Raw genomic sequence first — 68,555 nt, forward strand, 5'->3', positions numbered from 1 at the left:
CCAGGGCCCCTGGCTGGGGTCTGCAGCCCCGCACACCCGGAGGCTGACTCCCTGGGCACCCAGCAGCTGCCTCACACACGTAGCTTCCCTAGCGCTCTCCTCCCCAGCAGAGACGTGTGCAGCTGGTTGGGGCCTGCCCCTGCGTGCCTGGTTTCCCGCCAACAGCCCCAGCTCAGGGCAAGCAGCCCCTGAGCCAAGACCTGCAGGACGCGCAGAGCGCCCCCACCTGGAAGCCGAGTGAACAGCTGGCGGGGAGGCGAGCCTCCTCGAGGGAAGAAGAGGCAGCCCAGCCTCGTTTGGCTCAAGCCCTACTTGGCTGGAGGCGAGTGAGCCTCCAGGACGGCAGAGCTCCTGCTCTGCTCAGAGGCCCGATCTGGCAGAGTTGCTGGCGCGAGGCTGCTCTGCCCTGGGCGAGCTTTGCCCAGACTTGCCTCGCTGCTAGGCTTCCTGCCCAGGAAGGAGCAGGCTGCGCGAGGCTGGGAGACGCCACTGGCGCCTTCCTGGCCTCAGCTCCGCTCCTGCCTTGCCTTTGCACCTAGGCCCCAGGCGTCCTTGGGGAGGGCTTAGGGGCCGGTGGCTTGCACACTGCCAAGGGCTCCAGCAGGAAGAGCTCTGTGCGAGGGAAGGGAAGGGCTAGTGCAGGGCTCCTCCAGCGGTTGCTTGGCCGCCCAGACTCAGAGCCGCAGGGAGTGCACCAGGCTCCCAGGGCCCCTGGCTGGGGTCTGCAGCCCCGCACACCCAGAGGCTGACTCCCTGGGCGCCCAGCAGCTGCCTCACACACGTAGCTTCCCTAGCGCTCTCCTCCCCAGCAGAGACGTGTGCAGCTGGTTGGGGCATGCCCCTGCGTGCCTGGGCTCCCGCGCACAGCCCCAGCTCAGGGCAAGCAGCCCCTGAGCCAAGACCTGCAGGAGGCGCAAAGCGCCCCCAGATGGAAGCCGAGTGAACAGCTGGCGGGGAGGCGAGCCTCCTCGAGGGAAGAAGAGGCAGTCCAGCCTCGTTTGGCTCAAGCCCTACTTAGCTGGAGCCGAGTGCGCCTCCAGGACGGCAGAGCTCCTGCTCTGCTCAGAGGCCCGATCTGGCAGAGTTGCTGGCGCGAGGCTGATCTGCTCTAGGCGAGCCTTGCCCAGACTTGCCTCACTGCTAGGCTTCCTTCCCAGGAAGGAGCAGGCTGCGCGCGGCTGGGAGACGCCACTGGCGCCTTCCTGGCCTCAGCACTGCTCCTGACTTGCCTTTGCACCTAGGCCCCAGGCGTCCTTGGGGAGGGCTTAGGGGCCGGTGGCTTGCACACTGCCAAGGGCTCCAGCAGAAAGAGCTCTGTGTAAGCGAAGGAAAGGTCTAGTGCAGGGCTCCTCCAGCGGTTGCTTGGCCGCCCAGACTCAACGCTGCACGGAGTGCACCAGGCTCCCAGGGTCCCTGGCTGGGGTCTGCAGCCCTGCACACCCGGAGGCTGACTCCCTGGGCGCCCAGCAGCTGCCTCACACACGTAGCTTCCCTAGCGCTCTCCTCCCCAGCAGAGACGTGTGCAGCTGGTTGGGGCCTGCCCGTGGGTGCCTGGGCTCCCGCCCACAGCCCCAGCTCAGGGCAAGCAGCCCCTGAGCCAAGACCTGCAGGAGGCGCAGAGCGCCCCCACCTGGAAGCCGAGTGAACAGCTGGCGGGGAGGCGAGCCTCCTCGAGGGAAGAAGAGGCAGCCCAGACTAGTTTGGCTCAAGCCCTACTTAGCTGGAGCCGAGTGCGCCTCCAGGACGGCAGAGCTCCTGCTCTGCTCAGAGGCCCGATCTGGCAGAGTTGCTGGCGCGAGGCTGCTCTGCCCTAGGCGAGCCTTGCCCAGACTTGCCTAACTGCTAGGCTTCCTTCCCAGGAAGGAGCAGGCTGCGCGCGGCTGGGAGACGCCACTGGAGCCTTCCTGGCCTCAGCTCCGCTCCTGCCTTGCCTTTGCACCTAGGCCCCAGGCGTCCTTGGGGAGGGCTTAGGGGCCGGTGGCTTGCACACTGCCAAGGGCTCCAGCAGGAAGAGCTCTGTGTGAGCGAAGGAATGGGCTAGTGCAGGGCTCCTCCATCGGTTGCTTGGCCGCCCAGACTCAACGCTGCACGGAGTGCACCAGGCTCCCAGGGTCCCTGGCTGGGGTCTGCAGCCTCGCACACCCGGAGGCTGACTCCCTGGGCGCCCAGCAGCTGCCTCACACACGTAGCTTCCCTAGCGCTCTCCTCCCCAGCAGAGACGTGTGCAGCTGGTAGGGGCCTGCCCCTGCGTGCCTGGGCTCCCGCCCACAGCCCTAGCTCAGGGCAAGCAGCCCCTGAGCCAAGACCTGCAGGAGGCGCAGAGCACCCCCACCTGGAAGCCGAGTGAACAGCTGGCGGGGAGGCGAGCCTGCTCGAGGGAAGAAGAGGCAGCCCAGCCTCGTTTGGCTCAAGCCTTACTTGGCTGGAGGCGAGTGAGCCTCCAGGACGGCAGAGCTCCTGCTCTGCTCAGAGGCCCGATCAGGCAGAGTTGCTGGCGCGAGGCTGCTCTGCCCTGGGCGAGCCTTGCCCAGACTTGCCTCGCTGCTAGGCTTCCTGCCCAGGAAGGAGCAGGCTGCGCGAGGCTGGGAGACGCCACTCTCGCCTTCCTGGCCTCAGCTCCGCTCCTGCCTTGCCTTTGCACCTAGGCCCCAGGCGTCCTTGGGGAGGGCTTAGGGGCCGGTGGCTTGCACACTGCCAAGGGCTCCAGCAGGAAGAGCTCTGTGCGAGGGAAGGGAAGGGCTAGTGCAGGGCTCCTCCAGCGGTTGCTTGGCCGCCCAGACTCAGCGCCGCACGGAGTGCACCAGGCTCCCAGGGGCCCTGGCTGGGGTCTGCAGCCCTGCACACCCGGAGGCTGACTCCCTGGGCGCCCAGCAGCTGCCTCACACACGTAGCCTCCCTAGCGCTCTCCTCCCCAGCAGAGACGTGTGCAGCTGGTTGGGGCCTGCCCCTGCGTGCCTGGGCTCCCGCCCACAGCCCCAGGTCAGGGCAAGCAGCCCCTGAGCCAAAACTTGCAGGAGGCGCCGAGTGCCCCCACCTGGAAGCCGAGTGAACAGCTGGCGGGGAGGCGAGCCTGCTCGAGGGAAGAAGAGGCAGCCCAGCCTCGTTTGGCTCAAGCCTTACTTGGCTGGAGGCGAGTGAGCCTCCAGGACGGCAGAGCTCCAGCTCTGCTCAGAGGCCCGATCAGGCAGAGTTGTTAGCGCGAGGCTGCTCTGCCCTGGCGAGCCTTGCCAGACTTGCCTCGCTGCTAGGCTTCCTGCCCAGGAATGAGCAGGCTGTGCGAGGCTGGGAGACGCCACTGGCGCCTTCCTGACCTCAGCTCCGCTCCTGCCTTGCCTTTGCACCTAGGCCCCAGGCGTCCTTGGGGAGGGCTTAGGGGCCGGTGGCTTGCACACTGCCAAGGACTCCAGCAGGAAGAGCTCTGTGTGAGCGAAGGAATGGGCTAGTGCAGGGCTCCTCCATCGGTTGCTTGGCCGCCCAGACTCAACGCTGCACGGAGTGCACCAGGCTCCCAGGGTCCCTGGCTGGGGTCTGCAGCCTCGCACACCCGGAGGCTGACTCCCTGGGCGCCCAGCAGCTGCCTCACACACGTAGCTTCCCTAGCGCTCTCCTCCCCAGCAGAGACGTGTGCAGCTGGTAGGGGCCTGCCCCTGCGTGCCTGGGCTCCCGCCCACAGCCCTAGCTCAGGGCAAGCAGCCCCTGAGCCAAGACCTGCAGGAGGCGCAGAGCACCCCCACCTGGAAGCCGAGTGATCAGCTGGCGGGGAGGCAAGCCTGCTCGAGGGAAGAAGAGGCAGCCCAGCCTCGTTTGGCTCAAGCCTTACTTGGCTGGAGGCGAGTGAGCCTCCAGGACGGCAGAGCTCCTGCTCTGCTCAGAGGACCGATCAGGCAGAGTTGCTGGCGCGAGGCTTCTCTGCCCTGGGCGAGCCTTGCCCAGACTTGCCTCGCTGCTAGGCTTCCTGCCCAGGAAGGAGCCGGCTGCGCGAGGCTGGGAGACGCCACTGGCGCCTTCCTGGCCTCAGCTCCGCTCCTGCCTTGCCTTTGCACCTAGGCCCCAGGCGTCCTTGGGGAGGGCTTAGGGGCCGGTGGCTTGCACACTGCCAAGGGCTCCAGCAGGAAGAGCTCTGTGCGAGGGAAGGGAAGGGCTAGTGCAGGGCTCCTCCAGCGGTTGCTTGGCCGCCCAGACTCAGCGCCGCACGGAGTGCACCAGGCTCCCAGGGCCCCTGGCTGGGGTCTGCAGCCCTGCACACCCGGAGGCTGACTCCCTGGGCGCCCAGCAGCTGCCTCACACACGTAGCCTCCCTAGCGCTCTCCTCCCCAGCAGAGACGTGTGCAGCTGGTTGGGGCCTTCCCCTGCGTGCCTGGGCTCCCGCCCACAGCCCCAGGTCAGGGCAAGCAGCCCCTGAGCCAAAACTTGCAGGAGGCGCCGAGTGCCCCCACCTGGAAGCCGAGTGAACAGCTGGCGGGGAGGCGAGCCTGCTCGAGGGAAGAAGAGGCAGCCCAGCCTCGTTTGGCTCAAGCCTTACTTGGCTGGAGGCGAGTGAGCCTCCAGGACGGCAGAGCTCAAGCTCTGCTCAGAGGCCCGATCAGGCAGAGTTGTTGGCGCGAGGCTGCTCTGCCCTGGGCGAGCCTTGCCAGAGTTGCCTCGCTGCTAGGCTTCCTGCCCAGGAATGAGCAGGCTGAGCGAGGCTGGGAGACGCCACTGGCGCCTTCCTGACCTCAGCTCCGCTCCTGCCTTACCTTTTCACCTAGGCCCCAGGCCTCCTTGGGGAGGGCTTAGGGGCCGGTGGCTTGCACACTGCCAAGGGCTCCAGCAGAAAGAGCTCTGTGTAAGCGAAGGAAAGGGCTAGGGCAGGGCTCCTCCATCGGTTGCTTGGCCGCCCAGACTCAACGCTGCACGGAGTGCACCAGGCTCCCAGGGTCCCTGGCTGGGGTCTGCAGCCCTGCACACCCAGAGGCTAACTCCCTGGGCGCCCAGCAGCTGCCTCACACACGTAGCTTCCCTAGCGCTCTCCTCCCCAGCAGAGACGTGTGCAGCTGGTTGGGGCCTGCCCCTGCGTGCCTGGGCTCCCGCCCACAGCCCCAGCTCAGGGCAAGCAGCCCCTGAGCCAAGACCTGCAGGAGGCGCAGAGCGCCCCCACCTGGAAGCCGAGTGAACAGCTGGCGGGGAAGCTAGCCTCCTCGAGGGAAGAAGAGGCAGCCCAGCCTCGTTTGGCTCAAGCCCTACTTGCCTGGAGCCGAGTGCGCCTCCAGGACGGCAGAGCTCCTGCTCTGCTCAGAGGCCCGATCTGGCAGAGTTGCTGGCGCGAGGCTACTCTGCCCTAGGCGAGCCTTGCCCAGACTTGCCTCACTGCTAGGCTTCCTTCCCAGGAAGGAGCAGGCTGCACGCTGCTAGGAGACGCCACTGGCGCCTTCCTGATCACAGCTCCGCTCCTTCCTTGCCTTTGCACCTAGGCCCCAGGCGACCTTGTGGAGGGCTTAGGGGCCGGTGGCTTGCACACTGCCAAGGGCTCCAGCAGGAAGAGCTCTGTGTGAGCGAAGGAAAGGGCTAGTGCAGGGCTCCTCCAGCGGTTGCTTGGCACCCAGACTCAACGCTGCACGGAGTGCACCAGGCTCCCCGGGTCCCTGGCTGGGGTCTGCAGCCCCGCACACCCGGAGGCTGACTCCCTGGGCGCCCAGCAGCTGCCTCACACACGTAGCTTCCCTAGCACGCTCCTCCCCAACAGAGACGTGTGCAGCTGGTTGGGGCCTGCCCCTGCGTGCCTGGGCTCCCGCCCACAGTCCCAGCTCAGGGCAACCAGCCCCTGAGCCAAGAACTGCAGGAGGCGCAGAGCGCCCCCACCTGGAAGCCGAGTGAACAGCTGGCGGGGAGGCGAGCCTGCTCGAGGGAAGAAGAGGCAGCCCAGCCTCGTTTGGCTCAAGCTCTACTTGGCTGGAGCCGAGTGAGCCTCCAGGATGGCAGAGCTCCAGCCCTGCTCAGAGGCCCGATCTGGCAGAGTTGCTTGAGCGAGGCTGCTCTTCCCTGAGCGAGCTTTGTCCAGACTTGCCTCGCTGCTAGGCTTCCTTCCCAGGAAGGAGCAGGCTGCACGCTGCTGGGAGACGCCACTGGCGCCTTCCTGGCCTCAGCTCCGCTCCTGCCTTGCCTTTGCACCTAGGCCCCAGGCGTCCTTGGGGAAGGCTTAGGGGCCGGTGGCTAGCACACTGCCAAGGGCTCCAGCAGGAAGAGCTCTGTGCGAGGGAAGGGAAGGGCTAGTGCAGGGCTCCTCCAGCGGTTGCTTGGCCGCCCAGACTCAGCGCCGAACGGAGTGCACCAGCCTCCCAGGGCCCGTGGCTCTTCTCTGCAGCCCCGCACACCTGGAGGCTGACTCCCTGCGCGCCCAGCAGCTGCCTCACACACGTAGCTTCCCTAGCGCTCTCCTCCCCAGCAGAGACGTGTGCAGCTGGTTGGGGCCTGCCCCTGCGTGCCTGGGCTCCCGCCCACAGCCCCACCTCAGCGCAAGCAGCCCCTGATCCAAGACCTGCAGGAAGCGCAGAGCGCCCCCACCTGGAAGCCGAGTGAACAGCTGGCGGGGAGGCGAGCCTCCTCGAGGGAAGAAGAGGCAGCCCAGCCTAGTTCGGCTCAAGCCCTACTTGGCTGGAGCCGAGTGAGCCTCCAGGACGGCAGAGCTCCAGCTCTGCTCAGAGGCCCGATCTGGCAGAGTTGCTGGCGCGAGGCTGCTCTGCCCTGGGCGAGCCTTGCCCAGACTTGCCTCGCTGCTAGGCTTCCTGCCAAGAAGGAGCAGGCTGCGCGAGGCTGGGAGACGCCACTGGCGCCTTCCTGGCCTCAGCTCCGCTCCTGCCTTGCCTTTGCACCTAGGCCCCAGGCGTCCTTGGGGAGGGCTTAGGGGCCGGTGGCTTGCACACTGCCAAGGTCTCCAGCAGGAAGAGCTCTGTGCAAGGGAAGGGAAGGGCTAGTGCAGGGCTCCTCCAGCGGTTGCTTGGCTGCCCAGACTCAGCGCTGCACGGAGTGCACCAAGCTCCCAGGGCCCCTGGCTGGGGTCTGCAGCCTCGCACACCCGGAGGCTGACTCCCTGGGCGCCCAGCAGCTGCCTCACACACGTAGCTTTCCTATCGCTCTCCTCTCCAGCAGAGACATCTGCAGGTGGTTGGGGCCTGATCCTAGCTGTCTGGGTTCTTGCCCACACCTCCAACTCAGGGGAGGCAGCCCCTGAGGCAGGACCTGCTGGAGGAGCCCAACGCTCCTGCCATCGGCGAGTGCACAGCCAGCAGGGAAGCGAGCCCCCTCGGGGGAAGAAGAGGCAGCCCAGCCCCGTCAAGCTGAAAGCCCTGCTTGCCCATGCCAAGTGCGCCTCCAGTACAGCAGAGCTCTAGCTCTGCTCAGAGGCCCGATCTGACAGAGTTACTGGCACGATGCTTCTCTGCCAAGGGCCAGACTTGTCCAGTCTTTCCTTGCTTTCAGGCTCCCTCCCCAGGAAGGAGCAGGCTGCGAGAGGCTGGGAGAAGCCACTGGCGCCTTCCTGGGCTCCGCTCCGCTCCTTCCTTGCCTTTGAACCTAGCCCCCAGGGGTCCTTGGGGAGTGTTTAGCGGCTGGTGGATGGCACACTGCCAAGGGCTCCAGCACTGAGAGCTCTGTCAGACGGAAGGGAAGGGCACCTGCAGAGGTCCTCCAGCGGTTGCTTGGCCGCCCAAACTCAGCGCCGCACAGAGAGCACCAGGCTCCCAGGGACCCTGGCTGGGGTCTGCAGCCCCGCACACCCGGAGACTGACTCCGTGGGCGCCAAGCAAGTGCATGACAGACGTAGGTTCCCTAGCACTCTCCTCCCCAGCACAGACATGTGCCGGTTGTTGGGGCCTGATCCTGCGTGTCTGGGTTCCCGCCCACAGCCCCAACTCAGGGAAGCAGCCCCTGAGGCAAGACCTGCTGGAGAAGCCCTCCGCCCACACCTATTTGGCTACTGCCCAGCCAACAGAGAAGCGAGCCTCCTCGGGGGAAGAGGAAGCAGCCCTGCCCCGTCAAGCTGAAAGCCGTGCTTGCCCGAGCCAAGCGAGCCTCCAGTAAGGCAGATCTCTAGCTCTGCTCATAGGCCCCATATGGCAGAGTTCCTGGCGCGAGGCTGCACTGTCGTGGGCTAGGCTTCCCCAGACTTTCGTTCATTTTAGACTCCCTCCCCAGGAAGGAGCAGGCTGCCCGAGGCTGGGAGATGCCACTGGCGCCTTCCTGGTGTCAGCTCCGCTCCTGCCTTGCCTTTGCACCTAGGCACCAGGCTTCCTAGGGCAGGGCTTAGGGGCTGGTGTGTTGCGCACTGCCAAGGGCGCCGGCAGTGAGAGCTCTGTCAGAGGGAAGGGAAGGGCACCTTCATGGCTCCTCCAGTGGTTGCATGGCCGCCCAGACGCAGCGCCGCACGGAGAGCACCTGGCGCCCAGGGCCCCTGGCTGGGGTCTGCAGACCCGCACACACGGAGGCTGGTTCCTTTGGCGCCAAGCAAGTGCATGACAGACATAGGTTCCCTAGCACTATCCTCCCCAGCACAGACATGCACAGGTGGTTGCGGCCTGAACCTGCGTGTCTGGGTTCCCGCACACAGCCCCAACTCAGGGAAGCCACCGCCGAGGCAAGACCTGCTGGAGGAGCCCTGCTCCCCCGTCTGATTGGCGAGTGCACAGCCAGCAGGGAAGCGAGCCCCCACGGGGGAAGAGGAGGCAGCCCAGCCTCGTCAAGTGGAAAGCCCTGCTTGCCCGGAGCCTAGTGAGCCGCCAGTAAGGCAGAGCTCTAGCTCTGCTCAGAGGCCCGATCTGGCAGAGTTCCTGTCGCGAGGCTGCTCTGCCATGGGCGAGCCTTGCCCAGACTTGCCTTGATTTTAGACTCCCTCCCCAGGAAGGAGCAGGCTGCGCGTGGCTGGGAGATGCCAATGGAGCCTTCCTGGCCTCAGCTCTGCTCCTGCCTTGCCTTTGCACCTAGGCCCCAGGCGTCCTAGGGCAGGGCTTAGGGGCTGGTGGGTTGCACACTGCCAAGGGGGCCGGCAGTAAGAGCTCTGTCAGAGGGAAGGGAAGGGCACCTGCATGGCTCCTCCAGCGGTTGCTTGGCCGCGCAGACTCTACACCGCACGGAGAGCACCAGGCTCCCAGGGCCATGGCTGGGTTCTGCAGCCCCGAAAACAAGGAAGCTGACTCCCTGGGCGCCCAGCAAGTGCATGACAGACGTAGGTTCCCTAGCACTCTCCTCCCCAGGAGAGACATGTGCCGGTGGTTGGGGCCTGATCCTGCGTGTCTGGGTACCCGCCCACAGCCCCAACTCAGTGGAAACAGCTCCTGAGGCAAGACCTGCTGGAGGAGCCCTGTGCCCCCGCCTGATCGGCGAGTGCACAGCCAGCAGGGAAGTGAGGCTCCTCGGGGGAAGACGAGGCAGCACAGCCCCCTCAAGCTGAAAGCCCTGCTTGCCCGGAGCTAAGTGAGCCTCCAGTACAGCACAGCTATAGCACTTCTCAGAAGCCCGATCTGGCAGAGTTACTGGCGCGAGGCTTCTCTGCCATGGGCGAGCCTTGCCCAGACTTACCTTGCTTTTACACTCCCTCCCCAGGAAGGGGCAGGATGCGTGCTCGAGGCTGGGAGAAGCCCCTGGCGCCTTCCTGGGCTCAGCTCAGCTCCTCCCTTGCCTTTGAACCTAGCCCCCAGGGGTCCTTGGGGAGTGCTTAGGGACTGGTGGATTGCACACTGCCAAGGGCTCCAGCAGTGAGAGCTCTGTCCGACGGAAGGGAAGGGCGGGTGCAGGGCTCCTCCAGCGGTTGCTTGGCCGCGCAGACTAAGCGCCACACGTAGAGCACCAGGCTCCCAGGGCCCCTGGCTTGAGTCTGCAGCCCTGCACACCCGGAGGCTGACTCCGTGGACGCCCAGCAAGTCCATGACAGACGTAGGTTCCCTAGCACTCTCCTCCCCAGCAGAGACATGTGCCGGTGGTTCGGGCCTGATCCTGCGTGTCTGGGTACCCGCCCACAGCCCCAACTCAGTGGAAATAGCTCCTGAGGCAAGACCTGCTGGAGGAGACCTGTGCCCCCACCTGATCGGGGAGTGCACAGCCAGCAGGGAAGTGAGGCTCCTCGGGGGAAGACGAGGCAGCACAGCCCCGTCAAGCTGAAAGCCCTGCTTGCCCGGAGCTAAGTGAGCCTCCAGTACAGCAGAGCTCTAGCTCTTCTCAGAAGCCCGATCTGGCAGAGTTCCTGTCGGAGGCTGCTCTGCCATGGGCGAGCCTTGCCCAGACTTGCCTTGCTTTTAGGCACCCTCCCCAGGAAGGAGCAGGCTGCGCGAGGTTGGGAGATGCCACTGGCGCCTTCCTGGCCTCCGCTCTGCTCCTGCCTTGCCTTTGCACCTAGGCCCCAGGCGTCCGAGAGCTGGGCTTAGGGGCTTGTGGGTTGCACAATGCCAAGGGCGCCGGCAGTGAGAGCTCTGTCAGAGGGAAGGGAAGGGCACCTGCAGGGCTCCTCCAGCGGTTCCTTGGCCGCCAAGACTCAGCGCCTCACGAAGAGCACCAGGCTCCCAGGGCCCCTGGCTGGGGTCTGCAGCCCCGCACAACTGGAGGCTGACTCCGTGGGTGCCCAGCAAGTGCATCACAGACGAAGGTTCCCTAGCACTCTCCTCCCCAGCACAGACATGTGCCGGTGGTTGGGGCCTGATCCTGCCTGTCTCGGTTGCCGCCCACAGACCCAACTCAGGGAAGAAGCCCCTGAGGCAAAACCTGCTGGAGGAGCCCTGCGCCCCCGCCTGATCGGCGAGTGCACAGCCAGCAGGGAAGCGAGCCTCCTCTCGGGAAGAGGAGGCAGCCCAGCGCCGTCAAGCTGAAAGACCTGCTTGCCCAGGCCAAGTGCGCCTCCAGTACAGCAGAGCTCTAGCTCTGCTCAGAGGCCCGATCTGGCAGAGTTACTGGCGCGAGGCTTCTCTGCCAAGGGCCAGCCTTGTCCAGACTTTCCTTGCTTTCAGGCTCCCTCCCCAGGAAGGAGCAGGCTGCGCGAGGCTGGGAGAAGCCACTGGCGCCTTCCTGGGCTCAGCTCCGCTCCTCCCGTGCCTTTGAACCTAGGCCCCAGGAGTCCTTGTGGAGTGCTTAGGGGCTGGTGCATTGCCCACTGCCAGGGGCTCCAGCAGTGAGAGCTCTGTCAGACGGAAGGGAAGGGCGGGTGCAGGGCTCCTCCAGCGGTTGCTTGGCGCCAAGACTCAGCGCCTCACGAAGAGCACCAGGCTCCCAGGGCCATGGCTGGGTTCTGCAGCCCCGAAAACCCGGAAGCTGACTCCGTGGGCGCCCAGCAAGTGCATGACAGACGTAGGTTCCCTAGCACTCTCCTCCCCAGGAGAGACATGTGCCGGTGGTTGGGGCCTGATCCTGCGTGTCTGGGTACCCGCCCACAGCCCCAACTCAGTGGAAACAGCTCCTGAGGCAAGACCTGCTGGAGGAGCCCTGTGCCCCCGCCTGATCGGCGAGTGCACAGCCAGCAGGGAAGTGAGGCTCCTCGGGGGAAGACGAGGCAGCACAGCCCCCTCAAGCTGAAAGCCCTGCTTGCCCGGAGCTAAGTGAGCCTCCAGTACAGCACAGCTATAGCACTTCTCAGAAGTCCGATCTGGCAGAGTTACTGGCGCGAGGCTTCTCTGCCATGGGAGAGCCTTGCCCAGACTTACCTTGCTTTTACACTCCCTCCCCAGGAAGGGGCAGGATGCGTGCTCGAGGCTGGGAGAAGCCACTGGCGCCTTCCTCTGCTCAGCTCCGCTCCTCCCTTGCCTTTGAACCTAGCCCCCAGGGGTCCTTGGGGAGTGCTTAGGGACTGGTGGATTGCACACTGCCAAGGGCTCCAGCAGTGAGAGCTCTGTCCGACGGAAGGGAAGGGCGGGTGCAGGGCTCCTCCAGCGGTTGCTTGGCCGCGCAGACTAAGCGCCACACGTAGAGCACCAGGCTCCCAGGGCCCCTGGCTTGAGTCTGCAGCCCTGCACACCCGGAGGCTGACTCCGTGGACGCCCAGCAAGTCCATGACAGACGTAGGTTCCCTAGCACTCTCCTCCCCAGCAGAGACATGTGCCGGTGGTTCGGGCCTGATCCTGCGTGTCTGGGTACCCGCCCACAGCCCCAACTCAGTGGAAATAGCTCCTGAGGCAAGACCTGCTGGAGGAGACCTGTGCCCCCACCTGATCGGGGAGTGCACAGCCAGCAGGGAAGTGAGGCTCCTCGGGGGAAGACGAGGCAGCACAGCCCCGTCAAGCTGAAAGCCCTGCAGCCCAGGCCAAGTGCCCCTCCAGTACTGCAGATCTCTAGCTCTGCTCAGAAGCCCGATCTGGCAGAGTTCCTAGCGCGAGGCTGCTCTGGTTAGGGCGATCGTTGCCCAGACTTTCCTTGCTTTTAGGCTCCCTCCCCAGGAAGGACAGGGTGCGCAAGGCTGGGAGACGCCACTGGCGCCTTCCTGGCCTCAGCTCCGCTCCTGCCTTGCCTTTGCACCTAGGCCCCAGGCGTCCTTGGGGAGGGCTTAGGGGCTGGTGGGTTGCACACTTCCAAGGGCTCCAGCAGTGAGAGCTCTGTCAGACGGAAGGGAAGGGCGGCTGCAGGGCTCCTCCAGCGGTTGCTTGGCCGCCCAGACTCAGGGCCACACGGAGAGCCCCAGGCTCCCAGGGCCCCTGGCTGGGGTCTGCAGCCCCGCACACCTGGAGGCTGACTCCGTGGGCGCCCAGCAAGTGCATGACAGACGTAGGTTCCCTAGCACTCTCCTCCCCAGCACAGACATGTGCTGGTGTTTGGGGCCTGATCCTGCGTGTCTGGGTTCCCGCCCACAGCCCCAACTCAGGGAAGCAGCCCCTGAGGCAAGACCTGCTGGAGGAGCCCTGCGCCCCCGCCTGATTGGCGAATGCACAGCCAGCAGGGAAGGGAGCCTCCTCGGGGGAAGAGAAGGCAGCCCAGCCCCGTCAAGCTGAAAGCCCTGCTTGCCCGAGCCAAGTGTGCCTCCAGTACAGCAGAGCTCGAGCTCTGCTCAGAGGCCCGATCTGGCAGAGTTGCTGGCGCGAGGCTGCTCTGCCGTGGGCGAACCTTGCCCAGACTTGCCTTGCTTTTACGCTCCCTCCTCAGGAAGGAGCAGGCTGCGCGAGGCTGGTAGACACCACAGGCGCCTTCCCGGCCTCAGCTCCGCTCCTGCCTTGCCTTTGCACCTAGGCCCCCGGCGTCCTTGGGGAAGGCTTAGGGGCCTGTGGCTTGCACACTGCCAAGGACTCCAGCAGGGAGAGCTCTGCTAGAGCGAAGGGTAGGGCAAGTGCAGGGCTCCTCCAGTGGTTGCTTGGCCGACCAGACTCAGCGCCTCACAGAGTGCACTAGGCTCCCAGGGCCCCTGGCTGGGGTCTGCAGCCCTGCACACCTGGAGGCTGACTCCCTGGGCGCCCAGCAGCTGCCTCACACACGTAGCTTCCCTAGCGGTCTCCTCCCCAGTAGAGAGGTGTGCAGCAGGTTGTGGCCTGCCCCTGCGTGCCTGGGCTCCCGCCCACAGCCCCAGCTCAGGGCAAGCATCCCCTGAGCCAAGACCAGCCGGAGGCGCAGAGCTCCCAGCGTTGAAACCGAGTGATCAGCATGAGGGAGGCGAGCCTCCTCGAGGGAAGTAGAGGCAGCCCAGCCGAGTGCGGCTCAAGCCCTGCTTGGCTGGATCCGAGCGCGCCTCCAGTATGGCAGAGCTCCAGCTCTGCTCAGAGGCCTCATGTGGCAGAGTTGCTGGCGCGAGGCTGCTCTACCCTGGGCGAGCCTTGCCCAGACTTGCCTCACTGCTAGGCTTCCTGCCCAGGAAGGAGCAGGCTGCGTGAGCCTGGGAGACGCCACTGGCGCCTTCCTGACCTCAGCTCCGCATCTGCCTTGCCTTTGAACCTAGACCCCAGGCGTCCGTGGGTAGTGCTTAGGGGCCGGTGGCTTGCATACTGCCAAGGGCTCAGGCAGGGAGAGCTCTGTGAGAGGGAAGGGAAGGGCAAGTGCAGGGCTCCTTCAGCGGTTGCTTGGTCGCCCAGACTCAGCGCCGCACGAAGAACCGCACCTCCCAGGGCCACTGGCTGGGGTCTCCAGCCTGGCATACCTGGAGGCTGACTCCGTGGGTGCCCATCAGCTGCCTCTCACACGTCGTTCCCTTGCGGTCTCCTCTCCAGCAGAGACGTGTGCAGGTGGTTGGGTCCTGCACCTGTGTGTCTGGGCTCCCGCCCACAGCCCCAGCTCAGGGGAAGCAGCCCCTGATCCTAGACCAGAATGAGGGGCAGGGAGCCGGCGCCTGGAAGCCGAGTGAACAGCATGCGGGAATCGAGCTTCCTAGGGGGAAGACGAAGCAGCCCAGCCGCCTTAGGCTGCAAGCCCTTCTTCGGTGGAGTCGAGTGCGCCTCCAGGATGGCAGAGCTCCAGCTCTGCTCAGAGGCCCGATCTGGCAGAGTTCCTGGCGCGAGGCTACTCTGCCCTGGGCGAACCCTGCCCAGACTTGCCTCTCTGCTAGGCTTCCTACCCAGGAAGGAGCAGCCTTTGCGAAGTTGGGTGACGCTACTGGCGCCTTCCTGGCCTCAGCTCCACTCCTGCATTGCCTTTGCACCTAGGCCCCAGGCGTCCTTTGGGAGGCCTTAGGGGCCGGTGGGTTCCACACTGCCAAGGGCTCCCATAGTGAGAGGTCTGTTCAAGGGAAGGGATGGGTATATTTGGAGTACAATCCTGTATCAGATGTGAGGCCCACACCTTCACCCTGAATGCTCACTCTGAACCCTCACCCCGAAACCTTACCCTCACCCACACCCTCACCCTGAACCCTCACCCTCACCCTCTCCCTGAACCCTCACCCTCACCCTCTCCCTGAACCCTCACCCTCACCCTCTCCCTGAATCCTCACCCTCATCCTGAATCCTAACCCTCACCCTGAACCCTCACCCTTAATCCTTACCCTCACCCTCATCCTGAACCCTCACACCTCACCCCTCACCCTAACAAGTTTGGAGGGCTGTTCCACGAACTCTAACCTTTACCCTACCCTAACCCGACCCCCATCCACATCCTAACCCTAACCCACATCGTAGTCACGCCCTCAGCCCTATACTTACCCTTGAAGTACCTACCCGCATCTTCTTCATTTTTGACACTTCCCATGCATAACAAAAGACGAGGTTGTAAGGTTTCAAACATGGATCCAAGACCCATTATCCACATAAAAGGGATATAAATACTATTTAAATCTCTTGCATCACCAAAATACCTCTCCACCACTTATCCAGTCGCCATTGATGGATCACATCTATCTCATACATTTTATAACTTAGCAATCAAATACGCACCAGGACTCTGGGTAATTATAGAGACAAGATTTATTTATACCATAAATATTTCAACAAATTCCACTTTCTACGATGAGTTCAATCTTCACAAAAGTAGGATGAACAGCACCTGTTTCCACTAGGATCCATAGAGCGTGAAAATCTTAATGATGACCACCAGAAAGGTCAGCACGGTTGATATCACAGATTTTTCAGTGTTCCAATACAAGTTCTACCCAAATCCATAAAGAAAGACATACGCATAGGAAACTACAAATTGAAAGCAAGTCTATTGAGATAAATATTGGACATCAATTGTATGAATCTTTAAGGCATAACTGCAGACATTCTTCAGACATTCTTCAAATTCATAGAATGACAACAAAGTATGGCTACGTACAATCCATTCGGTTTTATGAACCACTCATGAATAACCTCACAAGCCATTTGAAACCAGATGACAATTTCAAATAGCTTTGATCTACAAACAAGGCTGTAAGACAGAAAGTTAAAATCGAAATACATGAAGTAAATCCTCAATAGATATGAAAACATCCCATGGTAGTGAAGTCAATTAGCATTAGTTATTAGGGCTTTCATGCACAGACTCATCTCTGATCGATGTGATCCCAATTCATATTTGGCAAAAAATACGAAAGCTGATCTTAACAGTCATATTATTTTTCTTTGTACCCCTAAAAAGAAAAATGAACATGAAAAACTAAATTAAGCTTGGAGGCTCACATTTCCCAATCGGTATACAAAGCAACAGCATGTCAAACTTTCTAATTCACATATGCATTTAAATGAAATTGGATGAAATACCCCTAAATAAACACATACTTCTATGCCCAATGTTTCACAAGGCAGAAAACGCTCAATGAATGAAACTGAGAGGGTAACAGCCAGGAAGGCCAGGGGTCTCCAAAGGGAGGAAATGGGGTGCAAGTGTCAGACAGTTGTTATCTGTCACTTCCGAGGCAGGAGGAAACAAGCTGTTATCTTTTTTCCCCTTCTTGATACAAATTTAAACAGAGATTTTCTCTTACAATTCTGTGTTGCTATAATGACACCTGGTTCCGCCTGAACTTCACTTTTCTCATACTTTGAGCTGACCAAGGCATTTTTCTCATGGAAAGGTTTGCCTTAAGCTATGTGAATGTACTATGTATTTACCCTAGACTCTATCTTCAAGTAGGTTCTGCCTAAAGGCTCAGAACTGACTTGACAAACCAATATGCTTTACTCATACATGGCTCTCCTGATCTATGTGAATGAAGCTATCCATTTGCTCATATCAATCGTTTTATGGCCCAGGATGACTCACCTGGTGCCACGGTCATCTCCATATATCTTGTGGGTGAGGGGTCTGCTGCCATTCCTTTCTCTAATGAGTAGACTGCTAGTAGCTAGATAACATCCAGCCAAAGATGAGTAGGGGGGCACTCTTTCTGCCCCCTTCTGATGTCTATGTCAGAAGCTTTCTCTCTTTTATACTTTAATAAAATGTTGGGACACAAAAGCTCTGACTGATCAAGCCTCATCACTGGCCCCGGGTTGAATTCTTCCTCTAAGGAGCCCAAGAATTCAAGCATCTTTCATGGTTAGACAACAACCTTTCCAAACAATGGTCTTTTCAAAAAAAAAATGATGATAAGTGATGAGTATGCATATGTCTACGAATGAAATGGGACCTATATGTCAAACCACATAAAAATATATCTTCCCTCAACATACATATAACACAACCAGGCCTTCACATGCATCGATTCTCCAACTATCAAGTCATACAAATATGGATGTAAAATATCACAATACATTCCAAAGTTTAAAAGTGATGGATATTGACTTTCGCCCGCTGGTGCTTCTTTTTATGTCATCTCCATTATATTAGCTATGACAACGAATCATGTGCTGTGCGAAGTCACTTACATTGTGTCCAACTCCTTGGGATCATATGGACTAGGCCCCACCAGGCTCCTCTCTCCATGAGATTCTCTAGGCAAAGATACTGGAGGGGGTTGCCATGCTCTCCCTCAGGAGATCTTCCTGCCCCAGGGATGGAATCCATACCTCCCATGTCTCCTGCATGGGTATGTTCTGCATGTTCTTTACCACTAGAACCACCTGGGAAGCCCCAAGACACATGAACATCAGTGGATTTGGGGATCCACGGGGCATATACAGAACCATTCCTCCAACAAAACTGAAGAATGACTTTAAAATCTCAAACAAAACATGAGTATATGTGTTCACAAACTTCATGGAGCAAGGGTTTCTTCGATCTGAAAACTGGCATCGATGAAGGACTGTGTGAAGAATACTTCAAAGTCTATTTGGCAAACACAGCCTACGTTGGCTATATTTAGTCCTCAGTTGAATGGAATGTCATGAGTACTGGTCATTTCAAATAAGTAGCCTATGACGCTGTTTACACTTATTGGGACGCGTGGTATACCACATTCACACATTTCAGTAGCATTGGTGCAAAAACGATACATTTCTCAGGGGAAGCTTCTACATGGACTCCTGGGATCAGAGCTCTAACTCATACACACATACTTTTCCTTTTAAAATGATCCTGCATGATAAGCAAACAAAACACTGGATGAACACCTAGACGGTGAGCTCTGTACTAAATGATTTTAAAGCCAGTAGATGGAATGAGCTGATGAGGAAGACTACAAACGAGTCATCTTCTTCAACTTGGTCAAACTGCTCATAGTCATACAAGTGAATGAAAAGTTGAGCCTGTTGTCATTAAATCTGTTTAAAAGAAATAGAATAATAAAACAAATTAGTAAATCTTATTTTCTTAATAAACATTGTATTATTTCTGCACAGCTTTGTTACTGGCATGAATAGAATATCTACAATAATAACTTGTCACAGTGAAATGGATTCACATTCGATATCGATTCACATCTATAATTGATGCCATAGCTGTTTGATACTATTGCTTGAATGAATGCAACTTATGTGACTTCACAAACTACAAACACGACTAACATAATAGGTATTAAAAAACCTTGAGTGACATGAGCGTGAAGACTTAGTAGAGTTGCTCTCAAGAATAATGATACTATTATTCGCTCTAGCCATAGTACTGGAATCTGTACATTAACACCCCTGCAAAACAAAAGGAAAGGATAGAATAATAATAAAGGAACTTCATAACTATATTCCTACTGTAAACATTCAACACTATGTTTTCTTTTAAACTGACTTTCATATTTGGTCTACTGTAACCTCTTCTGTGTTCATTTTATGCTAAACTTATTGCTAACAGTAAAATTACCATACGAGCTCTAATTAATTTTTTTTTTTACTTGCAAAGCTACTGATAGAACCAAAGGCCAATATCTACATCAAACAGGAGAAACGGAATGGAAACTGTAAACAATTTTATGGAAGAACATTTCCGTGCTCCTATTCAGTCAAATGGGCATTCAAAAGGATGTGATTTTTCTGAAAGTTTATTTCAGAAACTTGGAATTGGATGACTGCAAACAATAAAACTAACAATATATTGATACATAATATTAATAATATACAGTGGGTCATTCTTTTTTTATTCTGCCACAGCTAACAGACAGAAAGTCAGTTGTCATAACTACTACTAACATAAGACCCTCACCGATAAGTGAAGATATATAGGAAAATCCATAATAGCTCTAAAAACCATCAAAGATAAAATGGTAATTAAAAAATACACTGACAGTTTAGCTGGTATAAGAAACAGGATGATTATGAAAGCAAAGCCAACAATCATGGATAGGCCATGGAAGCCCGTGGCTGTCACCAGTGTTGACTTATATCCTTCATCTGAGGTTGTTAAAAGCGCTTGGTAAAATCCAGAGGTTTGCAGCAGTGGTAACCTCCTGAACAGACTGAAATAAAAAGGGTTTCCAGAATATCCTGATGATTTCCATCTACTAGGCTGTGATGAGCTCAAGCAATGCATACTCCAGAGGACAGAAGACAGACAGGTTGGGAACACGTCTACTGCACTTACGGAGAAAGGGAATGTTGCTGCTCAGCCTAGTACAAGTGTAGAAGCAACACCTTGGTGATTCGACCTTTAAAGACTCGATACATATGAGAACGACTGGTATGAATAAACCTTCAGAAGTGCTTTCTCAGACCTCCTCCCATCATAAGCACAAGCATAATGAAAACGCTGAGTTTTCATGGTCTCACCCAAAATAAGACTCACTTATGGCTTTGCTTTGAGAATAGTTGAACTACTCATTGTTCAAGAGAAATGATCCTTTCTTCTCTGAAGATTTGTGAATCATTCACAGGGTGTGGTGAATAAACTACTTAAGGGTCTAATACATAAAAATGCAATAGGCTAAGCACAGAGATGTTTTTCTCCCTTTCTCAAAGGATGGAACATTTTGTATTTGCACTGATTTTATGTCTTGACTTCATGTACAATTATATACTGATTTTTTTAGTTGACATACAATAGGACTAAAAATATTGATATAATACTGATAACTCATGTTGGTATGTGTGGTTGTCACATAGGATTCACAGGAGATTTAAATTCACAGTTGTCAACGTAAAGGATGAATGCTATTTAGCTTCTTCGTGAATCTAGACCACGAATGAAGAGTTTTCCTCAACATATTTCACTGAGAGAAATACAAGGATGATAGGCATAATACTATGCTTCGACTCATGGATATCTAAGCATTGCTCACAATACAGATCTGATTTTCAACATCAGGGTTCTTTCAGTGTCCTTGAACAGCATTTGTTTTTCTGTATACAGAAGAAAAAACTCATGAGTATCAAACTGGTTCACATAAAACATGTGTATGAATTGTTATCTTCCTGAACCAGGGATCAAACCCACATCACTTCCCCCTCCTGCACTGGTAGGCAGATTTTTTATTTATCAACTGTGCCACCTAGGAATCGACATACATTTCAAGGACCACTGCCATCAGCTTCTACTGTTCATGACCAAAGTAGGAGAAACAACATTGGAAGAAGTACTCATAAGGGTACTCATAGGAAGTACTCATAAGTCAAGGAACTGTTATACTGGGTACTCTCGTTGTTACTGGGACAAGTCAGTTCCTCCGATGATGATGGGTATAACTGAAAAATTATTACAAATGCATGGGCTGCGATGTCTACGTGATAAATGTGTTCCTCTTATACTATTGCTTCAGGGATGCCTACTTCAGCATGAAGGAATGCACTTCAAGGGATGCCCGCTATTCCAGCTCAAGCAACAGATAGTGAAGTGCAGATCATTGTCCTTTGTTGAAAATAATCAGCACTTTGTCAACATAGGGAACATGCCAGAGGGACCCTTGGGATGGAACTCTAAAAACAGGTTGGGCCCTCTTTTTGCCAAGCCCTGCGATAAAATACAAATCAGAAAAAGAAAAATAGCATCGGTTTTGTCAGGACTTCCTCATCTTTTCTTTCTCGGTAGCAGGAAGCAGACATTGAGGCCAGAGGACTGCAGGATTTCATTGTGAACTAACGTTGGGTGGGGTGGAAGCTCATCACTCTAGTAAGAATGTGGTTCAATAAAATGGAATTTCATTCACTTCATGGACATAGAGTTCTATAATCCTTCATTAAGGAATTCAATAAGCTATATTTCCTTACACCTTCACAATCTCTTGGTTTACGAGAACATCAATTGCTAGTCCAGCACTTATACAATGAGTGTTACAGGTAGTATGAATGTATAAATGATGATGAGCAATGACAGGAAGTTTATTTAATCTCTGTTTGAATTCTTGATTTTTTATATAATTTTTTATAATATCCTTACAGATGTGAATATTTTACTGACATGTATAAATACACGTTGAGTAGTGCTATGATAACTCATAGTGTTGGCACAATAAATATCATGGTTACTATGTGCTTTTCATATATTCCTTTTGAGATTCTCTTCCATTATACATTATCATAAGATATTTAATAGTTTCCTAACCTGTACAGTAGGTCCTTGTGGCTTCTTTTATATATAGTAATGTACTTGTTAATAATTCAAACAAAAACTGGTACACAAATACTCATAGTGACATTCACAATAGCTCAAAGGTAGAACTCATTCAAGTGTCCGTTGGTGGGAGACTGAATATGCAACACAAGGTATATTCAGAAGCTTGAACGGTATTCCACCATACGAAAAAGTACATTAAATGGTGCTGCCACTCTGCAAGACATTACAGAAATGACTCCAAAACAAACACATGGAATAAATACATAGTTCGATTCCAATTCAAGCTATGTACCCAAAAGGATTGGGAAAGGGGGCTGAAAAAATGGATACTTCTTCCGTCATACTCACAACAGCATGATTCACACTGGCAAACAAACAGAAGTGATCTAAGTGTCCATGGCAGCCAATTCCATAAACAAACTGTGGTATACACACAATGGAATCTGATTCGGCCCTTCAAAGTCAGTAATTCTGACAATGCGACAACGTGGACAAACCTTATGGTCATTAGATCATGTGAAATAAACCAGACCAAGAAAAGACAAACGTTCTGTGATTCCACTCATATGAGATATCCAAACAAGTCAAATCTGTCAGAAATAGCAGAGAGTGATTCCGACCGATCGAAAAGAGTTCATGTTTCATGGACCTCAGTTTCCCTTGGAAAAACTGACTTCCCGTGATATCTCCAAAACCAATTAGACAAATAATTGGAAGCTATATCCAGTCAAATGAATGTAGACATAATGTTATATACAGTGTACACCAAACTCACTCAAACTTCTTAACAGACAAAAGGCAAAACTGTATCTATGGTACCTCAGCTTAGCTTAAAACTGTATCTACAGTACCTCACTTCTGCTTATAAAATTTAACAACAACAACAACACACTAAAGTCTATCCAAAAAAGGATATAAAACATATATAACATTAACTTTAAAGAATTAGACATTTAAACTGTGAAAAACCTTATTCACAAAACTTAAACACAAGCCACAGGAAAATATATTTATAAAATACATATCTGATAAAGGATTGTACTCCAAATATACCAAAAAATCTAGAACAATCTCATAAAAAATGTATACACCTAAACACCTGGCCTACAAAAATATAAAGATAGTAAATAAGCCTATCAAAAAGACTCAAAATCACATATCATTAGGAAATTACAAACTAAAATAACAGTGAGGTAGCACTGCACACCTATTAGATCCAGTAAACTCAAAAAAAAAAACGGGGGTAGGGCACAACTTCTCCGGTGGCTCAGTGGTAAAGAATCTGCCTGACAATGCAAGACACTCTAGTTTGATCCCTTACCCCAGAAGATCCCACATGCCACAGAGAAACATAGCTGGATTTTTCCACAGCTAAACAAAGCTCACCTGTGACCTGAATACTATATGGCTAGCACTTACTAAACAGCTTTGAAAACATCCAGACAAAAAGTATCGCATGATTATATACAACAGCTCTACTTGTAATAACTAAAAACTTTCAAATATCAGGATGTCTTCAGTAGATGACAGTGTAAACAAATGGGGATACATCCAAAGTGAAGGGGAGCAAATGCTACCACAAAATATACCACCTCAGCATGAGAATTAGTGGGACCCAATTAACTTTTTTTTTTAGAGGACACATGATCATCTCTGAAACCCAAGTTCAAGACAGCTCTTCTGTGAGTCACATTTACCAGAGAAATCTCATTTCAAAGGAATCCTCTCTATATGCCAGATAGAAGGATGAGACACAGTCTTTTGAAACTCTTTTTTCTTTTCTATCGATAGGGAAAGCTAAGCCGTAAATCTGCACAACAACCATACCCTTCCTTTCCTTTGGTTGTATCTGTAAAATATTTGTTTCTTTTTTAATTTGGCTGCGCCAGGTCAACCTTCATTGAGGTAAGCCAGATATTTAGCTACAACATGCAAATTCTCCTTTGTGGCATGGGAGATCTAGCTCTTGGATCAGGGAATGAACCTGGGCCTCCTTCTTTGGGAGTGTCCAGTCTCAGCCACTGGACCACCAGAAAGTGCCTGTTTTGTTTTCAGATGAAGATGGAATCTAAGGTGATATCTTGGGCCATTTCAGTCACTGACTCAGTTTCCTGAGTTTCTCCAAAGCACGCACAAGGTGCACATTATTAAACTGGTTTGCAAAACAAGAAAAGGTTGTCTGCTACAACACTGTATGCTTACAAATATCTAAATGGTAAATGGCATATTATTTATTTTTAATTACTATGGGGGGGGGGGAGAAAGAATGCAGGATTCATACATGTTACCACATGAATAAATATTAAAACCATCTTCAGTGAAAAAGAAATCCACATAGAAAAGGCCACCCAGAACCCTTATTCACCATGTCTGCTTTCAATCCATCAAGTTTGTCCAAATAACTGAAAATCTCAGTAACACTCTAAATAAAGAAAAAAGGATGAAGATGGAAACAAAAGATATATTCATACACTTGAACAATTGCTAAAAGTGGAAGTGGGGCAGTGGATTACATTATAATGTAGGTACCATATGATTTCCTGATTTTGGAGATTATGTGCTGGTTCTGCAGAAGGTACCCATTTTGGATAAAACACATAGAGTATTTTAGATGATGTGGCAAATGCTAGCACTTGTTCCCATTGCTAGGCATTTTCTGTACATTTTAAATGACTGGAAAGTATACTAGGTTTCAAAACAACCATGTCAATACCACAAAAGAAATTTAGAGCAGACAGGCAGGAAACTTTCTGATACAGGCCAAGACTTACCCAGATGAAGTTCAAGGGAAGCTGCGATGCTCACTGCCCGTGAAGGAGTCCACGTGGAATGAAGAAGTAGTGTGGGAAGTCTATTAGTAACCACCATGTCTTGGGTCCTCTGGATGACCTACTGCAGGAGAAACAGATCTTACAGATAAAATGTTCCACATCACTTCACAAAAAGTTGTTAGACTACATTCAGTAAAGCTGAATCATTTTGGATTAATTTACAATCATAAAATACTACCCTTTACAGTCCAAAAATCACTTGCATTTCTATACACTAATAACAATCAGAAAAAAATATTAAGAAAATCCCACTTAAATAAAACATCTAGCAACAAACTTAATCAAGAACATAAAAAACCAGTAGTCAGAAAACTAGAAGGCACTGATAAAGAAACCAAAGAAAATACAAACACACAGAAAATTATTCCACGCTCATGCACTGGAACAATGAGGAATTAAAAGGTCCATTCCAACCAAAGTCATCAACAAATACACGGACTGCAATCACAAAATAATATTCAATGGCATTTTTCACAGAAATAGAAATATTCCTAATATTAGGCTGCTACTGTTGAACAGGACCTTAAACGGCCAAAAAGACTCTGAGAAAGAGGAACACAGCTGGAGGCATCTTCCTATCCCTCTTCAAACTACATCACGGAGCTGTAGTGACCACCACAGTGAGGAACTGGCAGGAACACAGACACATGGACTCCAGGAGAGAATAGAGAGCCCAGAAACGAACCCACCTGTACATGGTCAGTTCCTGAAAATCAAACCAGGAACGAGCGAAGAGGAAAGGACAGTCTTCTCAAGAAACAGTGACAGGAAAATGGCCACCTACACGGAAGAACATCAGTGTTCATCCTCTACATCATCTAACGCAAATCTAACTGAAAACCCACCGCTTTGCACACGGAGCTCTTTCCCCCTGAGTCCTCTGAGATGGACCTCCAGTCAGCCCTCAGCTGGACACAGGAAACGTCTACTCCATCCTCATTTTTCGCTCTTGCAGCGCCTCCCTGCTGGTGGGCACTGAGGCAACCCTGCTCCTCTCAGCCTGGATGCAGCCCTGTTATCCAGAAGCCTGAGCCCCGATGGTCCTGAGGAGACAAAGCTCCCGCCAGCTGCTCACGGAGCAGAGTCTAAAGGCAAAGCGTCCTGCGCCCGCGGGTCAGAGGGGCCTTTGGCGCCCCCTGCGGGCCACAAGAGAAGAGCGGGCAGCCCGGTGCTCACAGACCTCAGAGGGCTCACCCAGAAGCAGCTCTGCTGCGAGCACTCAGACTGGAAGCCCAAACTGAAATGGAGCAGAATAGCTCCATGACCCTCCGCAAAACATGGCTAAGGAACAATCAGAGCCTGCATGGAATGCAGCCATAAAAAGGAACACATTTGAGTTTGTTCTAATAAAGGGGAGGGAAGTCAGTCAAAGAGAGAAAAACATGGAATCTAGAAGGATGGTACTGACGAGTCTGTTCACAGAGCAGCAATGGAGGTGCAGACATAGAGAACAGACTTACAGACGAGGGTGGGGAACAAGAGGGAGAGGGTGAGATGAATGGAGAGAGCAGCATGGATGCAGGTACACCTACATTTGTAAATAGACAACCAATGGGAATTTGCTGTATGATTCAGGGAACTCAAACTGGGGCTCAGTAGTAACCTGGAGAGGTGGGAATGCGTGCGAGGTGGGAGGGAGATTCAAGAGCAAGAGGACATAGGTACACCTATGGTTAATTCATGTGGATGTATGACAAATCAAACCAATATTGTAAAGCAATGATCAATCAACTAAAAGAAATAACTTTAAAAAAATATGAACATAAACACAAACTTTGCAACAAGGTAACTCCATTTAAAAAACTATAGAATTTTAGAAAACTGCAAAAGTTCTACATGACCGTTGGTCTGGTGATCAGGTCTAACATACACAAAACAAGCCAACTTACCAAATTATGAATATAAATTATTTAAAACATTGCCTTTTATCATTTCATACATTTACCCTGTGGAGGACCTTACTCGAGAGAACCAAAAACAAACTGTTAAATGAACCACGGACCACCCACCCTGGCCAGGCAACAGAGAAAAGAAAACACTTGCAGGAATCATCTTACAACAGGAGGTCCTGGGAAGGAACAAGGAACGAACAAGCTACCACCAACCAGAATTCTGGAGAGGTCAGGAGATGGGAGGCTCCAGTTCAGAGGTCCTACCAACCTCCCAGGATCCACTTCGCTGGAATCCATCTCAGCTGAGTGATGCGTGTGCCCCCAAGAAGGATCCCAATTCAGAATGCCTGGCAAGAGACAAACCAGAAATGAGCCCGATGACCATAAAACCTGAGACTGTGAGCCACGTGACAGAGTGGTTCTCTCCGTTTCCCTCACCCTCCTGCCCTCCACCCTGGCAGCCCTTCCCAATAAAGCCTCTCGCTTGGACAGCACTCCTCTCCTCAGACAACTCATTGCCCAGTGTCAGACAAGAACTCACTCTCAAGCCCTGAAAGGGATCCCCCTTCCTTCATCAAAAGCAATATCCAGGAGAAAATATCTTCAAAACGCTATCTTGCAGAGAAGGAAATCAGAGAAGGCAATGGCAGCCCACTCCAGTACCATTGCCTGGAGAATCCCACGGACAGAGGAGCCTGGTAGGCTGCAACCCCGGGGTCACTAAGAGACGGACACGACTTCACTGAGTGGCTTCACTTTCACTTTTCACTTTCATGCACTGGAGAAGGACATGGCAACCCACTCCAGTGTTCTTTCCTGGAGAATCCCAGGGACAGAGGAGCCTGGTAGGCTGCTGTCTATGGGGTCGCGCAGAGTCAGGCACGACTGAAGCGACGCAGCAGCAGCAGCAGCAGCAGCAGCAGCAGCAGCAGCAGAGAAGGAAATGGCACCACCTGCAGTACTCTGGTCTCAGAAATCCCAGGGACAGAGGAGCTTGGTGGGCTACAGTCCAAAAGCAGGGCATTTCTGATGGGAGGAAACAGTCCCCGGGAAGCTGAGCTGCTCACCAAAGGCCCCAGAGCTTTGGATAGCACACCAGAGCTGGGGCTGAGGATTCCCAGCTGCCATGCCTCTTGATCCTGGCCTCTTTCACTAGATACATGTGTGGAAAACTAGTCTAAAATATGCCCTGGTGGTTCCATAGTAAAGAATCCACCCCCCGGTGCTGGAGATGCATGTGCGATCCCTAGGATGGGAAGATCCCACATCCTATGGAGCCCGTGTGCCACAACAGCCGAGCGAGCCTGTGCTCTAGATCCTGGAAGCCACAATGCCGAGTTCACATGCTGCAGCCACTGAAGCCCGTGAGCCTGTGCCCCTCAACAAGAGGAGACACTGCAGTGAGAAGCCTGCAAACCACTAGTTATGGCCCATGCTCACCAAAACTAGAGAAAAGCCCACACACAAAGAGGCAACACAGCCAACAATCAATAAAACTGTTTTCCTAAAACAATGCATATCTGACAAAGAAACTGTATTCGAATTGTCCAAGAACACTAGAGCAAACAAGCCCATTCATAATTGGTAGCGACTGAAATAGACACCTGGCCACTGAGGGTATACTGATAGTAAACTATCATACAAAAACATACTCAAGATACTGGTGCAATGCATGCAGAGCCCCCTTTGAAAGACAATCTGACAGTTTTTTTTTCAGTAACCACGTGGGACAAGCACTGAATTCTGTGTATGACAAGCGGTGGAAGCCAGGTATCTTACCATTGGAATGCAAAGTTACAGATAAACAAAAGGAAACGTTACAATGTCCATGTCGTGGTGGATCAGGTTGGAGACATCACAAATTACCTTTAACTGAATATGTTCAAAGGTGAGCTGGAATACATGTATATATATATATATATCCATGTATTGTCAGCTGAGCATATTGAGCTCCTACATGTATGTTTTAAATATCATTCTCTAATAAAAGGGAACAGGAAACATCTCCAATGGCCCGGTGGTAAAGAATCTGCCTACCGATGCAGGGAACACGGGTTCAATTCCTGTGTAGGAGATTCCACACGCCCAGGGGCAACGAAGCCCTTGAACAGCTCTTGAAGTTTGCATGCTCCAGAGCCCAAGTTCTGCAAACAGAGAAAGCACTGCAATGAGAAGCCATGGCACAGCAACTAGAGGGTAGCCTCTGCTCACTACAACTAGACAAACGAGCAATAAAGACCCAGCACAGTCAAAAATAATGTAATGTTTAAAAAAAGGACAGTTCTTTGAAGAAATGACTGAGACTAGGGGTGAGACTGTAAATATATGAGACAGGGTCATCTTGAATTATGAGAAATTAAAGAAACTAAAGACAACTATCAAGCTGTCCAAACTGATACAAATGAATGATGACACAGTGTTATCTGTATACACCAGCAAATAACAATCTGAAAAGGAATTTAAACAAACGATTCCCTTTCAGTCATGTCAACATTAATAAAAGACTTTGCTATGGACAGAATGAGGATAACAAGACTGGCACACTGGAAATGATACATGATTGCTGAAAAATACCCTAAAGACATGGACAGATATGCCATAGCGATGAAAAGGCTTCAGTTGGCAATACCATGGAATGCATCTTCAATCTGAAATGAAGATTCAATATGAATTTCAAAAGGCTGAAAGGTGGTTGCTAAACCACAAAAGATGCCAGCATTCTTGGACTCCAGAGGAGAATTCAATCCAGGGCAAGTGACGAAGCTTGATGGCTCAGAGGTTTTCTGTTAAAAAGTTTTATTAAAATATAAAAGAGATCGAGAGAGCTGCTGACGTAGACAGTAAAAGGGGGAAGAGTACCCCCTGCTAGTCTTTAGCCAGATGTTATAGAGCCACTAGCAGTCTGCTAATGAAAGAAAGACAATGTGTCAGAGAATGGCACCAGGCCCCTCACCCACAGCATGCATTGAGATAACATTGGCAGCAGATGAGTCATCCCAGGCCATAAAATGATGGACATGAATCTTGAAGAAAGGCAGATTTCCAAGCAAATATATAGTTTCATTCACATAGATTAAGAGAACAAGGTATGAGTAAAACATACTGGTTTGTCAAGTTTTTTCTGAGCCTTTAGGGGAAACTGACCTGAAGACAGAGCCTTGGGTAAATACATAGTACATTAGCATACCTTAAGACAAACATTTCCATAAGAAAAATGCATTGCTTAGTTCAAGGTTTGAGGAAAGTTAAATTCAGGTGGAGCCAGGAGTGGTCATGGCAACACAGAAATTTCTGAGAAACCTTTTAAATTTGTATCAACATGGAGAAAAAAAAATGCAGCACTCTTTTGTCTCCTCCGGCCTCTTAAGAGAGAGAAAAAAACGTCTGACACTTGCAGTCTATTTTCTCTGTCTGGAGACCCCTGGCCTTCCTGCCTGTTATCCTCTCCAGGCCTGTAGGAAGCAATACACTAGGCTGCTTGGGAAAACCGCGCGGGTCTGAGCTTTATGCAAAGGGGTAAAGCAGTAAAACCCTTGACCTCAAAGGCGAGGCTTTTCTGCGACCGCCATTTTAGTCGGCTCCGAGACTGCAAACAAAGAGGGCAGAATACATGGTTCCCTGCTCCGCCCAGTCCGAGTTCCCTTACCTGTGGCCCACAGCCCTGCGCTCTGCTCGCTGGATGCCAATCGACGGGGACCCAGGAGCCCACGAAACGAGCATTCCCAGCTGCAATGGCGAGCCCTGAGAGCCCTGGCCCCCGACGCGCCGCCATGTTCATCCCGCCCCAGACCCGCTCACGTGAGCCGCGCTCCTGACCAGCCGCCCAGGCTCGCCCCGCCCCCGACGCGCTCACGGTGCGCCCCACCCCCACGCCCCCTTCCAGGACAGGCCCGCGGGACCGCGACTGCCTCCAGGTGAAACACAAGGACAAGCAAATCCACCCCACCGAGACAATCCAAGCTTTTTCTCAGCTGATCTGTCTATGATTTAGGGATAAAACTATGACTATAGAAAGCAAAGATGACCTAGGACAGCCATGATAGTCTATAGAGCCAGACCCTGGCGGGCAGAGGCTTGAAGAGGGTCCGGGAGCTCTGTCAGAACAGCAAGCCTCTGTAGCGTAGCGGTTAGGTGCGCTGGTGAGCAGGCAGATGATGGTCTGTAAGTCAGGAGTTCAAGTCTGCAGCTTAACTCTTTTGCTCTTAGGGGGCGGGGGACAGCAACAGGCGGGACTTAGACCAGAAACGTTTATTTTTATTTTAGAGGTTTATTGTTTAGCTTAGGGTTAGGGTTCGGGCAACCCCCCAACTTGTTCAGGTTCGGGTTCAGGGTTAGGGTTAGAATTTGGGGATCCCCCCTCTTCTAAGAGTTCGGGTTTGGGTTAGGGTTCATGTCAGGGTCAGGGTTCGGGTTACGGTTAGGGTTAGCATTAGTGTTGGGGTTACAGCTTAAAGTGAGCCCTAATAGGGCCCATAGTTCTTTATTAGCCTGCCCTGGCGGGCCGAGGCTTGAAGAGGGTTCGGGAGCCCTGCTGAAAGCAGCAAGCCTCTGTAGCATAGGGGTTAGGTGGGCCACTAGGCAGGTAGGCTATGGCCTGTAAATCAGGAGTTCAAGTCTCCAGTCTGACCTTTTCGCTTTTAAGGGGCAGGGGACTGCAAGAGCCAGGGCTTAGACCAGAAAATTTTTTTATTTTAGAGGTTTATTGTTAAGCTTAGGGTTAGGGTTCGGGCAACCCCCCCCCACTTGTTAGGGTTCGGGTTCAGGTTAGAATTCGGGGACCCCCCTCTTCTTAGAGTTCGGGTTTGGGTTAGGGTTCATGTCAGGGTCAGGGTTCGGGTTACGGTTAGGGTTGGCATTAGCTCTAGGGTTACAGCTAAAGTGAGCGCTAATAGGGTCCATAGTTCTTTATTAGCCTGCAGTGGCGGGGTGAGGCTTGAAGAGCGCCTGGGAGCAAGACAAAACCCAGTAATCCTCTCTAGCGAAGCGGTTAGGCTGACAACCAGTTAAACATCCAACTTGGCTCTGTAGGTCAGGCATTCAAGTCCCAGTTTTGCCTCGTTTGCTTTTAGGGGGTGAGGGACAGCAAGGGGCGGGGCTTAGGCCAGAAAAGTTTATGTTTATGTTAGAGTTTTATTGTTAGGGTTAGGTTTAGGGTTCTGGCATCCCCCCAACTTGTTAGGGTTCAGAGTTCGGGTGCGGGGAATCCCCTCTCTACTTAGGGTTCGGGTTCAGGGTTCGTGTTTGTGGTTTGGGGTTCAGCGTTTGGGGTTAGGGGTTCGTGGTTCTAGTTTGAAGTTTGGGGTTCCGATTAGGGGTTCAAGGTTCAGCTTAGGGGTTTGGGGTTCGGGGTTCGGGTTAGGGGTTCGCGGTTTGGGTTTGGGGTTTGGGGTTCGGGTTAGGGGTTCGCCTTTCAGATTTGGGGATCAGGTTATGGGTTCTCAGTTCAGGTTCGGGGTTCGCAGTTTGGGTTTGGGGTTTGAGGTTCAGGTAAAGGGTTTGGGGTTCGCGGTTTGGGTTTGTGGTTTGAGGTTTGGGTTTGGGGTTTGGGGATCAGGTTAGGGGCTCTCGGATTGGGTTAGGGGTTCACAGTTCGGGTTTGGGTTTGAGGTTAGGGTGAAGGGTTTGGGGTTTGGGGTTCGCGGTTTGGGTTGGAGGTTTGGGATTCGGGTTAGGGGTTTTGGGTTTGGGATTCGGGTTATGGGTTTGGGTTTTGGGGTTCGCGGTTTGGGTTTGGGGTTCTGGTTAGGGGTTCGGGGTTCGGGTTTGGGGTTTGGAGTTCGAGGTTTGGGGTTCGTGTTTCAGGTTAGGGGTTGAGGGTTGGGGTTTGGGGTTCGCAGTTTGGGATAGGGGTTTGCGGATTTGGTTAGGGGTTAGGGATTTGGGGTTTGGAGTCTGGGATTTGGGTCAGGGGTTCGTGGTTTGGGGTTCCAGTTATGGGTTTGGGGTTTGGGTTCAGGGTTGTGGGTTGGGGGTTTGGGGTTCGGTTTTTGGGTTTGCAGTTTGGGTTACGGATTAGGGGTTTGGGGTTTGGGTTTGGGGTTCGGGAATTGGGATTCGAGGATTGGGGTTGGGGGTTCCGATTAGAGGTTCAGTAAGTGAGATTTGTGGATCGGGGGTCAAGATTTGAGGTTTGGGGTTTGGGCTTCGGGGGTTTGGGTTCAGGGTTTGGGGATGGGGGTGTGAGGTGCAGTTTCGAGTTTTGCTGTTCAGGTTAGGAGTTAGGGGTTGGGAGTTCGGGGTTCGGCTTAGGGGTTTGGGGTGTGCGGTTTGGGGTTTGAGGTTTGGGGTTCCGGCTAGGGGTTTGGGGTTTGGGGTTCGGATCAGGGGTTTGGAGTTTGGGTTTGAGGGTTGGGTTTTGGGGTTTGGGTTTCGGGGTTTAGAATTCGGGTTAGGTGTTCGCAGTTTGGGTTAGGGGTTTGGGGTTTGGGTTGGGGGTGTGGGGTGTGGGGTACGGGTTAGGGGTTTGGGTTCAGGGTTTGGGGTTCACTTTATGGGTTTGCGTTTCCGGTAAGGCATTAGGGGTGTGCGGTCTGGGTGTGGGGTTCGTGTTAGCGGTTTGGGGTTGGGGGTTCGGGTTCCAGATTTGGGGTTCGGAGTTTGAGTTATGGATTCGGGGTTTGGGCAACATGGTTCGGGGTTTGTGGTATGGGGTTTGGGGGTCGGGGTTTGGGTTTGGGGCTCGGGTTAGGGGTTCGGGTTCGAGTTAGGGGTTCACGGATCAGGTTAGGGGTTTGGGGTTCGGCGTTTGAGGTTCGGTTAAGGGGTTCGCTGTTCTGGTTAGGGGTTAGTGACAGGGGCTTCTGTTTTAGGGTAGGGGGTTGCAGTTCAGGTTATGGGTTAGGGGTTTGGTGTTTTGTTTTCGGGTTATGGTAAAGGGTTCAGGTAGGGGATTGGGTTAGGGGATTCGGGTTCAGGTTTGGAGTTCGGTGCTTGGGGTTAGAGATTTGGATTCGGGAAATGGGTTGGGGTTCATGGTATGGTGTTCGAGTTAGGGGTTTGGGGTTCGGAGTTTGGGGGTTCTTGTTCTGAATAGGGGCTTGGGGTTTGGGGTATGGGGTTCGGCTTCGGGGTTAGAGGTTTGCGGTTTGGGGTTGCGGTTTGGAGATTGGAGTTTGGGTTTGGGATTAAGGGGTAGGTGTTTTGGTTTGAGGTCGGGTTAGGGTTAAGGTATCAGGTTTCAGGTTCATTGTTTGGGGATTCGATCTAGGCATTCAGTTTACGGGTTTGGGATATAGGGTTTTGAGGTCAGGGTGGAGATCGGGGATTGGAGTCGCGATTAGGGGCTACTGAGTGCCGCAGAGGCAAGGGCTCCAGCAGTAAAAGCAGGCTGCGCGAGGCTGGGAGACGGCACTGGCGCCTTCCTGGCCTCAGCTCCGCTCCTGCCTTGCCTTTGCACCTAGGCCCCAGGCGTCCTTGGGAAGGGCTAAAGGGCCGGTGGCTTGCACACTGCCAAGGGCTCCAGCAGGGAGAGCTCTGTGCCAGGGAAAGGAAGGGCTAGTGCAGGGCTCCGCCAGAGGTTGCTTGGCCGCACAGACTCAGTGCTGCACGGAGTGCACCAGGCTCCCAGGGCCCCTGGCTGGGGTCTGCAGCCCCGCACACCCGGAGGCTGACTCCCTGGGGGCCCAGCAGGTGCCTCACACACGTAGCTCCCCAGCGCTCTCCTCCCCAGCAGAGACGTGTGCAGCTGGTGGGGGCCTGCCCCTGGGTGCCTGGGCTCCCGCCCACAGCCCCAGCTCAGGGCAAGCAGCCCCTGAGCCAAGACCTGCATGAGTCGCTGAGCTCCCCCACCTGGAAGCCGAGTGAACAGCTGGCGGGGAGCCGAGCCCCCTCGAGGGAAGAAGAGGCAGCCCAGCCTCGTTTGGCTTAAGCCCTACTTGGCTGGAGCCGAGTGCGCCTCCAGGACGGCAGAGCTCCAGCTCTGCTCAGAGGCCCGATCAAGCAGAGTTGCTGGCGCGAGGCTGCTCTGCCCTGGGCGAGCCTTGCCCAGACTTGCCTCGCTGCTAGGCTTCCTGCCCGGAAGAAGCAGGCTGCGCGAGGCTGGGAGACGCCATTGGCCCCTTCCTGGCCTCATCTCTGCTCTTGCCATGCCTTTACACCTAGGCCCCAGGCGTCCTTTGGGAGGGCTTAGGGGCCGGTGTCTTGCACACTGCCAAGGGCACCAGGAGGAAGAGCTCTGTGCCAGGGAAAGGAAGGGCTAGTGCAGGGCACCTCCAGCGGTTGCTTGGCCGCCCAGAATCAGCGCCGCACGGAGTGCACCAGGCTCCCAGGGCCCCTGGCTGGGGTCTGCAGCCCCGCACACCCGGAGGCTGACTCCCTGGGCACCCAGCAGCAGCCTCACACACGTAGGTTCCCTAGCGCTCTCCTCCCCAGCAGAGACGTGTGCAGCTGGTTGGGGCCTGGCCCTGCATGTCTGGGCTCCCGCCCACAGCCCCAGCTCAGGGCAAGCAGCCCCTGAGCCAGGACCTGCAGGACGCGCAGAGCGCTTCCACCTGGAAGCCGAGTGAACAGCTGGCGGGGAGGCGAGCCTCCTCGAGGGAAGAAGAGGCAGCCCAGCCTCGTTTGGCTCAAGCCCTACTTGGCTGGAGCCGAGTGTGCCTCCAGGACGGCAGAGCTCCAGCTCTGCTCAGAGGCTCGATCTGGCAGAGTTGCTGGCCCGAGGCTGCTCTGCCCTGGGCGAGCCTTGCCCAGACTTTCCTGGCTGCTAGGCTTCTTGCCCGGAAGAAGCAGGCTGCGCGAGGCTGGGAGACGCCACTGGTGCCTTCCTGGCCTCAGCTACCCTCGCTCCTTGCCTTTGCACCTAGGCCCCAGGCATCCTTTGGGAGGGCTTAGGGGCCGGTGGCTTGCACACTGCCAAGGGCTTCAGCAGGAAGAACTCTGTGCCAGGGAAAGGAAGGGCTAGTGCAGGGCTCCGCCAGAGGTTGCTTGGCCGCACAGACTCAGTGCTGCACGGTGTGCACCAGGCTCCCAGGGCCCCTGGCTGGGGTCTGCAGCCCCGCACACCCGGAGGCTGACTCCCTGGGCACCCAGCAGCTGCCTCACACACGTAGCTTCCCTAGCGCTCTCCTCCCCAGCAGAGACGTGTGCAGCTGGTGGGGGCCTGCCCCTGGGTGCCTGGGCTCCCGCCCACAGCCCCAGCTCAGCCAAGCAGCCCCTGAGCGAAGACTTGCATGAGTCGCTGAGCGCCCCCACCTAGAAGCCGAGTGAACAGTTGGCGGGGAGCCGAGCCCCTTCGAGGGAAGGAGAGGCAGCCCGGCCTCGTTTGGCTCAAGCCCTATTTGGCTGGAGCCGAGTGCGCCTCCAGGACGTCAGAGCTCCAGCTCTGCTCAGAGGCCCGATCAAGCAGAGTTGCTGGCGCGAGGCTGCTCTGCCCTGGGCGAGCCTTGCCCAGACTTTCCTCGCTGCTAGGCTTCTTGCCCGGAAGAAGCAGGCTGCGCGAGGCTGGGAGACGCCACTGGTGCCTTCCTGGCCTCAGCTCCCCTCGCTCCTTGCCATTGAACCTAGGCCCCATGCGTCCTTAGGGAGGGCTTAGGGGCCGGTGGATTGCACACTGCCAAGGGTTCCAGCAGGGAGAGCTCTGTGCCAGGGAAAGGAAGGGCTACTGCAGGGCACCTCCAGCGGTTGCTTGGCCGACCAGACTCAGCGCGAAAAGGAGTGCACCAGCCTCCCAGGGACCGTGGCTCTTGTCTGCAGCCCCGCACACCCGGAGGCTGACTCCCTGGGCGCCCAGCAGCTGCCTCACACACGTAGCTTCCCTAGCGCTCTCCTCCCCAGCAGAGACGTGTGCAGCTGGTTGGGGCCTGCCCCTGAGTGCCTGGGCTCCCGCCCACTGCCCCAGCTCAAGGCAAGCAGCCCCTGAGCGAAGACCTGCACGAGTCGCTGAGCCTCCCCACCTGGAAGCCGAATGAACAGCTGGCAGGGAGGCGAGTCCCTCGAGGGAAGACGAGGCAGCCCAACCTCGTTTGGCTGAAGCCCTACTTGGCTGGAGCCGAGTGCGCCTCCAGGATGGCAGAGCTCCACCTCTGCTCAGAGGCCCGATCTGGCAGAGTTGCTGGCGCGAGGCTGCTCTGCCCTGGGCGAGACTTGCCCAGACTTTCCTCGCTGCTAGGCTTCCTGCCCGGAAGAAGCAGGCTGCGCGAGGCTGAGAGACGCCATTGGCCCATTCCTGGCCTCAGCTCTACTCTTGCCTTGCCTTTGCACCTAGGCCCCAGGTCCTTAGGGAGGGCTTAGGGGCCGGTGGCTTGCACACTGCCAAGGGTTCCAGCAGGGAGAGCTCTGTGAGAGGGAAGGAAAGGCAAGTGCAGGGCACCTCCAGCGGTTGCTTGGCCGCCCAGACTCAGCGCCGCACGGAGTGCACCAGCCTCCCAGGGCCCGTGGCTCTTGTTTGCAGCCCCGCACACCCGGAGGCTGACTCCCTGGGCGCCCAGCAGCTGCCTCACACACGTAGCTTCCCTAGCGCTCTCCTCCCCAGCAGAGACGTGTGAGGCTGGTTGGGTCCTGCCCCTGCGTGCCTGGGCACCCGCCCACAGCCCCAGCTCAGGACAAGCAGCCCCTGAGCCAAGACCTGCAGGAGGCGCAGAGCGCCCCCACCTGGTAGCCGAGTGAAGAACTGGCGGGGAGGCGAGCCTCCTCGAGGGAAGAAGAGGCAGCCCAGCCTCGTTTGGCTCAAGCTCTACTTGGCTGGAGCCCAGTGCGCCTCCAGGACGGCAGAGCTCCAGCTCTGCTCAGAGGCCCTATCTGGCAGAGTTGCTGGCGCGAGGCTGCTCTGCCCTGGGCGAGCCTTGCCCAGACTTTCCTCGCTGCTAGGCTTCCTGCCCGGAAGAAGCAGGCTGCGCGAGGCTGAGAGACGCCATTGGCCCATTCCTGGCCTCAGCTCTGCCCCTGCCTTGCCTTTGCACCTAGGCCCCAGGCGTCCTTAGGGAGGACTTAGGGGACGGTGGCTTGCACACTGCCAAGGGTTCCAGCAGGGAGAGCTCTGTGAGAGGGAAGGAAAGGCAAGTGCAGGGCACCTCCAGCGGTTGCTTGGCCGCCCAGACTCAGCGCCGCACGGAGTGCACCAGCCTCCCAGGGCCCGTGGCTCTTCTCTGCAGCCCCGCACACCCGGAGGCTGGCTCCCTGGGCGCACAGCAGCTGCCTCACACACGTAGCTTCCCTAGCACTCTCCTCCCCAGCAGAGACGTGTGAGGCTGGTTGGGTCCTGCCCCTGCGTGCCTGGGTACCCGCCCACAGCCCCAGCTCAGGACAAGCAGCCCCTGAGCCAAGACCTGCAGGAGGCTAAGAGCGCCCCCTCCTGGTAGCCAAGTGAAGAACTTGCTGGGAGGCGAGCCTCCTCGAGGGAAGAAGAGGCAGCCCAGCCTCGTTTGGCTCAAGCCCTACTTGGCTGGAGCAGAGTGCGCCTCCAGGACGGCAGAGCTCCAGCTCTGCTCAGAGGCCCGATCAAGCAGAGTTGCTGGCGCGAGGCTGCTCTGCCCTGGGCGAGCCTTGCCCAGACTTGCCTCGCTGCTAGGCTTCCTGCCCGGAAGAAGCAGGCTGCGCAAGGCTGGGACGCGCCATTGGCCCCTTCCTGGCCTCAGCTCTGCTCCTGCCTTGCCTTTGCACCTAGGCCCCATTAGTCCTTTGGGAGGGCTTAGGGGCCGGTGGCTTGCACACTGCTAAGGGCTCAAGCAGGAAGAACTCTGTGCGCGGGAATAGAAGGGTTAGTGCAGGGCTCCTCCAGCGGTTGCTTGGCCGCCCAGACTCAGCGCCAAACGGAGTGCACCAGCCTCCCAGGGACCGTGGCTCTTGTCTGCAGCCCCGCACACCCGGAGACTGACTCCCTGGGCGCCCAGCAGCTTCCTCACACACGTAGCTTCCCTAGCGCTCTCCTCCCCAGCAGAGACGTGTGCAGCTGGTTGGGGCCTGCCCCTGAGTGCCTGGGCTCCCGCCCACAGCCCCAGCTCAAGGCAAGCAGCCCCTGAGCGAAGACCTGCACGAGTCGCTGAGCCTCCCCACCTGGAAGCCGAATGAACAGCTGGCGGGGAGGCGAGTCCCTCGAGGGAAGACGAGGCAGCCCAACCTCGTTTGGCTCAAGCCCTACTTGGCTGGAGCCGAGTGCGCCTCCAGGATGGCAGAGCTCCACCTCTGCTCAGAGGCCCGATCTGGCAGAGTTGCTGGCGCGAGGCTGCTCTGCCCTGGGCGAGACTTGCCCACACTTTCCTCGCTGCTAGGCTTCCTGCCCGGGAGAAGCAGGCTGCGCGAGGCTGGGAGATGCCATTGGCCCCTTCCTGGCCTCAGCTCTGCTCTTGCCTTGCCTTTGCACCTAGGCCCCAGGTCCTTAGGGAGGGCTTAGGGGCCGGTGGCTTGCACACTGCCAAGGGTTCCAGCAGGGAGAGCTCTGTGAGAGGGAAGGAAAGGCAAGTGCAGGGCACCTCCAGCGGTTGCTTGGCCGCCCAGACTCAGCGCCGCACGGAGTGCACCAGCCTCCCAGGGCCTGTGGCTCTTGTTTGCAGCCCCGCACACCCGGAGGCTGACTCCCTGGGCGCCCAGCAGCTGCCTCACACACGTAGCTTCCCTAGCGCTCTCCTCCCCAGCAGAGACCTGTGAGGCTGGTTGGGTCCTGCCCCTGCGTGCCTGGGCACCCGCCCACAGCCCCAGCTCAGGACAAGCAGCCCCTGAGCCAAGACCTGCAGGAGGCGCAGAGCGCCCCCACCTGGTAGCCGAGTGAAGAACTGGCGGGGAGGCGAGCCTCCTCGAGGGAAGAAGAGGCAGCCCAGCCTCGTTTGGCTCAAGCTCTACTTGGCTGGAGCCCAATGCGCCTCCAGGACAGCAGAGCTCCAGCTCTGCTCAGAGGCTCGATCTGGCAGAGTTGCTGGCGCGAGGCTGCTCTGCCCTGGGCGAGCCTTGCCCAGACTTTCCTCGCTGCTAGGCTTCTTGCCCGGAAGAAGCAGGCTGCGCGAGGCTGGGAGACGCCACTGGTGCCTTCCTGGCCTCAGCTCCCCTCGCTCCTTGCCTTTGCACCTAGGCCCCAGGCGTCCCTTGGGAGGGCTTAGGGGCCGGTGGCTTGCACACTGCCAAGGGCTTCAGCAGGAAGAACTCTGTGCCAGGGAAAGGAAGGGCTAGTGTAGGGCTCCGCCAGAGGTTGCTTGGCCGCACAGACTCAGTGCCGAACGGAGTGCACCAGCCTCCCAGGGCCCCTGGCTGGGGTCTGCAGCCCCGCACACCCGGAGGCTGACTCCCTGGGCGCCCAGCTGCTGCCTCACACACGTAGCTTCCCTAGCGCTCTCCTCCCCAGCAGAGACGTGTGCAGCTGGTGGGGGCCTGCCCCTGGGTGCCTGGGCTCCCGCCCACAGTCCCAGCTCAGGGCAAGCAGCCCCTGAGCGAAGACCTGCATGAGTCGCTGAGCGCCCCCACCTGGAAGCCGAGTGAACAGCTGGCGGGGAGCCGAGCCCCTTCGAGGGAAGAAGAGGCAGCCCAGCCTCGTTTGGCTTAAGCCCTACTTGGCTGGAGCCGAGTGCGCCTCCAGGACGGCAGAGCTCCAGCTCTGCTCAGAGGCCCGATCAAGCAGAGTTGCTGGCGCGAGGCTGCTCTGCCCTGGGCGAGCCTTGCCCAGACTTGACTCGCTGCTAGGCTTCCTGCCCGGAAGAAGCAGGCTGCGCGAGGCTGGGAGACGCCATTGGCCCCTTCCTGACCTCATCTCTGCACTTGCCTTGCCTTTGCACCTAGGCCCCAGGCGTCCTTTGGGAGGGCTTAGGGGCCGGTGGCTTGCACACTGCCAAGGGCTCAAGCAGGAAGAGCTCTGTGCCAGGGAAAGGAAGGGCTAGAACAGGGTTCCTCCAGCGGTTGCTTGGCCGCTCAGACTCAGCGCCGCACGGAGTGCACCAGGCTCCCAGGGCCCCTGGCTCGGGTCTGTAACCCTGCACACACGGAGGCTGACCCCCTGGGCACCCAGCAGCTGCCTCACACACGTAGCTTCCCTAGCGCTCTCCTCCCCAGCAGAGAGGTGTGCAGCTGGTTGGGGCCTGCCCCTGCGTGCTGGGCTCCCGCCCACAGCCCCAGCTCAGGGCAAACAGCCCCTGAGCCAAGACCTGCAGGAGGCGCAGAGCGCCCCCACCTGGAAGCCGAGTGAACAGCTGGTGGGGAGGTGAGCCTCCTAGAGGGAAGAAGAGGCAGCCCAGCCTCGTATGGCTCAAGCCCTACTTGGCTGGAGCCGAGTGCGCTTCCAGGACGGCAGAGCTCCAGCTCGGCTCAGAGGCCCGATCTGGCAGAGTTGCTGGCACGAGGCTGCTCTGCCCTGGGCGAGCCTTGCCCAGACTTGCCTCGCTGCTAGGCTTCCTGCCTGGAAGGAGCCTGCTGCGCGAGGCTGGGAGACGCCACTCGTGCCTTCCTGGCCTCATTTCCGCTCCTGCCTTGCCTTTGCACCTAGGCCCCAGGACTCCTTAGGGAGGGCTTAGGAGCCGGTGGCTTGCACACTGCCAAGGGTTCCAGCAGGGAGAGCTCTGTGAGAGGGAAGGAAAGGCAAGTGCAGGGCACCTCCAGCGGTTGCTTGGCCGCCCAAACTCAGTGCCGAACGGAGTGCACCAGCCTCCCAGGGCCCCTGGCTGGGGTCTGCAGCCCCGCACACCCGGAGGCTGACTCCATGGGCGCCCCGCAGCTGCCTCACACACGTAGTTTCCCTAGCGCTCTCCTCCCCAGCAAAGACCTGTGCAGCTGGTTGGGGCCTGCCCCTGCGTGCCTGGGCTCACGTCTACAGCCCCAGCTCACGGTAAGGAACCCCTGAGCCATGAATTGTAGGAGGCCCAGAGCGCCCCCACCTGGAAGCCGGGTAAACAGCTGGCGGGGATGCCAGCCTCCTCGAGGGAAGAAGAGGCAGCCCAGCCTCGTTTGGCTCAAGCCCTACTTGGCTGGAGCCGAGTGCTCCTCCAGGACGGCACAGCTCCAGCTCTGCTCAGAGGCCCGATCTGGCAGAGTTGCTGGCGCGAGGCTGCTCTGCCCTGGGCGAGCCTTTCCCAGACTAGCCTCGCTGCTAGGTTTCCTGCCCGGAAGGAGCCGGCTGCGCGAGGCTTGGAAACGCCACTGGCGCCTTCCTGGCCGCAGCTCCGCTCCTGCCTTGCCTTTGAACCTAGGCCCCTGGCTTCCTTTGGAAGGGCTTAGGGGCCGGTGTCTTGCACACTGCCAAGGGCTCAAGCAGGAAGAGCTCTGTGCCAGGGAAAGGAAGGGCTAGTGCAGGGCACCTCCAGCGGTTGCTTGGCCGCCCAGACTCAGCGCCAAACGGAGTGCACCAGGCTCCCAGGGCCCCTGGCTGGGGTCTGCAGCCCCGCACACCCGGAGGCTGACTCCCTGGGCGCCCAGCAGCTGCCTCACACACGTAGCTTCCCTAGCGCTCTCCTCCCCAGCAGAGACGTGTGCAGCTGGTTGGGGCCTGCCCCTGAGTGCATGGGCTCCCGCCCACAGCCCCAGCTCAGGGCAAGCAGCCCCTGAGCGAAGACCTGCACGAGTCGCTGAGCCTCCCCACCTGGAAGCCGAATGAACAGCTGGCGGGGAGGCGAGCCCCCTCGAGGGAAGAAGAGGCAGCCCAGCCTCGTTTGGCTCAAGCCCTACTTGGCTGGAGCCGAGTGCGCCTCCAGGATGGCAGAACTCCAGCTCTGCTCAGAGGCCCGATAAGGCAGAGTTGCTGGCGCGAGGCTGATCTGCCCTGGGCGAGCCTTTCCCAGACTAGCCTCGCTGCTAGGCTTCCTGCCCGGAAGAAGCAGGCTGCGCGAGGCTGGGAGACGCCACTGGCGCCTTTCTGGCCCCAGCTCCGCTCCTGCCTTGCCTTTGCACCTAGGCCCCAGGCGTCCTTTGGAGGGCTTAGGGGCCGGTGGCTTGCACACTGCCAAGGGCTCAAGCAGGAAGAGCTCTGTGCGAGGGAAGAGAAGGGCAGAGCAGTGCTCCTCCAGCGGTTGCTTGGCCGCCCAGACTCAGCCCCGCACGGAGTGCACCTGGCTCCCAGGGCCCCTGGCTGTGGTCTGCAGCCCCGCACACCCCGAAGCTGACTCCCTGGGCGCCCAGCAGCTGCCTCACACACGTAGCTTCCCTAGCGCTCTCCTCCCCAGCAGAGACGTGTGCAGCTGGTTGGGGCCTGCCCCTGCGTGCCTGGGCTCCCGCCCACAGCCCCAGCTCAGGGCAAGCAGCCCCTGAGCCAGGACCTGCAGGACGCGCAGAGCGCCTCCACCTGGAAGCCGAGTGAACAGCTGGCGGGGAGGCGAGCCTCCTCGAGGGAAGAAGAGGCAGCCCAGCCTCGTGTGGCTCAAGCCCTACTTGGCTGGAGCCGAGTGCGCCTCCAGGACGGCAGAGCTCCAGCTCTGCTCAGAGGCCCGATCAAGCAGAGTTGCTGGCGCGAGGCTGCTCTGCCCTGGGCGAGCCTTGCCCAGACTTGCCTCGCTGCTAGGCTTCCTGCCCGGAAGAAGCAGGCTGCGCGAGGCTGGGAGACGCCATTGGCCCCTTCCTGGCCTCATCTCTGCTCTTGCCTTGCCTTTGCACTTAGGCCCCAGGCGTTCGTTGGGAGGGCTTAGGGGCCGGTGGCTTGCACACTGCCAAGGGCTTCAGCAGGAAGAGCTCTGTGCCAGGGAAAGGAAGGGCTAGAGCAGGGCTCCTCCAGCGGTTGCTTGGCCGCCCAGACTCAGCGCCGCACGGAGTTCACCAGGCTCCCAGGGCCCCTGGCTGGGGTCTGCAGCCCCGCACACCCGGAGGCTGTCTCCATGGGCGCCCAGCAGCTGCCTCACACACGTAGCTTCCCTAGCGCTCTCCTCCCCAGCAAAGACCTGTGCAGCTGGTTGGGGCCTGCCCCTGCGTGCCTGGGCTCCCGTCCACAGCCTCAGCTCAGGGTAAGGAGCCCCTGAGCCATGACTTGTAGGAGGCCCAGAGCGCCCCCACCTGGAAGCCGGGTGAACAGCTGGCGGGGAGGCGAGCCTCCTCGATGGAAGAAGAGGCAGCCCAGCCTCGTTTGGCTCAAGCCCTACTTGGCTGGAGCCGAGTGCGCCTCCAGGACGGCAGAGCTCCAGCTCTGCTCAGAGGCCCGATCTGGCAGAGTTGCTGGCGCGAGGCTGCTCTGCCCTGGGCGAGCCTTGCCCAGACTTGCCTCGCTTCTAGGCTTCCTGCTCAGGAAGGAGCCGGCTGCGCGAGGCTGGGAAACGCCACTGGCGCCTTCCTGGCCTCAGCTCGGCTCCCCCCTCGCCTTTGCACCTAGGCCCCAGGCGTCCTTTGGGAGGGCTTAGGGGCCGGTGTCTTGCACACTGCCAAGGGCTCCAGCAGGAAGACCTCTGTGCGAGGGAAGGGAAGGTTTAGTGTAGGGCTCCTCCAGCGGTTGCTTGGCCGCCCAGACTCAGCCCCGCACGGAGTGCACCAGGCTCCCAGGGCCCCTGGCTGGGGTCTGCAGCCCCGCACACCTGGAGGCTGACTCCCTGGGCGCCCAGCAGCTGCCTCACACACGTAGCTTCCCTAGCGCTCTCCTCCCCAGCAGAGACGTGTGCAGCTGGTTGGGGCCTGGCCCTGCGTGTCTGGGCTCCCGCCCACAGCCCCAGCTCAGGGCAAGCAGCCCCTGAGCGAAGACCTGCACGAGTCGCTGAGCCTCCCCACCTGGAAGCCGAATGAACAGCTGGCGGGGAGGCGAGCCCCCTCGAGGGAAGAAGAGGCAGCCCAGCCTCGTTTGGCTCAAGCCCTACTTGGCTGGAGCCGAGTGCGCCTCCAGGATGGCAGAACTCCAGCTCTGCTCAGAGGCCCGAAAAGGCAGAGTTGCTGGCGCGAGACTGCTCTGCCCTGGGCGAGCCTTTCCCAGACTAGCCTCGCTGCTAGGCTTCCTGCCCGGAAGAAGCAGGCTGCGCGAGGCTGGGAGACGCCACTGGCGCCTTTCTGGCCGCAGCTCCGCTCCTGCCTTGCCTTTGAACCTGGGCCCCTGGCTTCCTTTGGAAGGGCTTAGGGGCCGGTGGCTTGCACACTGCCAAGGGCTCCAGGAGGAAGAGCTCTGTGCCAGGGAAAGGAAGGGCTAGTGCAGGGCACCTCCAGCGGTTGCTTGGCCGTCCAGACTCAGTGCCGAACGGAGTGCACCAGGCTCCCAGGGCCCCTGGCTGGGGTCTGCAGCCCCGCACACCCAGATGCTGACTCCCTGGGCGCTCAGCAGCTGCCTCACACACGTAGCTTCCCTAGCGCTCTCCTCCCCAGCAGAGACGTGTGCAGCTGGTTGGGGCCTGCCCCTGAGTGCCTGGGCTCCCGCCCACAGCCCCAGCTCAGGGCAAGCAGCCCCTGAGCGAAGACCTGCACGAGGCGCTGAGCCTCCCCACCTGGAAGCCGAATGAACAGCTGGCGGGGTGGCGAGCCCCCTCGAGGGAAGAAGAGCCAGCCCAGCCTCGTTTGGCTCAAGCCCTACTTGGCTGGAGCCGAGTGCGCCTCCAGGACGGCAGAGCTCCATCTCTGCTCAGAGGCCCGATAAGGCAGAGTTGCTGGCGAGGCTGCTCTGCCCTGGGCGAGCCTTTCCCAGACTAGCCTCGCTGCTAGGCTTCCTGCCCGGAAGAAGCAGGCTGCGCGAGGCTGGGAGACGCCATTGGCCCCTTCCTGGCCTCAGCTCCGCTCCTGCCTTGCCTTTGCACCTAGGCCCCAGGCGTCCTTAGGGAGGGCTTAGGGGCCGGTGGCTTGCACACTGCCAAGGGTTCCAGCAGGGAGAGCTCTGTGAGAGGGAAGGAAAGGCAAGTGCAGGGCACCTCAAGCGGTTGCTTGGCCGCCCAGACTCAGCGCCGAACGGAGTGCACCAGGCTCCCAGGGCCCCTGGCTGGGGTCTGCAGCCCCGCACACCCAGAGGCTGACTCCATGGGCCCCCAGCAGCTGCCTCACACACGTAGCTTCCCTAGCGCTCTCCTCCCCAGCAGAGACGTGTGCAGCTGGTTGGGGCCTGCCCCTGCGTGCCTGGTCTCCCGCCCACAGCCCCAGCTCAGGGCAAGCAGCCCCTGAGCCAAGACCTGTAGGAGGCGCAGAGCGCCCCCACCTGGAAGCCGAGTGAACAGCTGGCGGGGAGGTGAGCCTCCTAGAGGGAAGAAGAGGCAGCCCAGCCTCGTTTGGCTCAAGCCCTACTTGGCTGGAGCCGAGTGCGCCTCCAGGACGGCAGAGCTCCAGCTCGGCTCAGAGGCCCGATCTGGCAGAGTTGCTGGCGCGAGGCTGCTCTGCCCTGGGCGAGCCTTGCCCAGACTTGCCTCGCTGCTAGGCTTCCTGCCCGGAAGGAGCCTGCTGCGCGAGGCTGGGAGACGCCACTGGCGCCTTCCTGGCCTCATTTCCGGTCCTGCCTTGCCTTTGCACTTAGGCCCCAGGCGTCCTTTGGGAGGGCTTAGGAGCCGGTGACTTGCACACTGCCAAGGGTTCCAGCAGGGAGAGCTCTGTGAGAGGGAAGGAAAGGCAAGTGCAGGGCACCTCCAGCGGTTGCTTGGCCGCCCAGACTCAGTGCCGAACGGAGTGCACCAGCCTCCCAGGGCCCCTGGCTGGGGTCTGCAGCCCCGCACACCCGGAGGCTGACTCCATGGGTGCCCAGCAGCTGCCTCACACACGTAGCTTCCCAAGCGCTCTCCTCCCCAGCAAAGACCTGTGCAGCTGGTTGGGGCCTGCCCCTGCGTGCCTGGGCTCCCGTCCACAGCCCCAGCTCAGGGTAAGGAGCCCCTGAGCCATGATTTGTAGGAGGCCCAGAGCGCCCCCACCTGGAAGCCGGGTGAACAGCTGGCGGGGAGGCGAGCCTCCTCGAGGGAAGAAGAGGCAGCCCAGCCTCGTTTGGCTCAAGCCCTACTTGGCTGGAGCCGAGTGCGCCTCCAGGTCGGCAGAGCTCCAGCTCTGCTCAGAGGCCCGATCTGGCAGAGTTGCTGGCGCGAGGCTGCTCTGCCCTGGGCGAGCGTTGCCCAGACTTACCTCGCTTCTAGGCTTCCTGCCCAGGAAGGAGCCAGCTGCGCGAGGCTGGGAAACGCCACTGGCGCTTTCCTGGCCGCAGCTCCGCTCCTGCCTTGCCTTTGAACCTAGGCCCCTGGCTTCCTTTGGAAGGGCTTAGGGGCCGGTGTCTTGCACACTGCCAAGGGCTCCAGGAGGAAGAGCTCTGTGCCAGGGAAAGGAAGGGCTAGTGCAGGGCACCTCCAGCGGTTGCTTGGCCGCCCAGACTCAGCGCCAAACGGAGTGCACCAGGCTCCCAGGGCCCCTGGCTGGGGTCTGCAGCCCCGCACACCCAGATGCTGACTCCCTGGGCGCTCAGCAGCTGCCTCACACACGTAGCTTCCCTAGCGCTCTCCTCCCCAGCAGAGACGTGTGCAGCTGGTTGGGGCCGGCCCCTGAGTGCCTGGGCTCCCGCCCACAGCCCCAGCTCAGGGCAAGCAGCCCCTGAGCGAAGACCTGCACGAGGCGCTGAGCCTCCCCACTTGGAAGCCGAATGAACAGCTGGCGGGGTGGCGAGCCCCCTCGAGGGAAGAAGATGCAGCCCAGCCTCGTTTGGCTCAAGCCCTACTTGGCTGGAGCCGAGTGCGCCTCCAGGACAGCAGAGCTCCATCTCTGCTCAGAGGCCCGATAAGGCAGAGTTGCTGGCGAGGCTGCTCTGCCCTGGGCGAGCCTTTCCCAGACTAGCCTCGCTGCTAGGCTTCCTGCCCGGAAGAAGCAGGCTGCGCGAGGCTGGGAGACGCCATTGGCCCCTTCCTGGCCTCAGCTCTGCTCCTGCCTTGCCTTTGCACCTAGGCCCCAGGCGTCCTTAGGGAGGGCTTAGGGGCCGGTGGCTTGCACACTGCCAAGGGTTCCAGCAGGGAGAGCTCTGTGAGAGGGAAGGAAAGGCAAGTGCAGGGCACCTCCAGCGGTTGCTTGGCCGCCCAGACTCAGCGCCGAACGGAGTTCACCAGCCACCCAGGGCCCGTGGCTCTTGTCTGCAGCCCGGCACAGCCGGAGGCTGACTCGCTGGGCGCCCAGGAGCTGCCTCACACACGTAGCTTCCCTAGCGCTCTCCTCCCCAGCAGAGACGTGTGCAGCTGGTTGGGTCCTGCCCTTGAGTGCCAGGGCACCCGCCCACAGCCCCAGCTCAGGACAAGCAGCCCCTGAGCCAAGACCTGCAGGAGGCGCAGAGCGCCCTCACCTGGTAGCCGAGTGAAGAGCTGGCGCGAAGGCGAGCCTCCTCGAGGGAACAAGAGGCAGCCCAGCCTCGTTTGGCTCAAGGCCTACTTTGCTGGAGCCGAGTGCGCCTCCAGGACGGCAGAGCTCCAGCTCTGCTCAGAGGCCCGATCTGGCAGAGTTGCTGGCGCGAGGCTGCTCTGCCCTGGGCGAGCCTTGCCCAGACTTGAGTCGCTGCTAGGCTTCCTGCCCGGAAGAAGCAGGCTTCGCGAGCCTGGGAGACGCCACTGGCGCCTTCCTGGCCTCAGCTCCACTCCTGGTTGCCTTTGCACATAGGCCTCATTAGTCCTTTGGGAGGGCTTAGGGGCCGGTGGCTTGCACACTGCCAAGGGCTCAAGCAGGAAGAGCTCTCTGCGAGGGAATAGAAGGGCAGTGCAGGGCTCCTCCAGCGGTTGCTTGGCCGCCCAGACTCAGCCCCGCACGGAGTGCACCAGGCTCCCAGGGCCCCTGGCTGGGGTCTGCAACCCCGCACACACGGAGGCTGACTCCCTGGTCGCCCAGCAGCTGCCTCTCACACGTAGCTTCCCTAGCGCTGTCCTCCCCAGCAGAGACATGTGCAGCTGGTTGGGTCCTGCCCCTGCGTGCCTGGGCTCCCGCCCACAGTCCCAGCTCAGGGCAAGCAACCCCTGAACCAAGAACTGTAGGAGGCCCAGAGCGCCCCCACCTGGAAGCCGAGGGAACAGCTGGCGGGGAAGCGAGCCTCCTCGAGGGAAGAAGAGGCAGCCCAGCCTCTTTTGGCCCAAGTCCTACTTGGCTGGAGCCGAGGGCGCCTCCAGGACGGCAGAGCTCCAGCTCGGCTCAGAATCCCGATCTGGCAGAGTTGCTGGCGCGAGGCTGCTCTGCCCTGGGCGAGCCTTGCCCAGACTTGCCTCTCTGCTAGGCTTCCTGCCCAGGGAGGACCAGGCTGCGCGAGGCTGGGAGTCCCCACTGGCACCTTCCTGTCCTCAGCTCCGCTCTCCCCTCGCCTTTGCACCTAGGCCCTAGGCGTCCTTAGGGAGGGCTTAGGGGCCGGTGGCTTGCACACTGACAAGGGTTCCAGCAGGGAGAGCTCTGTGAGAGGGAATGAAAGGCAAGTGCAGGGCACCTCCAGCGGTTGCTTGGCCACCCAGACTCAGCGCCTCACGGAGTGCACCAGCCTCCCAGGGCCCGTGGCTCTTGTCTGCAGCCCCGCACACCCGGAGGCTGACTCGCTGGTCGCCCAGCAGCTGCCTCACACACGTAGCTTCCCTAGCGCTCTCCTCCCCAGCAGAGACGTGTGCAGCTGGTTGGGTCCTGCCCCTGAGTGCCAGGGCACCCGCCCACAGCCCCAGCTCAGGACAAGCAGCCCCTGAGCCAAGACCTGCAGGAAGCGCAGAGCGCCCTCACCTGGTAGCCGAGTGAAGAGCTGGCGGGGAGGCGAGCCTCCTCGAGGGAAGAAGAGGCAGCCCAGCCTCGTTTGGCTGAAGGCCTACTTGGCTGGAGCCGAGTGCGCCTCCAGGACGGCAGAGCTCCAGCTCTGCTCAGAGGCCCGATCTGGCAGAGTTGCTGGCGCGAGGCTGCTCTGCCCTGGGCGAGCCTTGCCCAGACTTGCCTCTCTGCTAGGCTTCCTGCCCGGAAGAAGCAGGCTTCGCGAGCCTGGGAGACGCCCCTGGCGCCTTCCTGGCCTCAGCTGCACTCCTGCCTTGCCTTTGCACCTAGGCCCCATTAGTCCTTTGGGAGGGCTTAGGGGCCGGTGGCTTGCACACTGCCAAGGGCTCAAGCAGGAAGAGCTCTCTGCGAGGGAATAGAAGGGCAGTGCAGGGCTCCTCCAGCGGTTGCTTGGCCGCCCAGACTCAGCCCCGCACGGAGTGCAGCAGCCTCCCAGGGCCCCTGGCTGGGGTCTGCAACCCCGCACACACGGAGGCTGACTCCCTGGACGCCAAGCAGCTGCCTCTCACACGTATCTTCCCTAGCGCTGTCCTCCCCAGCAGAGACATGTGCAGCTGGTTGGGCCCTGCCCCTGCGTGCCTGGGCTCCCGCCCACAGCCCCAGCTCAGGGTAAGGAGCCCCTGAGCCAAGAACTGTAGGAGGCCCAGAGCGCCCCCACCTGGAAGCCGAGGGAACAGCTGGCGGGGAGGCGAGCCTCCTCGAGGGAAGAAGAGGCAGCCCAGCCTCTTTTGGCTCAAGTTCTACTTGGCTGGAGCCGAGTGCGCCTCCAGGACGGCAGAGCTCCAGCTCTGCTCAGAGGCCCGATCTGGCAGAGTTGCTGGCGCGAGGCTGCTCTGCCCTGGGCGAGCCTTGCCCAGACTTGCCTCTCTGCTAAGCTTCCTGCCCAGGAAGGAGCAGGCTGCGCGAGGCTGGGAGTCCCCACTGGCGCCTTCCTGTCCTCAGCTCCGATACCCCCTCGCATTTGCACCTAGGCCCCAGGCGTCCTTTGGGAGGGCTTACGGGCCGGTGGCTTGCACACTGCCAAGGGCTTCAGCAGGAAGAACTCTGTGCCAGGGAAAGGAAGGGCTAGTGCAGGGCTTCGCCAGAGGTTGCTTGGCCGCACAGACTCAGAGCTGCACGGAGTGCAACAGGCTCCCAGGGCCCCTGGCTGGGGTCTGCAGCCCCGCACACCCGGAGGCTGACTCCCTGGGCGCCCAGCAGCTGCCTCACACACGTAGCTTCCCTAGCGCTGTCCTCCCCAGCAGAGACGTGTGCAGCTGGTGGGGGCCTGCCCCTGGGTGCCTGGGCTCCCGCCCACAGCCCCAGCTCAGGGCAAGCAGCCCCTGAGCGAAGACCTGCATGCGTCGCTGAGCGCCCCCACCTGGAAGCCGAGTGAACAGCTGGCGGGGAGGCGAGCCTCCTCCAGGGAAGAAGAGGCAGCCCAGCCTCGTTTGGCTCAAGCCCTACTTGGCTGGAACCGAGTGCGCCACCAGGACGGCAGAGCTCCAGCTCGGCTCAGAGGCCCGATCTGGCAGAGTTGCTGGCGCGAGGCTGCTCTGCCCTGGGCGAGCCTTGCCCAGACTTGCCTCGCTGCTCGGGTTCCTGCCCGGAAGGAGCCTGCTGCGCGAGGCTGGGAGACGCCACTGGCGCCTTCCTGGCCTCATTTCTGCTCCTGCCTTGCCTTTGCACTTAGGCCCCAGGCGTCCTTTGGGAGGGCTTAGGAGCCGGTGGCTTGCACATTGCCAAGGGTTCCAGCAGGGAGAGCTCTGTGAGAGGGAAGGAAAGGCAAGTGCAGGGCACCTCCAGCGGTTGCTTGGCCGCCCAGACTCAGTGCCGAACGGAGTGCACCAGCCTCCGAGGGCCCCTGGCTGGGGTCTGCAGCCCCGCACACCGGGAGGCTGACTCCATGGGCACCCAGCAGCTGCCTCACACACGTAGCTTCCCTAGCGCTCTCCTCCCCAGCAGAGACGTGTGCAGCTGGTTGGGGCCTGCCCCTGCGTGCCTGGGCTCCCGTCCACAGCCCCAGCTCAGGGTAAGGAGCCCCTGAGCCATGAATTGTAGGAGGCCCAGAGCGCCCCCACCTGGAACCCGGGTGAACAGCTGGCGGGGAGGCGAGCCTCCTCGAGGGAAGAAGAGGCAGCCCAGCCTCGTTTGGCTCAAGCCCTACTTGGCTGGAGCCGAGTGCGCCTCCAGGTCGGCAGAGCTCCAGCTCTGCTCAGAGGCCCGATCTGGCAGAGTTGCTGGCGCGAGGCTGCTCTGCCCTGGGCGAGCCTTGCCCAGACTTGCCTCGCTTCTAGGCTTCCTGCCCAGGAAGGAGCCGGCTGCGCGAGGCTGGGAAACGCTACTGGCGCCTTCCTGGCCGCAGCTCCGCTCCTGCCTTGCCTTTGAACCTAGGCCCCTGGCTTCCTTTGGAAGGGCTTAGGGGCCGGTGTCTTGCACACTGCCAAGGGCTCCAGGAGGAAGAGCTCTGTGCCAGGGAAAGGAAGGGCTAGTGCAGGGCACCTCCAGCGGTTGCTTGGCCGCCCAGACTCAGCGCCAAACGGAGTGCACCAGGCTCCCAGGGCCCCTGGCTGGGGTCTCCAGCCCCGCACACCCGGAGGCTGACTCCCTGGGCGCTCAGCAGCTGCCTCACACACGTAGCTTCCCTAGCGCTCTCCTCCCCAGCAGAGACGTGTGCAGCTGGTTGGGGCCTGCCCCTGAGTGCCTGGGCTCCCGCCCACAGCCACAGCTCAGGGCAAGCAGCCCCTGAGCGAAGACCTTCACGAGTCGCTGAGCCTCCCCACCTGGAAGCCGAATGAACAGCTGGCGGGGAGGCGAGCCCCCTCGAGGGAAGAAGAGGCAGCCCAGCCTCGTTTGGCTCAAGCCCTACTTGGCTGGAGCCGAGTGCGCCTCCAGGACGTCAGAGCTCCATCTCTGCTCAGAGGCCCGATAAGGCAGAGTTGCTGGCGAGGCTGCTCTGCCCTGGGCGAGCCTTTCCCAGACTAGCCTCGCTGCTAGGCTTCCTGCCCAGAAGAAGCAGGCTGCGCGAGGCTGGGAGACGCCATTGGCCCCTTCCTGGCCTCAGCTCTGCTCCTGCCTTGCCTTTGCACCTAGGCCCCAGGCGTCCTTAGGGAGGGCTTAGGGGCCGGTGGCTTGCACACTGCCAAGGGTTCCAGCAGGGAGAGCTCTGTGAGAGGGAAGGAAAGGCAAGTGCAGGGCACCTCCAGCGGTTGCTTGGCCGCCCAGACTCAGCGCCGAACGGAGTGCACCAGCCTCCCAGGGCCCGTGGCTCTTGTCTGCAGCCCCGCACACCCAGAGGCTGACTCGCTGGGCGCCCAGCAGCTGCCTCACACACGTAGCTTCCCTAGCGCTCTCCTCCCCAGCAGAGACGTGTGCAGCTGGTTGGGTCCTGCCCCTGAGTGCCAGGGCACCCGCCCACAGCCCCAGCTCAGGACAAGCAGCCCCTGAGCCAAGACCTGCAGGAGGCGCAGAGTGCCCTCATCTGGTAGCCGAGTGAAGAGCTGGCGGGGAGGCGAGCCTCCTCGAGGGAAGAAGAGGCAGCCCAGCCTCGTTTGGCTCAAGGCCTACTTGGCTGGAGCCGAGTGCGCCTCCAGGACGGCAGAACTCCAGCTCTGCTCAGAGGCCCGATCTGGCAGAGTTGCTGGCGCGAGGCTGCTCTGCCCTGGGCGAGCCTTGCCCAGACTTGCCTCGCTGCTAGGCTTCCTGCCCGGAAGATGCAGGCTTCGCGAGCCTGGGAGACGCCACTGGCGCCTTCCTGGCCTCAGCTCCACTCCTGCCTTGCCTTTGCACCTAGGCCCCATTAGTCCTGTGGGAGGGCTTAGGGGCCGGTGGCTTGCACACTGCCAAGGGCTCAAGCAGGAAGAGCTCTCTGCGAGGGAATAGAAGGGCAGTGCAGGGCTCCTCCAGTGGTTGCTTGGACGCCCAGACTCAGCCCCGCACGGAGTGCACCAGGCTCCCAGGGCCCCTGGCTGGGGTCTGCAACCCCGCACACACGGAGGCTGACTCCCTGGGCGCCCAGCAGCTGCCTCTCACACGTAGCTTCCCTAGCGCTGTCCTCCCCAGCAGAGACATGTGCAGCTGGTTGGGTCCTGCCCCTGCGTGCCTGGGCTCCCGCCCACAGTCCCAGCTCAGGGCAAGCAGCCCCTGAGCCAAGAACTGTAGGAGGCCCCGAGCGCCCCCACCTGGAAGCCGAGGGAACAGCTGGCGGGGAAGCGAGCCTCCTCGAGGGAAGAAGAGGCAGCCCAGCCTCTTTTGGCCCAAGTCCTACTTGGCTGGAGCCGAGTGCGCCTCCAGGACGGCAGAGCTCCAGCTCTGCTCAGAGGCCCGATCTGGCAGAGTTGCTGGCGCGAGGCTGCTCTGCCCTGGGCGAGCCTTGCCCAGACTTGCCTCTCTGCGAGGCTTCATGCCCAGGAAGGAGCAGGCTGCGCGAGGCTGGGAGTCCTCACTGGCGCTTTCCTGTTCTCAGCTCCGCTCTCCCCTCGCCTTTGCACCTAGGCCCCAGGCGTCCTTTGGGAGGGGTTAGGGGCCGGTGGCTTGCACAATGCCAAGGGCTCAAGCAGGAAGAGCTCTGTGCGAGGAAAGAGAAGGGCAGTGCAGGGCACCTCCAGCGGTTGCTTGGCCGCCCAGACTCAGCGCCGCACGAAGTGCACCAGGCTTCCAGAGCCCCTGGCTGGGGTCTGCAACCCCGCACACCCGGAGGCTGACTCCCTGGGCCCCCAGCAGCTGCCTCACACACGTAGCTTCCCTAGCGCTCTCCTCCCCAGCAGAGACGTGTGCAGCTGGTTGGGGACTGCCCCTGCGTGCCTGGGCTCCCGCCCACAGCCCCAGCTCAGGGCAAGCAGCCCCTGAGCCAAGACCTGTAGGAGGCGCAGAGCGCCCCCACCTGGAAGCCGAGTGAACAGCTGGCGGGGAGGTGAGCCTCCTAGAGGGAAGAAGAGGCAGCCCAGCCTCGTTTGGCTCAAGCCCTACTTGGCTGGAGCCGAGTGCGCCTCCAGGACGGCAGAGCTCCATCTCTGCTCAGAGGCCCGATAAGGCAGAGTTGCTGGCGAGGCTGCTCTGCCCTGGGCGAGCCTTTCACAGACTAGCCTCGCTGCTAGGCTTCCTGCCCGGAAGAAGCAGGCTGCGCGAGGCTGGGAGACGCCATTGGCCCCTTCCTGGCCTCAGCTCTGCTCCTGCCTTGCCTTTGCACCTAGGCCCCAGGCGTCCTTAGGGAGGGCTTAGGGCCCGGTGGCTTGCACACTGCCAAGGGTTCCAGCAGGGAGAGCTCTGTGAGAGGGAAGGAAAGGCAAGTGCAGGGCACCTCCAGCGGTTGCTTGGCCGCCCAGACTCAGCGCCTCACGGAGTGCATCAGCCTCCCAGGGCCCGTGGCTCTTGTCTGCAGCCCCGCACACCCGGAGGCTGACTCGCTGGTCGCCCAGCAGCTGCCTCACACACGTAGCTTCCCTAGCGCTCTCCTCCCCAGCAGAGACGTGTGCAGCTGGTTGGGTCCTGCCCCTGAGTGCCAGGGCACCCGCCCACAGCCCCAGCTCAGGACAAGCAGCCCCTGAGCCAAGACCTGCAGGAAGCGCAGAGCGCCCTCACCTGGTAGCCGAGTGAAGAGCTGGCGGGGAGGCGAGCCTCCTCGAGGGAAGAAGAGGCAGCCCAGCCTCGTTTGGCTCAAGGCCTACTTGGCTGGAGCCGAGTGCGCCTCCAGGACGGCAGAGCTCCAGCTCTGCTCAGAGGCCCGATCTGGCAGAGTTGCTGGCGCGAGGCTGCTCTGCCCTGGGCGAGCCTTGCCCAGACTTGCCTCGCTGCTAGGCTTCCTGCCCGGAAGAAGCAGGCTTCGCGAGCCTGGGAGACGCCACTGGCGCCTTCCTGGCCTCAGATGCACTCCTGCCTTGCCTTTGCACCTAGGCCCCATTAGTCCTTTGGGAGGGCTTAGGGGCCGGTGGCTTGTATACTGCCAAGGGCTCAAACAGGAAGAGCTCTCTGCGAGGGAATAGAAGGGCAGTGCAGGGCTCCTCCAGTGGTTGCTTGGCCACCCAGACTCAGCCCCGCATGGAGTGCACCAGGCTCCCAGGGCCCCTGGCTGGGGTCTGCAACCCCGCACACACGGAGGCTGACTCCCTGGGCGCCCAGCAGCTGCCTCTCACACGTAGCTTCCCTAGCGCTGTCCTCCCCAGCAGAGACATGTGCAGCTGGTTGGGTCCTGCCCCTGCGTGCCTGGGCTCCCGCCCACAGTCCCAGCTCAGGGCAAACAGCCCCTGAGCCAAGACGTGCAGGAGGCGCAGAGCGCCCCCATCTGGAAGACGAGTGAAGAGCTGGTGGGGAGGCGAGCCTCCTCGAGGGAAGAAGAGGCAGCCCAGCCTCTTTTGGCCCAAGTCCTACTTGGCTGGAGCCAAGTGCGCCTCCAGGATGGCAGAGCTCCAGCTCTGCCCAGAGGCCCTATCTGGCAGAGTTGCTGGCGCGAGGCTGCTCTGCCCTGGGCGAGCCTTGCCCAGACTTTCCTCGCTGCTAGGCTTCCTGCCCGGAAGAAGCAGGCTGCGCGAGGCTGGGAGATGCCATTGGCCCCTTCCTGGCCTCAGCTCTGCTACTGCCTTGCCTTTGCACCTAGGCCCCAGGTCCTTAGGGAGGGCTTAGAGGCTGGTGGCTTGCACACTGCCAAGGGTTCCAGCAGGGAGAGCTCTGTGAGAGGGAAGGAAAGGCAAGTGCAGGGCTCCTCCAGTGGTTGCTTGGCCGCCCAGACTCAACCCCGCACGTAGTGCACCAGCCTCCCAGGGCCCGTGGCTCTTGTCTGCAGCCCCGCACACCCGGAGGCTGACTCGCTGGGCGCCCAGCAGCTGCCTCACACACGTAGCTTCCCTAGCGCTCTCCTCCCCAGCAGAGACGTGTGCAGCTGGTTGGGTCCTGCCCCTGAGTGCCTGGGCACCCCCCCACAGCCCCAGCTCAGGACAAGCAGCCCGTGAGCCAAGACCTGCAGGAGGCGCCGAGCGCTCTCACCTGGTAGCCGAGTGAAGAACTGGCGGGGAGGCGAGCCTCCTTGAGGGAAGAAGAGGCAGCCCAGCCTCGTTTGGCTCAAGGCCTACTTGGCTGGAGCCGAGTGCGCCTCCAGGACGGCAGAGCTCCAGCTCTGCTCAGAGGCCCGATCTGGCAGAGTTGCTGGCGCGAGGCTGCTCTGCCCTGGGCGAGCCTTGCCCAGACTTGCCTCTCTGCTAGGCTTCCTGCCCGGAAGAAGCAGGCTTCGCGAGCCTGGGAGACGCCCCTGGCGCCTTCCTGGCCTCAGCTGCACTCCTGCCTTGCCTTTGCACCTAGGCCCCATTAGTCCTTTGGGAGGGCTTAGGGGCCGGTGGCTTGCACACTGCCAAGGGCTCAAGCAGGAAGAGCTCTCTGCGAGGGAATAGAAGGGCAGTGCAGGGCTCCTCCAGCGGTTGCTTGGCCGCCCAGACTCAGCCCCGCACGGAGTGCAGCAGCCTCCCAGGGCCCCTGGCTGGGGTCTGCAACCCCGCACAAACGGAGGCTGACTCCCTGGACGCCAAGCAGCTGCCTCTCACACGTATATTCCCTAGCGCTGTCCTCCCCAGCAGAGACATGTGCAGCTGGTTGGGCCCTGCCCCTGCGTGCCTGGGCTCCCGCCCACAGCCCCAGCTCAGGGTAAGGAGCCCCTGAGCCAAGAACTGTAGGAGGCCCAGAGCGCCCCCACCTGGAAGCCGAGGGAACAGCTGGCGGGGAGGCGAGCCTCCTCGAGGGAAGAAGAGGCAGCCCAGCCTCTTTTGGCTCAAGTCCTACTTGGCTGGAGCCGAGTGCGCCTCCAGGACGGCAGAGCTCCAGCTCTGCTCAGAGGCCCGATCTGGCAGAGTTGCTGGCGCGAGGCTGCTCTGCCCTGGGCGAGCCTTGCCCAGACTTGCCTCGCTGCTCGGGTTCCTGCCCAGGAAGGAGCCTGCTGCGCGAGGCTGGGAGACGCCACTGGCGCCTTCCTGGCCTCATTTCCGCTCCTGCCTTGCCTTTGCACTTAGGCCCCAGGCGTCCTTTGGGAGGGCTTAGGAGCCGGTGGCTTGCACATTGCCAAGGGTTCCAGCAGGGAGAGCTCTGTGAGAGGGAAGGAAAGGCAAGTGCAGGGCACCTCCAGCGGTTGCTTGGCCGCCCAGACTCAGTGCCGAACGAAGTGCACCAGCCTCCCAGGGCCCCTGGCTGGGGTCTGCAGCCCCGCACACCGGGAGGCTGACTCCATGGGCACCCAGGAGCTGCCTCACACATGTAGCTTCCCTAGCGCTCTCCTCCCAGCAAAGACCTGTGCAGCTGGTTGGGGCCTGCCCCTGCGTGCCTGGGCTCCCGTCCACAGCCCCAGCTCAGGGTAAGGAGCCCCTGAGCCATGAATTGTAGGAGGCCCAGAGCGACCCCACCTGGAAGCCGGGTGAACAGCTGGCGGGGAGGCGAGCCTCCTCGAGGGAAGAAGAGCCAGCCCAGCCTCGTTTGGCTCAAGCCCTACTTGGCTGGAGCCGAGTGCGCCTCAAGGTCGGCAGAGCTCCAGCTCTGCTCAGAGGCCCGATCTGGCAGAGTTGGTGGCGCGAGGCTGCTCTGCCCTGGGCGAGCCTTGCCCAGACTTGCCTCGCTTCTAGGCTTCCTGCCCAGGAAGGAGCCGGCTGCGCGAGGCTGGGAAACGCCACTGGCGCCTTCCTGGCCGCAGCTCCGCTCCTGCCTTGCCTTTGAACCTAGGCCCCTGGCTTCCTTTGGAAGGGCTTAGGGGCCGGTGTCTTGCACACTGCCAAGGGCTCCAGGAGGAAGAGCTCTGTGCCAGGGAAAGGAAGGGCTAGTGCAGGGCACCTCCAGCGGTTGCTTGGCCGCCCAGACTCAGCGCCAAACGGAGTGCACCAGGCTCCCAGGGCCCCTGGCTGGGGTCTCCAGCCCCGCACACCCGGAGGCTGACTCCCTGGGCGCTCAGCAGCTGCCTCACACACGTAGCTTCCCTAGCGCTCTCCTCCCCAGCAGAGACGTGTGCAGCTGGTTGGGGCCTGCCCCTGAGTGCCTGGGCTCCCGCCCACAGCCCCAGCTCAGGGCAAGCAGCCCCTGAGCGAAGACCTTCACGAGTCGCTGAGCCTCCCCACCTGGAAGCCGAATGAACAGCTGGCGGGGAGGCGAGCCCCCTCGAGGGAAGAAGAGGCAGCCCAGCCTCGTTTGGCTCAAGCCCTACTTGGCTGGAGCCGAGTGCGCCTCCAGGACGGCAGAGCTCCATCTCTGCTCAGAGGCCCGATAAGGCAGAGTTGCTGGCGAGGCTGCTCTGCCCTGGGCGAGCCTTTCCCAGACTAGCCTCGCTGCTAGGCTTCCTGCCCGGAAGAAGCAGGCTGCGCGAGGCTGGGAGACGCCATTGGCCCCTTCCTGGCCTCAGCTCTGCTCCTGCCTTGCCTTTGCACCTAGGCCCCAGGCGTCCTTAGGGAGGGCTTAGGGGCCGGTGGCTTGCACACTGCCAAGGGTTCCAGCAGGGAGAGCTCTGTGAGAGGGAAGGAAAGGCAAGTGCAGGGCACCTCCAGCGGTTGCTTGGCCGCCCAGACTCAGCGCCGAACGGAGTGCACCAGCCTCCCAGGGCCCGTGGCTCTTGTCTGCAGCCCCGCACACCCGGAGGCTGACTCGCTGGGCGCCCAGCAGCTGCCTCACACACGTAGCTTCCCTAGCGCTCTCCTCCCCAGCAGAGACGTGTGCAGCTGGTGGGGGCCTGCCCCTGAGTGCCAGGGCACCCGCCCACAGCCCCAGCTCAGGACAAGCAGCCCCTGAGCCAAGACCTGCAGGAGGCGCAGAGCGCCCTCATCTGGTAGCCGAGTGAAGAGCTGGCGGGGAGGCGAGCCTCCTCGAGGGAAGAAGAGGCAGCCCAGCCTCGTTTGGCTCAAGGCCTACTTGGCTGGAGCCGAGTGCGCCTCCAGGACGGCAGAGCTCCGGCTCTGCTCAGAGGCCCGATCTGGCAGAGTTGCTGGCGCGAGGCTGCTCTGCCCTGGGCGAACCTTGCCCAGACTTGCCTCGCTGCTAGGCTTCCTGCCCGGAAGAAGCAGGCTGCGTGAGCCTGGGAGACGCCCCTGGCGCCTTCCTGGCCTCAGCTCCACTCCTGCCTTGCCTTTGCACCTAGGCCCCATTAGTCCTTTGGGAGGGCTTAGGGGCCGGTGGCTTGCACACTGCCAAGGGCTCAAGCAGGAAGAGCTCTCTGCGAGGGAATAGAAGGGCAGTGCAGGGCTCCTCCAGCGGTTGCTTGGCCGCCCAGACTCAGCCCCGCACGGAGTGCAGCAGCCTCCCAGGGCCCCTGGCTGGGGTCTGCAACCCCGCACACACGGAGGCTGACTCCCTGGACGCCAAGCAGCTGCCTCTCACACGTATCTTCCCTAGCGCTGTCCTCCCCAGCAGAGACATGTGCAGCTGGTTGGGCCCTGCCCCTGCGTGCCTGGGCTCCCGCCCACAGCCCCAGCTCAGGGTAAGGAGCCCCTGAGCCAAGAACTGTAGGAGGCCCAGAGCGCCCCCACCTGGAAGCCGAGGGAACAGCTGGCGGGGAGGCGAGCCTCCTCGAGGGAAGAAGAGGCAGCCCAGCCTCTTTTGGCTCAAGTCCTACTTGGCTGGAGCCGAGTGCGCCTCCAGGACGGCAGAGCTCCAGCTCTGCTCAGAGGCCCGATCTGGCAGAGTTGCTGGCGCGAGGCTGCTCTGCCCTGGGCGAGCCTTGCCCAGACTTGCCTCTCTGCTAAGCTTCCTGCCCAGGAAGGAGCAGGCTGCGCGAGGCTGGGAGTCCCCACTGGCGCCTTCCTGTCCTCAGCTCCGATCCCCCCTCGCATTTGCACCTAGGCCCCAGGCGTCCTTTGGGAGGGCTTACGGGCCGGTGGCTTGCACACTGCCAAGGGCTTCAGCAGGAAGAACTCTGTGCCAGGGAAAAGAAGGGCTAGTGCAGGGCTTCGCCAGAGGTTGCTTGGCCGCACAGACTCAGAGCTGCACGGAGTGCACCAGGCTCCCAGGGCCCCTGGCTGGGGTCTGCAGCCCCGCACACCCGGAGGCTGACTCCCTGGGCGCCCAGCAGCTGCCTCACACACGTAGCTTCCCTAGCGCTGTCCTCCCCAGCAGAGACGTGTGCAGCTGGTGGGGGCCTGCCCCTGGGTGCCTGGGCTCCCGCCCACAGCCCCAGCTCAGGGCAAGCAGCCCCTGAGCGAAGACCTGCATGAGTCGCTGAGCGCCCCCACCTGGAAGCCGAGTGAACAGCTGGCGGGGAGGCGAGCCTCCTCGAGGGAAGAAGAGGCAGCCCAGCCTCGTTTGGCTCAAGCCCTACTTGGCTGGAACCGAGTGCGCCACCAGGACGGCAGAGCTCCAGCTCGGCTCAGAGGCCCGATCTGGCAGAGTTGCTGGCGCGAGGCTGCTCTGCCCTGGGCGAGCCTTGCCCAGACTTGCCTCGCTGCTCGGGTTCCTGCCCGGAAGGATCCTGCTGCGCGAGGCTGGGAGACGCCACTGGCGCCTTCCTGGCCTCATTTCTGCTCCTGCCTTGCCTTTGCACTTAGGCCCCAGGCGTCCTTTGGGAGGGCTTAGGAGCCGGTGGCTTGCACATTGCCAAGGGTTCCAGCAGGGAGAGCTCTGTGAGAGGGAAGGAAAGGCAAGTGCAGGGCACCTCCAGCGGTTGCTTGGCCGCCCAGACTCAGTGCCGAACGGAGTGCACCAGCCTCCCAGGGCCCCTGGCTGGGGTCTGCAGCCCCGCACACCGGGAGGCTGACTCCATGGGCACCCAGCAGCTGCCTCACACATGTAGCTTCCCTAGCGCTCTCCTCCCCAGCAAAGACCTGGGCAGCTGGTTGGGGCCTGCCCCTGCGTGCCTGGGCTCCCGTCCACAGCCCCAGCTCAGGGTAAGGAGCCCCTGAGCCATGAATTGTAGGAGACCCAGAGCGCCCCCACCTGGAACCCGGGTGAACAGCTGGCGGGGAGGCGAGCCTCCTCGAGGGAAGAAGAGGCAGCCCAGCCTCGTTTGGCTCAAGCCCTACTTGGCTGGAGCCGAGTCCGCCTCCAGGTCGGCAGAGCTCCAGCTCTGCTCAGAGGCCCGATCTGGCAGAGTTGGTGGCGCGAGGCTGCTCTGCCCTGGACGAGCCTTGCCCAGACTTGCCTCGCTTCTAGGCTTCCTGCCCAGGAAGGAGCCGGCTGCGCGAGGCTGGGAGACGCCACTGGTGCCTTCCTGGCCTCAGCTCCCCTCCTGCCTTGCCTTTGAACCTAGGCCCCTGGCTTCCTTTGGAAGGGCTTAGGGGCCGGTGTCTTGCACACTGCCAAGGGCTCCAGGAGGAAGAGCTCTGTGCCAGGGAAAGGAAGGGCTAGTGCAGGGCACCTCCAGCGGTTGCTTGGCCGCCCAGACTCAGCGCCAAACGGAGTGCACCAGGCTCCCAAGGCCCCTGGCTGGGGTCTCCAGCCCCGCACACCCGGAGGCTGACTCCCTGGGCGCTCAGCAGCTGCCTCACACACGTAGCTTCCCTAGCGCTCTCCTCCCCAGCAGAGACGTGTGCAGCTGGTTGGATCCTGCCCCTGAGTGCCTGGGCTCCCGCCCACAGCCCCAGCTCAGGGCAAGGAGCCCCTGAGCGAAGACCTTCACGAGTCGCTGAGCCTCCCCACCTGGAAGCCGAATGAACAGCTGGCGGGGAGGCGAGCCCCCTCGAGGGAAGAAGAGGCAGCCCAGCCTCGTTTGGCTCAAGCCCTACTTGGCTGGAGCCGAGTGCGCCTCCAGGACGGCAGAGCTCCATCTCTGCTCAGAGGCCCGATAAGGCAGAGTTGCTGGCGAGGCTGCTCTGCCCTGGGCGAGCCTTTCCCAGACTAGCCTCGCTGCTAGGCTTCCTGCCCAGAAGAAGCAGGCTGCGCGAGGCTGGGAGACGCCATTGGCCCCTTCCTGGCCTCAGCTCTGCTCCTGCCTTGCCTTTGCACCTAGGCCCCAGGCGTCCTTAGGGAGGGCTTAGGGGCCGGTGGCTTGCACACTGCCAAGGGTTCCAGCAGGGAGAGCTCTGTGAGAGGGAAGGAAAGGCAAGTGCAGGGCACCTCCAGCGGTTGCTTGGCCGCCCAGACTCAGCGCCGAACGGAGTGCACCAGCCTCCCAGGGCCCGTGGCTCTTGTCTGCAGCCCCGCACACCCAGAGGCTGACTCGCTGGGCGCCCAGCAGCTGCCTCACACACGTAGCTTCCCTAGCGCTCTCCTCCCCAGCAGAGACGTGTGCAGCTGGTTGGGTCCTGCCCCTGAGTGCCAGGGCACCCGCCCACAGCCCCAGCTCAGGACAAGCAGCCCCTGAGCCAAGACCTGCAGGAGGCGCAGAGCGCCCTCATCTGGTAGCCGAGTGAAGAGCTGGCGGGGAGGCGAGCCTCCTCGAGGGAAGAAGAGGCAGCCCAGCCTCGTTTGGCTCAAGGCCTACTTGGCTGGAGCCGAGTGCGCCTCCAGGACGGCAGAGCTCCAGCTCTGCTCAGAGGCCCGATCTGGCAGAGTTGCTGGCGCGAGGCTGCTCTGCCCTGGGCGAGCCTTGCCCAGACTTGCCTCGCTGCTAGGCTTCCTGCCCGGAAGAAGCAGGCTTCGCGAGCCTGGGAGACGCCACTGGCGCCTTCCTGGCCTCAGCTCCACTCCTGCCTTGCCTTTGCACCAAGGCCCCATTAGTCCTGTGGGAGGGCTTAGGGGCCGGTGGCTTGCACACTGCCAAGGGCTCAAGCAGGAAGAGCTCTCTGCGAGGGAATAGAAGGGCAGTGCAGGGCTCCTCCAGCGGTTGCTTGGACGCCCAGACTCAGCCCCGCACGGAGTGCACCAGGCTCCCAGGGCCCCTGGCTGGGGTCTGCAACCCCGCACACACGGAGGCTGACTCCCTGGGCGCCCAGCAGCTGCCTCTCACACGTAGTTTCCCTAGCGCTGTCCTCCCCAGCAGAGACATGTGCAGCTGGTTGGGTCCTGCCCCTGCGTTCCTGGGCTCCCGCCCACAGTCCCAGCTCAGGGCAAGCAGCCCCTGAGCCAAGAACTGTAGGAGGCCCCGAGCGCCCCCACCTGGAAGCCGAGGGAACAGCTGGCGGGGAAGCGAGCCTCCTCGAGGGAAGAAGAGGCAGCCCAGCCTCTTTTGGCCCAAGTCCTACTTGGCTGGAGCCGAGTGCGCCTCCAGGACGGCAGAGCTCCAGCTCGGCTCAGAGGCCCGATCTGGCAGACTTGCTGGCGCGAGGCTGCTCTGTCCTGGGCGAGCCTTGCCCAGACGTGCCTCGCTGCTAGGCTTCCTGCCCAGGAAGGAGCAGGCTGCGCGAGGCTGGGAGTCCTCACTGGCGCTTTCCTGTCCTCAGCTCCGCTCTCCCCTCGCCTTTGCACCTAGGCCCCAGGCGTCCTTAGGGAGGGCTTAGGGGCCGGTGGCTTGCACACTGCCAAGGGTTCCAGCAGGGAGAGCTCTGTGAGAGGGAATGAAAGGCAAGTGCAGGGCACCTCCAGCGGTTGCTTGGCCGCCCAGACTCAGCGCCGCACGGAGTGCACCAGCCTCCCAGGGACCGTGGCTCTTGTCTGCAGCCCCGCACACACGGAGGCTGACTCCATGGGCGCCCAGCAGCTGCCTCACACACGTAGCTTCCCTAGCGCTCTCCTCCCCAGCAGAGACGTGTGCAGCTGGTTGGGGCCTGCCCCTGCTTGCCTGGGCTCCCGCCCACTGCCCCAGCTCAGGGCAAGAAGCCCCTGAGCCAAGAACTGCAGGAGGCGCAGAGCGCCCCCACCTGGAAGCCGTGTGAAGAGCTGGCGGGGAGGCGAGCCTCCTCGAGGGAAGAAGAGGCAGCCCAGCCTCTTTTGGCTCAAGTCCTACTTGGCTGGAGCCAAGTGCGCCTCCAGGACGGCAGAGCTTCAGCTCTGCTCAGAGGCCCGATCTGGAAGAGTTGCTGGCCCGAGGCTGCTCTGCCCTGGGCGAGCCTTGCCCATACTTGCCTCGCTGATAGACTTCCTGCCCAGGAAGAAGCAGGCTGCACGAGGCTGGGAGACGCCACTGCGCCTTCCTGGCCTCAGCTCTGCTCCTGCCTTGCCTTTGCACCTAGGCCCCAGGCGTCCTTTGGGAGGGGTTAGGGGCCGGTGACTTGCACACTGCCAAGGGCTCAAGCAGGAACAGCTCTGTGCGAGGAAAAAGAAGGGCAGTGCAGGGCTCCTCCAGCGGTTGCTTGGCCGCCAGGACTCAGCGCCAAACGGAGTGCACCAGGCTCCCAGGGCCCCTGGCTGGGGTCTGCAGCCCCGCACACCCGGAGGCTGACTCCCTGGGCGCCCAGCAGCTGCCTCACACACGTAGCTTCCCTAGCGCTCTGCTCCCCAGCAGAGACGTGTGCAGCTGGTTGGGGCCTGCACCTGCGTGCCTGGGCACCCGCCCACAGCCTCAGCTCAGGGCAAGCAGCCCCTGAGCCAAGACCTGCAGGAGGCGCAGAGCGCCCCCACCTGGAAGCCGAGTGAACACCTGGCGGGGAGGCGAGCCTCCTCCAGGGAAGAAGAGGCAGCCCAGCCTCGTTTGGCTCAAGCCCTACTTGGCTGGAGCCGAGTGCGCCTCCAGGACGGCAGAGCTCCAGCTCTGCTCAGAGGCCCGATCTGGCAGAGTTGATGGCGCGAGGCTGCTCTGCCCTGGGCGAGCCTTGCCCAGACTTGCCTCGCTGCTAGGCTTCCTGCCCAGGAAGGAGCCGGCTGCTCGAGGCTGGGAGACGCCACTGGCGCCTTCCTGGCCTCCTAGGCCCCAGGCGTGCTTTGGGAGCGTTTAGGGGCCGGTGGCTTGCACACCGCCAAGGGCTCCAGTAGGAAGAACTCTGTGCGAGGGAAGGGAAGGGCTAGTGTAGGGCTCATCCAGCGGTTGCTGGGCTGCCCAGACTCTTCGCCGCACGGAGTGCAAAAGGCTCCCTGGGTCCCTGGCTGGGGTCTGCAGCCCCGCACACCCGGAGGCTGACTCCGTGGGCACCCAGCAGCTGACTCACACACGTAGCTTCCCTAGCGCTCTCCTCCCCAGCAGAGATGTGTGCAGGTGGTTCGGTCCTGCCCCTGCGTGCCTGGGCTCCTGCCCACAGCCCCAGCTCAGGGTAAGGAGCTCCTGGGCCAAGAATTGTAGGAGGCCCAGAGCGCCCCCACCTGGAAGCCGAGTGAACAGCTGGCGGGGAGGCGAGCCTCCTCGAGGGAAGAAGAGACAGCCCAGCCTCGTTTGGCTCAAGCCCTACTTGGCTGGAGCCGAGTGCGCCTCCAGGACGGCAGAGCTCCAGCTCTGCTCAGAGGCCCGATCTGGCAGAGTTGCTGGAACGAGGCTGCTCTGCCCTGGGCGAGCCTTGCCCAGACTTGCCTCGCTGCTAGGCTTCCTGCCCGGATGAAGCAGGCTGCGCGAGGCTGGGAGACGCCACTGGCTCCTTCCTGGCCTCAGCTCCGCTCCTGCCTTGCCTTTGCACCTAGGCCCCAGGAGTCCTTAGGGAGGGCTTAGCGGCCGGTGGCTTGCAAACTGCCAAGGGCTCTTGCAGGAAGAGCTCTGTGCGAGGGAAGAGAAGGGCAGTGCAGGGCTCCTCCAGCGGTTGCTTGGCGGCCCAGAGTCAGCGCCGAACGGAGTGCACCAGCCTCCCAGGGCCCTTGGCTCTTCTCTGCAGCCCCGCACACCCGGAGGCTGACCTCCTGGGCGCCCAGCAGCTGCCTCACACACGTAGCTTCCCTAGCGCTCTCCTCCCCAGCAGAGACGTGTGCAGCTGGTTGGGGCCTGCCCCTGCGTGGCTGGGCTCCCGCCCACAGCCCCAGTTCAGGGCAAGCAGCCCCTGAGCGAAGACCTGCATGAGTCGCTGAGCGCCCCCACCTGGAAGCCGAGTGAACAGTTGGCGGGGAGGCGAGCCTCCTCGAGGGAAGAAGAGGCAGCCCAGCTTCGTTTGGCTCAATCCCTACTTGGCTGGAGCCGAGTGCGCCTCCAGGACGGCAGAGCTCCAGCTCTGCTCAGAGGCCCGATCTGGCAGAGTTGCTGGCGTGAGGCTGCTCTGCCCTAGGCGAGCCTTGCCCAGAATTGCCTCGCAGCTAGGCTTCCTGCCCAGGAAAGAGCCGGCTGCGCGAGGCTGGGAGACGCCACTGGCGCCTTCCTGGCCTCAGCTCCGCTCTTGCCTTGCCCTTGCACCTAGGCCCCAGGCGTCCATTGGGAGGGCTTAGGGGCCAGTGGCTTGCACACTGCCAAGGGCTCCAGCAGGAAGAGCTCTGTGCGAGGGAAGAGAAGGGCTAGTGCAGGGCTCCTCCAGCGGTTGCTTGGCCACCCAGACTCAGCGCCGCACGGAGTGCACCAGGCTCCCAGGGCCCCTGGCTGGGGTCTGCAGCCCCGCCCACATGGAGGCTGACTCCCTGGGCGCCCAGCAGCTGCCTCACACACGTAGCTTCCCTAGCGCTCTCCTCCCCAGCAGAGACGTGTGCAGCTGGTTGGGGCCTGCCCCTGCGTGCCTGGGCTCCTGCCCACAACCCCAGCTCAGGGCAAGCAGCCCCTGAGCCAAGACCTGCAGGAGGCGCAGAGCGCCCCCACCTGGAAGCCGAGTGAACAGCTGGCGGGGAGGCGAGCCTCCTCTAGGGAAAAAGAGGCAGCCCAGCCTCGTTTGGCTCAAGCCCTACTTGGCTGGAGCCGAGTGCGCCTCCAGGACGGCAGAGCTCCAGCTCTGCTCAGAGGCCCGATCTGGCAGAGTTGCTGGCGCGAGGCTGCGCTTCCCATGGCGAGCCTTGCCCAGACTTGCCTCGCTGCTAGTCTTCCTGCCCAGTAAGGAGCCGGCTGCGCGAGGCCTGGAGACGCCACTGGCGTCTTCCTGGCCTCAGCTCCCCTCCTTCCCTGCCTTTGCACCTAGGCCCCAGGCGTCCTTTGGGAGGGCTTATGGGCCGGTGGCTTGCACACTGCCAAGGGCTCCAGCAGGAAGAACTCTGTGCGAAGGAAAGGAAGGGCTAGTGCAGGGCACCTCCAGCGGTTGCTTGGCCGCCCAGACTCAGCGCCACACGGAGTGCACCAGGCTCCCAGGGCCCCTGGCTGGGGTCTGCAGCCCCGCACACCCGGAGGCTGACTCCCTGGGCGCCCAGCAGTTGCCTCACACACGTAGCTTCCCTAGCGCTCTGCTCCCCAGCAGAGACGTGTGCAGCTGGTTGGGGCCTGCACCTGCGTGCCTGGGCACCCGCCCACAGCCCCAGCTCAGGGCAAGCAGCCCCTGAGCCAAGACCTGCAGGAGGCGCAGAGCGCCCCCACCTGGAAGCCGAGTGAACAGCTGGCGGGGAGGCGAGCCTCCTCGAGGGAAGAAGAGGCAGCCCAGCCTCGTTTGGCTCAAGCCCTACTTGGCTGGAGCCGAGTGCGCCTCCAGTATGGCAGAGCTCCAGCTCTGCTCAGAGGCCCGATCTGGCAGAGTTGCTGGCGCGAGGCTGCTCTGCCCTGGGCGAGCCTTGCCCAGACTTGCCTCGGTGCTAGGCTTCCTGCCCAGGAAGGAGCCGGCTGCGCGAGGCTGGGAGACGCCACTGGCGCCTTCCTGGCATCCTAGGCCCCAGGCGTCCTTTGAGATCGCTTAGGGGCCGGTGGCTTGCACACTGCCAAGGGCTCCAGTAGGAAGAGCTCTGTGCGAGGGAAGGGAAGGGCTAGTGCAGGGCTCCTATAGCGGTTGCTGGTCTGCCCAGACTCTTCGCCGCACGGAGTGCAAAAGGCTCCCAGGGTCCCTGGTTGGGGTCTGCAGCCCCGCACACCCTGAGGCTAACTCCCTGGGCGCCCAGCAGCTGCCTGTCACACGTAGATTCCCTAGCGTTCTCCTACCCAGCAGAGACGTGTGCAGCTGGTTGGGGCCAGGCCCTGCGTTCCTGGGCTCCCGCCCACAGCCCCAGCTCAGGGCAAGTAGCCCCTGAGCCAAGACCTGCACGAGTCACTGAGCGCCCCCACCTGGAAGCCGAGTGAACAGCTGGCGGGGAGGCGAGCCCCCTCGAGGGAAGAAGAGGCAGCCCAGTCTCGTTTGGATCAAGCCCTACTTGGCTGGAGCCGAAAGCGCCTCGAGGACGGCAGAGCTCCAGCTCTGCTCAGAGGCCCGATCTGGCAGAGTTGATGGCGCGAGGCTGCTCTGCCCTGGGCGAGCCTTGCCCAGACTTGCCTCGCTGCTAGGCTTCCTGCCCAGGAAGGAGCAGGCTGCGCGAGGCTGGGAGACGCCACCGGCTCCTTCCTCGCCTCAGCTCCTCTCCTTCCTCGCCTTTGCACCTAGGCCCCAGGCGTCCTTGGGGAGGGCTTAGGGGCCCGTGGCTAGGGCTCCAGCAGGAAGAGCTCTGTGCGAGGGAAGGGAAGGGTTAGTGCAGGGCTCCTCCAGCTGTTGCTTGGGGGCCCAGACTCAGCGCTGCACGGAGTGCACCAGGCTCCCATGGCCCCTGGCTGGGGTCTGCAGCCCCGCACACACGGAGGCTGACTCCCTGGGCGCCCAGCAGCTGCCTCTCACACGTAGCTTCCCTAGCGCTCTCCTCCCCAGCAGAGACGTGTGCAGCCGGTTGGGGCCTGCCCCTGCGTGCCTGGGCTCCCGCCCACAGCCTCAGCTCAGGGCAAGCAGCCCCTGAGCCAAGACCTGCAGGAGGCGCAGAGCGCCCCTACCTGGAAGCCGAGTGAACAGCTGGCGGGTAGGTGAGCCTCCTCGAGGGAAGAAGAGGCAGCCCAGCCTCGTTTGGCTCAAGCCCTACTTGGCTGGAGCCGAGTGCGCCTCCAGAACGGCAGAGCTCCAGCTCTGCTCAGAGCCCCGATCTGGCAGAGTTGCTGGCGCGAGGCTGCACTGCCCTGGGCGAGCCTTGCCCAGATTTGCCTCGCTGCAAGGCTTCCTGCCCAGAAGAAGCAGGCTGCGCGAGGCTGGGAGACGCCACTGGCGCCTTCCTGGCCTCATTTCCGCTCCTACTTTGCCTTTGCACCTAGGCCCCAGGCGTCCTTAGGGAGGGCTTAGGAGCCGGTGGCTTGCACACTGCCAAGGGTTCCAGCAGGGAGAGCTCTGTGAGAGGGAAGGAAAGGAAAGTGTAAGGCACCTCCAGCGGTTGCTTGGCCGCCCAGACTCAGCGCCGAACGGAGTGCACCAGGCTCCCAGGGCCCCTGGCTGGGGTCTGCAGCCCCGCACACCCGGAGGCTGACTCCCTGGGAGTCCAGCAGCTG

General features: G+C 60.1%; 1 long non-coding RNA gene across 1 annotated transcript; it reads right to left on the bottom strand.

Annotated features, from left to right (window-relative positions):
• Nucleotides 1–15,311: 15,311 nt before the first annotated feature.
• On the bottom strand, nt 15,312–29,809 carry LOC138423571 (uncharacterized). The gene is made up of 6 exons (XR_011250314.1): nt 29,625–29,809; nt 28,016–28,122; nt 26,192–26,325; nt 24,027–24,147; nt 17,208–18,041; nt 15,312–15,970 (listed from the first exon to the last, which is right to left on the bottom strand). It is a non-coding gene; the product is annotated as an uncharacterized lncRNA (long non-coding RNA).
• Between the last annotated feature and the right edge of the window lie 38,746 nt (nt 29,810–68,555).

The sequence above is a fragment of the Ovis canadensis genome, chromosome 18 (genome assembly GCF_042477335.2).
Source record: "Ovis canadensis isolate MfBH-ARS-UI-01 breed Bighorn chromosome 18, ARS-UI_OviCan_v2, whole genome shotgun sequence".
Lineage (NCBI taxonomy): Eukaryota > Metazoa > Chordata > Mammalia > Artiodactyla > Bovidae > Ovis > Ovis canadensis.